At 45.8% G+C, this 66,658-nt stretch overlaps 10 protein-coding genes across 11 annotated transcripts in view; 7 read left to right on the top strand and 3 right to left on the bottom strand.

The window, feature by feature from the left end:
• Positions 1 to 1,647, top strand: part of LOC120707296 (cytochrome P450 86B1-like) — a 2,107-nt gene extending 460 nt beyond the window's left edge. Inside the window, exons 1-2 of the mRNA XM_039992177.1 lie at positions 1 to 1,202; positions 1,353 to 1,647. The exon at positions 1 to 1,202 is cut by the window's left edge and continues 460 nt beyond it. Coding sequence (XP_039848111.1) covers positions 1 to 1,202; positions 1,353 to 1,390 — 1,240 coding nt within the window. The 3' untranslated portion in view covers positions 1,391 to 1,647. The remainder of the gene's footprint in view (positions 1,203 to 1,352) is intronic.
• A 1,968-nt stretch (positions 1,648 to 3,615) lies between these two features.
• Positions 3,616 to 5,800, bottom strand: LOC120657044 (glycosyl hydrolase 5 family protein-like). The gene is made up of 3 exons (XM_039935291.1): positions 5,093 to 5,800; positions 4,481 to 5,007; positions 3,616 to 4,384 (listed from the first exon to the last, which is right to left on the bottom strand). Exons 1-3 carry the CDS (start codon positions 5,761 to 5,763, stop codon positions 3,891 to 3,893), a joined length of 1,692 nt encoding a protein of 563 aa, XP_039791225.1. The 5' UTR covers positions 5,764 to 5,800; the 3' UTR covers positions 3,616 to 3,890.
• Positions 5,801 to 8,128: 2,328 nt separating this feature from the next.
• LOC120707281 (protein GLE1-like) lies at positions 8,129 to 16,064 on the top strand. Its single transcript, XM_039992156.1, has 15 exons — positions 8,129 to 8,491; positions 8,583 to 8,729; positions 8,809 to 8,955; positions 9,205 to 9,319; positions 10,248 to 10,396; positions 11,469 to 11,640; positions 11,894 to 12,059; positions 12,727 to 12,824; positions 12,964 to 13,034; positions 13,481 to 13,562; positions 14,240 to 14,335; positions 14,600 to 14,683; positions 14,898 to 15,026; positions 15,175 to 15,297; positions 15,368 to 16,064. Coding segments are annotated over exons 1-15 (1,803 nt in total). The 5' UTR covers positions 8,129 to 8,489; the 3' UTR covers positions 15,590 to 16,064.
• A 139-nt stretch (positions 16,065 to 16,203) lies between these two features.
• Positions 16,204 to 19,152, top strand: LOC120707293 (rhodanese-like domain-containing protein 11, chloroplastic). Its single transcript, XM_039992171.1, has 10 exons — positions 16,204 to 16,418; positions 16,503 to 16,622; positions 16,907 to 17,014; positions 17,116 to 17,212; positions 17,387 to 17,426; positions 17,515 to 17,589; positions 18,047 to 18,134; positions 18,217 to 18,284; positions 18,641 to 18,713; positions 18,805 to 19,152. The coding sequence occupies exons 1-10, from the start codon at positions 16,302 to 16,304 to the stop codon at positions 18,886 to 18,888; spliced, it is 870 nt and encodes a 289-aa protein (XP_039848105.1). The 5' UTR covers positions 16,204 to 16,301; the 3' UTR covers positions 18,889 to 19,152.
• Positions 19,153 to 19,750: 598 nt separating this feature from the next.
• Positions 19,751 to 23,091, top strand: LOC120707287 (serine/threonine-protein kinase AFC2-like). Its single transcript, XM_039992165.1, has 12 exons — positions 19,751 to 19,992; positions 20,551 to 20,740; positions 20,878 to 20,904; positions 20,996 to 21,149; positions 21,235 to 21,283; positions 21,381 to 21,495; positions 21,688 to 21,779; positions 21,914 to 22,070; positions 22,154 to 22,218; positions 22,296 to 22,393; positions 22,485 to 22,587; positions 22,661 to 23,091. Exons 1-12 carry the CDS (start codon positions 19,894 to 19,896, stop codon positions 22,838 to 22,840), a joined length of 1,329 nt encoding a protein of 442 aa, XP_039848099.1. The 5' UTR covers positions 19,751 to 19,893; the 3' UTR covers positions 22,841 to 23,091.
• Positions 23,092 to 28,667: 5,576 nt separating this feature from the next.
• LOC120707279 (high-affinity nitrate transporter-activating protein 2.1-like) lies at positions 28,668 to 31,656 on the top strand. The gene is made up of 2 exons (XM_039992149.1): positions 28,668 to 29,127; positions 30,823 to 31,656. The coding sequence occupies exons 1-2, from the start codon at positions 28,974 to 28,976 to the stop codon at positions 31,284 to 31,286; spliced, it is 618 nt and encodes a 205-aa protein (XP_039848083.1). The 5' UTR covers positions 28,668 to 28,973; the 3' UTR covers positions 31,287 to 31,656.
• A 2,761-nt stretch (positions 31,657 to 34,417) lies between these two features.
• Positions 34,418 to 36,865, top strand: LOC120707270 (high-affinity nitrate transporter-activating protein 2.1-like). The gene is made up of 2 exons (XM_039992143.1): positions 34,418 to 35,209; positions 36,041 to 36,865. The coding sequence occupies exons 1-2, from the start codon at positions 35,062 to 35,064 to the stop codon at positions 36,502 to 36,504; spliced, it is 612 nt and encodes a 203-aa protein (XP_039848077.1). The 5' UTR covers positions 34,418 to 35,061; the 3' UTR covers positions 36,505 to 36,865.
• A 4,574-nt stretch (positions 36,866 to 41,439) lies between these two features.
• Positions 41,440 to 45,885, top strand: LOC120707260 (protein FAR1-RELATED SEQUENCE 6-like). 2 transcript variants are annotated; one of them, XM_039992132.1, is made up of 7 exons: positions 41,440 to 41,616; positions 41,945 to 43,961; positions 44,066 to 44,101; positions 44,191 to 44,304; positions 44,819 to 44,887; positions 44,985 to 45,125; positions 45,184 to 45,885. In XM_039992132.1, the coding sequence occupies exons 1-6, from the start codon at positions 41,600 to 41,602 to the stop codon at positions 45,111 to 45,113; spliced, it is 2,382 nt and encodes a 793-aa protein (XP_039848066.1). In that variant the 5' UTR covers positions 41,440 to 41,599; the 3' UTR covers positions 45,114 to 45,125; positions 45,184 to 45,885. The 2 variants fall into 2 exon arrangements, with proteins under 2 accessions (XP_039848066.1, XP_039848059.1); XM_039992125.1 differs by having other exon boundaries at positions 41,490 to 41,616; positions 44,985 to 45,138; positions 45,224 to 45,885.
• Positions 45,886 to 50,845: 4,960 nt separating this feature from the next.
• LOC120707256 (eukaryotic translation initiation factor 4B1-like) lies at positions 50,846 to 56,048 on the bottom strand. Its single transcript, XM_039992113.1, has 3 exons — positions 54,776 to 56,048; positions 51,549 to 51,929; positions 50,846 to 51,190 (listed from the first exon to the last, which is right to left on the bottom strand). The coding sequence occupies exons 1-3, from the start codon at positions 55,909 to 55,911 to the stop codon at positions 51,166 to 51,168; spliced, it is 1,542 nt and encodes a 513-aa protein (XP_039848047.1). The 5' UTR covers positions 55,912 to 56,048; the 3' UTR covers positions 50,846 to 51,165.
• A 7,737-nt stretch (positions 56,049 to 63,785) lies between these two features.
• On the bottom strand, positions 63,786 to 65,538 carry LOC120707247 (elongation factor Tu, chloroplastic-like). Its single transcript, XM_039992100.1, has one exon. It carries the CDS (start codon positions 65,417 to 65,419, stop codon positions 64,010 to 64,012), a length of 1,410 nt encoding a protein of 469 aa, XP_039848034.1. The 5' UTR covers positions 65,420 to 65,538; the 3' UTR covers positions 63,786 to 64,009.
• Between the last annotated feature and the right edge of the window lie 1,120 nt (positions 65,539 to 66,658).

Here is a 66,658-nt window from a genome sequence, read left to right as displayed (position 1 = left end):
GCTGCTCGGCGACGGCATCTTCAACGCCGACGGCGACTCGTGGCGCTCGCAGCGCCGGGCCGCCTCCGCCGAGATGCACTCGGCGCGGTTCATCCAGTTCTCGGCGGCCACCATCGCCGGCCTGGTGCGCGGCAAGCTGGTGCCGCTGCTGGAGGCGCTCGCCGAGCGCGGGGCCGCCGTGGACCTGCAGGACGTGCTGCTCCGCTTCACCTTCGACAACATCTGCGCCGCCGCGTTCGGGGTGGACGCCGGGTGCCTCGCCGAGGGCCTCCCCGACGTGCCGTTCGCGCGCGCGTTCGAGCGCGCCACGGAGCTCTCGCTGGCGCGCTTCGTCACCCCGCCCTTCGTGTGGAAGGCCAAGCGCCTCCTCGGGGTCGGCAGCGAGCGCGCGCTCGTCGAGGCCACCCGCGCCGTGCGGGCGTTCGCGGAGCGGACCGTCGCCGAGCGCCGCGCCGAGCTCCGCAAGACGGGGACCCTAGCCGGCCGCTGCGACCTTCTCTCGCGGCTCATGTCGTCGCCGCCGCCCCCCGACTGCCCCGGGGGCTACTCCGACGAGTTCTTGCGGGACTTCTGCATCAGCTTCATCCTCGCCGGCCGCGACACCAGCTCCGTGGCGCTGGCCTGGTTCTTCTGGCTCCTCGCGTCCCACCCGGACGTGGAGTCCCGCGTCCTCGCCGACATCGCCCGCGCCGGCGGCGGCGACGCCACGGACAGCAGCAGCATGGACTACCTCCACGCGGCCCTGACGGAGTCCATGCGGCTGTACCCGCCCGTGCCCGCCGACTTCAAGGAGGCCCTGGAGGACGACGTGCTCCCCGACGGCACGGCGGTGCGCGCGGGGCAGCGGGTGATCTACTACACGTACGCCATGGGTCGGGACAAGGCCTCGTGGGGCCCCGACTGCCTGGAGTTCCGGCCTGAGCGGTGGCTGGACGCGCGCGGCGCCTTCGCCGGCGGCGCCGAGAGCCCCTACAAGTACGCGGTGTTCAACGCGGGGCCCAAGCTGTGCGTCGGGAAGCGCTTCGCCTACACGCAGATGAAGGCGGTGGCGGCGGCCGTGCTGGCGCGGTTCCGGGTGGAGGTGCTGCCGGGGCAGGCGGAGGCCGTCAAGCCCAAGCTCAACACCACGCTCTACATGCGCCGCGGCCTCATGGTGCGCTTCGCCGCCAGGGGGCAGCGGCACGAGCCCGTGCCGGCCGCAGGTGGGTGTTCCATTAAACGCGGGCGGCCTAAAAGCCGCAATTGAGCGGGACGCACGGTTCGTCGTGCGTCCAGAATTAGTAGTATTTCCGAGCATCTATGGTGTTACCAACCTCTCTCTCATGGATCCATCTCGGTTTCTTGTCGAGCAGGGGAGGAAGAGACGACTGACGTGGGGGCGACCAGCTAGCTGAAGCGCACACGAAGCTGTGGAAGAATCGATCGAAGAGAATAAGCAGGTCGCTCAGATCGAGGGGTTGTTGATGATGGTATGAATACGTGCAGATTGAGGTGAGTAGGGCCATGTGAGTCGGTAAAGCGTATGTATCTATTGTCATATATATGGACAGGTACGGTACTTGTGTGTGTGCATAGATATATATATATATATATATATATATATATATATATATATATATATATATATATATATATATATATATATATATACACACGTGGTGTATGTATGTACGTGTTTCTCGCTGCGTGTAAGTTGTGTCGTGTGGACGCAGTTCCGATGAGAATCACAGAACTGCGTTCCCAATGAACAGATGCGTGTGTGTGATAAGTTCTTTTATTTTTTTATATAAACTGTGTATAATAATTAAGTCGAGAGAACCGACTGTTCCACCGCAGATATAATTTCTCTAAAAAGAAAACTTATTGCAAAGTGTTACAATAATATATATGTGAAATATTTATATGTTAGCTGTATAAAGTAGAGTTTGTATCAAACTACGTAGCCCCTTTTTATAACTATGAGAAGCGCTATGGTCGCAATCATGGCGAAAAATAGCGTGATAGCTAGGTTGGCATGAGGGTGGCACATTATCGGCATTCCAAAGTGGTTCCTGTTGTGGTATTGGGGAAGAGCTAGCAATAGCAACCATAGTCATGCCCCGTGAATCTAGGTTTCAGCAGAATTTCATCAATGATGTTGCATGTCCGATTGTCTCGGTAGATCCATCATTGCTTATGTTGGTGGAGATTATAGGATATACTAGTTACTTTGTGTTAAAAGAACATACTAATTAGAAGTATAAAAAAAATTTGAAGCGGTGCGTGAATATCTTTCTCGCAATAGTTGAGATATGCAAGCTTGGCCTATAAAAAAATCAAACAAAAATGATACATTTCATTTGCATTTGCAATAGTAGAAGATAAAGTTTTTGTGAACTTATCGTCTAGTGCACGTGCGCCTAAATTTGCTATTTTTGTACGATTTTTTTAATAAAACGAGTTTGCATCTCAACTTTCGTGACAAAGTTTTTTTTACAGTACTTTATGGCTGTGCATCGATTCATTTTTTTTTAATACGTCTAACTAGCTAGCTAGGAATATTTTTGGCTCGGAGAGGTTTTTCACGTCTACTTCGTTGCACGTACCTGTCATGCAACGACTCAAAGTGCATGGGTGCATGGGGGTTTGTGGACGTGATGATCCGCTAGTCGCTGCGATATGATTGCGGAACAGCGTACGGACGAGAGCGTTAAAGACCCCCCGTGACCTCGGATTACTCCTTGCACGGATCGTGCACAAGCTAGCATGCCCATCCAGCGCTCAACTTCACCCCCAGTCGGCGGTCGTCGGGCTCGGACGAGCTGTTCAGCCGAGCGCCGCGGGGCTCGGTCGTTGTCCGCGTTACCGTCACTGCAGCGGGCACTTTCATCGGCCATACTCTGCACTACAACGGTTTACCAACGTGCCATCAACAACGTACTCATGTCGCACGTTAATTCTTAGCTTTTTTTTTACACAACTATATAGACGCGAACGCTTACTTACACGCATGCACACTTAATTCTATAAATACACGCATGCAACCCTATCCTTATGAGCACCTTTGAGAGACGACTGAGGCGGCAAATCCTTGAGATTGATGGAGTTACCACAGACGCCTCTCGCTATTGATAGGCACGTCACCTACCATTAAAAAGAATAGCGCCGATTAAATCATGAAATAAATTTAGGATTCTTGTGCCGAGTTGAGGAATCAAACCCGGATGGGTAGGTTTCAATCATAAGAAACCTTTTTAGTTGAGCTACCCTTAGTTCACATGTTAATTCTTAGCTTAGATGCAGGCAATTAGGCGGCGTTCTCTCCTCTTCAGGTATAATAATAATACCCGTATAACACAATTTTTTAAATCGTCACACTCACACTTGTTTTGGACCCATTTTTTTTACTATAGAAATAACTCATACACAATAATCACCTGACTTGTAATTCCAAAGAAATGACGTCATTTTAATATGCATAGGATCGGAAGATTCGCACCATCCTCTTATCATACGGCATGTGGTAATGGAATGGGAGTCGCCAAAGCCATTTGGTAGCCTCCTTTTCTAAGAAGGTGGCCGTTGCAAGACTCTATCATATGATAAAGTATCCCATTAAGAAGAAGATAAGAGTGTTACAACAACCACAAATCAAATCTGACCTTGATAAATGAAGACTGAAGAGCTAAAGCGACACACAAAACGCGCGTGACTATTTCGGGATAATAAGTGCACCCTCTTCTTTCATTCCTTTTCTCTTTTTATTTTTTATTTTTTTTGTGCCTACGTGTTCATGATGCGGCCATGTAACTGAAACGATTGGCAAGAATAGCCTAATCGCACCGGAGGTCCGGACATAGCAACCAACCTAGTAGCAAAAGCAGCAAGCCGTGGTCATCATGTCCCACTCATCAGGCGACCAGGCGAGCGCGTGGCCTGCGCGCGACGCGCCTCGTGCTCGTGACCAGCTTGAACCACTGGCGCTCCGGGTCGCACGTCCCGTCGCCGCGCAGGCACGCGCACGGGTTCGTCACGACGCTCCTGCCGTCCGCGCCCACGTCCAGGCACAGCATGCCGCCGCCGCCGCCGCCGCCCATCTCCGGCGGGGGCTCGACGGCGACGTGCATCCCCGAGTCGGACGCGAGGCGCCACGTCGACAGCGCGTCGCCGCAGGCCTTGGCGCCGAGCCGCGCGGGCAGGCCGCGCCCCTCGACCCTCAGGCACGGGAGCCCCGCCGCCGCGGCGTCCCTCAGGACCAGCGTCGACGCCGGCGGCGCGTACGCCCACGCGTCCGTCTCGTTGCACGGGCGCAGCTCCAGCGTATTCGCCGCCGCCGCCGCCGCGCAGAGCCCCGTGACCGGGTGGAACAGCACGGTGTACGGCAGCGCCTCGCCGTAGCCAGGCCCTGCACGCACGCGCCCAGCGGTCAGAAGTCAGAACGTGGAACGTGCCATTGGAACATGGAACACTCTGGTATCGTGACACAACTGATCGAACTGACCTTGGATGGGGCGCTGCAACGCCTGGATCCTGGGGAGCACGGTCTCGTTGCGGACCTTGCTCCAGGACCAGTCGAGGACGCCGTACACCTCGTCCATCCCGGTGACGCCCTGCCGCAGCGCGTAGCTGCCCTGCAGCGCCCAGTAGGCCCAGTCCAGGTCGTGCTCGGCGGCCACGGCGGCGGCGCACGGGAAGTAGCGGTTGCCCTTGAGGTCGCCGCCGCGGAGGTCAGCGCCGAACTCGCTGAGGAAGAGCGGGAAGCCCCGGGCGAGGAGGAACCCGCCGCGGCGCTCGAAGTCGCGCGCGGCGCGGGCGCACACCTCGTTGGCGTTCCCCGTCTCCCACGCGCGCGCGTCCGAGAAGCTGTACCAGTGCACCTCGAACACCAGCTTGCCCTCCGCCGCAAAGCTCACCTCCACCTGCCTCGCCGCCAGGAAGGACAGGTCGTAGTCGTAGCTCAGCCCGCCCATAATCACCAGCGCCCGAGGGTTCGCCGCGTGCACCGCCTCCGCGCCCCTCTGCATGTACCTGCCGGCCGGCCACCGCGTGCGTGCGGTTTCAGATTTGTGATCCATGACCGAGCGTGCAATGCAAATCTCCATTGGTAACTTACGTGTACCAATCCTCGGGGTTCTGCCTGGGGCCGCGGAGCTCGTTCCGGAGGCTCATGCCGACGACGTTGGGCACGTCGGCGAAGATGGTGGCCATGGTGCCGAGCCCGTCGACCCAGACGTCGGGATCGAAGTCCCTGTCGCCGAAGAACCCGTTGCCGTCGTCGTTGGCGCAGCACCACCCCGGCCTGCTCACGTGGTTGTCCAGTATCACCAGCACGTCCTTCTCCCCGAGGGCGTTCACCACGGCCTTGAGCGAATCCATGAGCGTGAGGTCGAGGAACCCGGGGTTGTTGACCTCGACGCCGCCGGCCGTCTCGGCGAGGCCGTGCGCCAGAAGGGACTGCCGCACGGTGAGCGCCGATAGCGAGGCGTTGGTCGCCAGCGCGATGGGGTACGTGAGCCGGACGCAGTTGAACCCCAGGGACGCGACCATCCCGGCGATGGCGCCCACGGGCTGCCGCTCGAGCCCCTCGGTCACCACGGGCTCCAGGTGCGACGGCCAGTTCACGCACGCCAGCTTCACGCGCCGCCCCGCCGGGTCCACGACCCACCGCGACGACGTCGACAGCGTGACAGCCGCCGCGCGCGGCGGCTCGCGGTGGCCGGCGGCGAGGAGGAGGACGAGCAGCAGGAGGCGCGGCGCGGCGCGGCGGGAGGTGATCCGCGGCATCGTGGCGGTGATGCGCACGTGCGGGGATTAATCTCAATTCTCAGCTGGTTGCTGCGTCCGGGGGAGCGTGACGAGGCGCGGTTAATGAAGGAATGGGATCGACGACCGCCGGTGCTCCTACCTCGCATCTGCGCGCGGTGAAAGGAGAACAGGGAATGTTGGTGGCAAGTTGGAGCCTGCACGGCGATAGAAAATCGTAGAATGATCACGACGTGCTCGCCGGACTTTTCACCAGCGAAATTTTGGAGAACGTCGTTCACGTGGGGGAGGGGGGCTTAGGGGCATTGCTGAAGTTGGCTAACTACACTGACACACACATGCACATGTTTATAGTGTTTAGGATTCCATGCTGTCAAGCGATTTTAGCGGGTAACGAAAATCCAGCTGCACTTGGAACGATAGCTTCCCAAAAGTGGAAGTGTCACTTGGGAGATAAAACACCAAGCTAGTGGAGAAGCACAACAAGGATTTAGTGGGGAGGATTTATATCGACTTCGGCTTTATCTGTTTTGTACAAACTGAAGAATTTTGTATGAAGTTACGAAAGTTGAGATAAAAAAACGAATTAGAAGCTAAGTGAAAACATTCTTTATTCTTCACCGTAAAGTCATTTTGAGAGGAAGACCTTGTTTAGTTTTCCTGGGTAAAGTTTTTTGAAATGGATTCTTTTCACATTTGAAGTATTAAACATACACCAATCACAAAACTAATTACATAACTTATCTGTAAACTAGGAGATGAATTTATTAAGACTAATTAATCCATCATTAGCACATGTTTAACGTACCAATTTATTGTCTAATCACGAACTAATTAGGCTCAAATGATTCGCAGACAATATGTGAAAATTGATTTTTTTTCTATATTTAATACGTCGTGCATTGTCCAAACATTAATATGATTGATGTGTAAAATTTTTAACGGAGAACTAAACAAGGCCAAAGTTATCTCTACCCCCCACCCCCTCCAACCCACCCACCCACCCACCCAGAACTTTCACACAATGGTTCCTTATATGGCGGGGGCCCTGTGCGGTGTAGTCCCGCAGACCTGCACCGGGCACCTGAGAGTGTGCTCCTTTTTCTTGATTATGGTTTTCACCTTTTCTTGTGAGTATGATATGATGGTTTATGTTTCCAGATCCAATGTTGATGACCACAGTGTTTGTCTAGATCTCTTCATATCATCTATCCAATTCCATATTAATCATCCAAACATCATTTGTAGTTTAGTCATCGTAAATTATTCAATGTTCATCCAAGCAAGATATATCTTATTTGAATATGTTTCCATTAAATTCACTTTCATTTAAATTTAAGGTGGAATGTAAGCTTGAATCAAATTCATTTTCTAGGATCCAAACAGGTATTAAGTTTCCCATGAAAACAGTCACTAAGTGAAAAGTTGGCGGGAGATAAATCTTTCCTCTCAATCAAACTCCGGTTTCTTCTTATTTGAAAATGTCCCGCTCTGCTATATTTTAGAAGCCGTGTAGGATAATTGCAAAAAATAGGAAAAATTTCAACATATTAACTATGCAAAAAAAAGCCAAGGCCCAGCCTCTTAGCCCATTCCGTGCGGGCCTAGTGGGCCCGTCACAGGCTCATCTTCGGCTCGACGGTGAACCAGAAAACCAAAATATCTTCCGGTAGAAATTTTATTAGTTATCTTCCATTGTTTGAGATCTGTGCAGACTAAAATAAATGGCTAGGATCTAATCAGGTGGGAGGACATGCTTGCACGCATAACTTGCTGTGAGGTGGAGATGGAAAGATGTCCAAATATGGCTGGCTACGGTGGTAACGGAAGTTGGATGGATTCTTTGCTTTCAATTTTCTTTTGAACCATAAATAATTTTTGAAATCCGTTTGAACCATAATGATCTTTAGAATTTATGTAACAAAATAAGATATAATATGAATATATTTTATCTTCTAAATATTATTTTTAAAAATCAATATTTGCAATGAAGTGTTTCAACAATTTGATTATATATGTTCAACAATTTATATATACTAATTCAACATTTTCATATAAAATGTTACATTAGTTTATTCAAATTGTTGAACTAAGTTTTTAAAATATCAACTATAGTAGTTTAAAATGTTGACCAGTTTGCATTTTGAATGCACTATCTTGGAGTATCTCTAGCAAAAAAAAAACAATTTGACATGTCAGATTAAAAGAAAAAAAAAGAAAACTCACCTGCCACCTATCTATATGTGCATGCAGTTCGAACCGGTGTGCTATGTGCTGTTCGTGCATTGGGCCATGGACCGTATAGAAGAGTTGTGGCCTCGTGGGCCGTGCGCGGGCCGTGCGATACTAGCTAATTCACCTTCCGGAATACAGGAGCCCCCGCGGTGAACAGCCCGTCCAGGTTCGCCCCTTGCGGAGTCGGGCTCCGGCGATCCCTCCTGTCGCCGCCGTTCCGCCCCGCACCGTCGATTCGCATCCGTTTCTCCTGTTCGCCCGCCGACGCGTCTGGCTTCCCTCGCTCTCCTCGCCGCTGCCACCGCACGCCCCCCCACCGCCACCGCTCGCAATCTCCCAGCCTGCTCCAATTCGTTTGGATTCCTTTTCTATTTTTTAAATCACCCTGCGCCGCTCCCGCTGCCTTTGTGGAGAAGCGCACGGCGTACTTCTCACGCAACGAGCGCAGGGAGTCAAGGAGGAACCCTAGACGGCCCGGGACGCCCAGCACCACATCGCCGGCGACGAGCTCCATGTAATCCCGCTCCCCGGATTCGTGCCCTGCTGCCTCGCTTCGGTTGGTGTTCGTCGCAAGCAACTGACCTTCCTCGGTCTCCTCCTCACAGGGGCTTCGCGCGCGTGGAGCTGCGGTGCCCCAGGGCTCTCGACCCGCGCCCGAGCTGGACGCTCGGCGACGTCCTCGCGGAGCTCGACGCGCTGGACGCCACCCGCCGGGCTGCGCAGCCCACACCCCTGAAGCAGCCGCCGGATTGGTGTCTCTCGCCTGCCTATTTTGCTTTGGATTTGGTGTTTTGCCTTCGCATGAGGTTTGACGAGTTTTGTTTAATTTAGGGCTAGCGATGGCAGTGCGAGACAGAAGGCCTTTGTGATGCGGGTTGATGATGAAGACGACTCAGATGAACACGATATTAGTGATGGGGAGTCCCATGCTCTTGTTGCCATAGGGGCGAGGTTCTCGTGCAATGACCTTGAATCCAGGTGAAGCTTGATCTGCAATTGAGTACATGTAGCTGCATTTTCCACGAAATATGTGTTCTGATTTCTAGATTTCCTGGAGAAGTAGGGAATAATTGTAAGAGAGATAACTTCTGTCTTATTAGGACAATCTATAAAGCATGAGGACCCCATTGGAAGCATGTGTTTTTGTCTTTCCAAAACTGCAGAAACTTGCCTAGTGACTTATGTATGGTGTCATTTCTTAGTCACATTCATTTTGTTTCTGCACAGTGATTCAGATGATGAATCAGGTGGCCAGGTTTCACCGTACCTCTTAATGGAGAAAAGGAACCTAGAGAAGAGCATTCTTCTTGAGCTGGAACGCGAGCATCATCTCAAAGTTCAAGTACACACTAGTCATTTTTGTAAAACCTGCATGTTTTAGTAATTAACTATTGAGTTTTTGTTATGTCATCATTGCAGCTAAGGTTCACATGGTTCCCTTTATGCTTTGCATTTGATAATATTCTTTACTGATCCAAGCTATAGAATGTGGATACTCGCATATGCTCTTTTTATGTTTTCCAATTGCTCGTTTTACTTTTATCTGGAAGAAATTGTACATCAAGAAAACTGAATGTAGCATGTTTAGATGGATGGATAGAAGCACACCTCTAGGTTTCAGATGTAAATTGAATTATTATATGTATGAAAAAAATTAGCTTAGTGAGTTCTTTATCGATTTCAACATAATATTCAAATATAGCACTATTTTTATGTCAACCTGAAAATACTGACGTTCAAGTAGAAAGATAGCAGGAAGCAAACTTACTTAGTTTAGGTCATCTCCATGTTATATCACTGTTCTAGCAGATGCTGATACCCTGTACCGAGTACCATACGATTGTTGGTTTATGGAGTATACAAAATTTGTCCAGGGTTTTAGAAACCTCGTCAAACTAGGCAAATATGCCATACTACTTCTGGAAGTATGAAATGCCATGCCGAGGCACTGGGTTCACTTTGACATATTTTTCTTGTTTGATAGAACAACATTAGTTATTTTATTCCAGCGAATTAAAACATTCCACCAGTGTTTCAAAGGCGACAAGGTGATCCAAGGTGAGCTCTGTATGCTTTGTCGCCTAGGCATAACTGTTCCCCAAGGCGAGCTGGGTCCGCCCAGATGCCTAGGCGACGCCTTTGAAGCACATCATTCCACCAGCTACAGCATTATCTTGCACTCTTTCCTTGACCATGGTGGACTATTGTTGGAGCCCATTGTTTATCTTGTTGAACACTTGTCTTGAGCATGTGTGATATTTGCTCTGCAGGAAGAAGTCAGAAGTAAGCTATCTGCATTGGATGCATGCCACCAAAATGAAATCCAGAGAACAATTTCTGCGTTTGCTCAACTTCAGAAATATGCAGAATCAAGAAAAGAAATAGATAGAAGACTAGATGTACACTTCCAGAGAAGAATGTATGTACTTCATTGCAATTTCATATCTTTACGAATGCCAAAGAAAAATTGTATCTGTTTTACTGAGCAAGATTTGAGAAACAGCATTTCTAGTGCTATTCTAATATATGTATCCGAAGTAAGCTTCACAGTAGCAGGTTATCTTTTTGTTAGTACCTGCTTTTGTCACTTGTCAGCAACGAGCTAATCACTTACTTCACAGTAAATGTCGTTATGGTCTTATGAGTTGCAAGTTCAATTTATTTATGTTCCAATCAATATTCTGAAGTGAAAAGTGCATGCTTTTAGATGGCTACTGGAACTTGTATTCAGTGCACTTCTTTACACAATCTGAAGACAAGCCGTACTTATGCGCACAATTCTTATACAATATCTTTATTAGATCGACTGAAGGATCCATGCTGATAATATTGCTAAATTTTTTAGTTCAATGCTTCATTGATACTTATTCTATTACTGTATCCCTGATAATCAGTTCATGTGTTACTTTATGTACTAGTGCCATTTGTTTTTTCAAGTACAGGGTACAGTAGTTGTGTTATTAATTTATAAAATTTCTTTGCTGTTTTATGATACAGTTATTTTTGATTTTTTTAGCATTGTACATTGATGTGGAATCTGTGCCTATTGCATTGTTTAAATTTTAACGTTCCAATTCATTCTTCAGATTCAAATAATTTTTTTTTCAGATTATGCTCTTTAGGATTTTAGATAACTATATTTTACTTTTAAGTTGATATCGTAGGGTATACTCCCTCTGGTTGCAAATAGGCTTGTGCATGAATTAAATTAAATAAGCAAAGAAGAGTGCCTTCAAATTATACTTGCATTAGGAAAGATGGTTCATTCATTTATGAAAATAATACCATTCTATTACTGGCAATAAGATAGAAAGATGAGAAGGTGACTGGAAATTCTGCCATGTATTGTGCTCCTTGAAGAGGAGCTGAGAAATCTAAAGGATGGGTTACAAAAGCAACCAGCTATGTTGTACAGCTGCAACTCTAGCACCTTAAAGTTTAACAATCTTCTATTAGCTTCAGTATCATGTTATCCTATTCCTTTCTTGTAGTGCAGAAGTACTCGACAGACACTTGTCTATGGTCCAAAGGGATCATGAACAGAAATCCCAGATTGTAGAACGTCGAATAAGAGATGATGCAGCTCTTGAAGAAGCTAAAAGAAAAGAGCAAGCTATCAAGGAAGAAAAGTTAAGGCAGGAAAGAGCCCGGCAAGATTCAGAGGTCTGTTTGCTCAGATTTGTTGATCACACGATCTTTTCTCTGTACATAACCACAAACGATTAAGTATGTCGGGCTTATGATCTTTGAGGCTTAGTCCATTATTGTAATATCCATGTTTGTTTTTTTCACCCTTCAGCTACTCCTGTTGCCTTTTGCTTTGGAGATTTTCTTGCCACTAAATTTTCTTTACTTCACTGGTAGTCACTTAAAGGCTGTTTGTAGCCGATAACAAAAGTCATCGACAATGAGGCAGGCTAGGCAGAAGGAAGCTGCCAAATTAGCAGCTGAAGCACGGAAAGCAGCATTTGAGGCTGCTCAAAAGGAAGCTGCAGAAAAGGAAGCTGCAGAAAAGGAGGCTGCCAAATTGAGGGAAGCAGCAGCTTCCCAATCTAGTGAAAATTCTCAGAATAATATTGCAGGTACTCCTTGCATTTAAAGAAATATTTGCAAACAAAGTAGTTCTAGTTCTGTATGTGGAGCTGTTCTAGAGTTCTGGTATATCACAATTTGTGTATGGAAAAAAGTTTAGTATCTGTTGGGTTGGCACTTGGTTACAGAAATTAGAGTTGTAATTATACTTTTTAAACCATATATGCGTATGATATGATAGTCCATTCATATGTTTCTAACTTTCGATTTTGGAACTCATCAGACGAACAGAACAGACATCTTTAAGTTGTCTTTATTGTGTGAAGCCTATCTTCAGCCCTTGTACTCACCAAACTTGACCTTATTTTATGACTTATGATGGGGTTATGCACTGACACCAGTGATAACTTGTACTATTCTAGGATCTAACCACAAGATAAGGAATCTACAAATTACCTTATTTTATGACTTGTGATGGGGTTATGCACTGACACCAGTGATACCTTGTACTACTAGGATCTAACCACAAGATAAGGAATCTTCAAATTGCAAGCTTGTAATATTAACGGTTCATTTTATGGGATCTAATAAATCATGCTAATGATTCTGCAGTGCTTATTATCATCTACGCATGCTGTCTATTTTCCAAACACTGCTTCTCTATTGTATCATAATTTATATGGCAGAGTATTGTGATAACTTTGTCTTTCATGCTAGGTATCAAAGTTTTTGCCGATAAATATGCATTAGAAGCGGAATCACGGAGGCGTGCATTGCTACACAATCAAGTGCCAGAAAACATTCATCTCAACAAGGTCTTTATTTTCTGCTGAAGCTTCTAATGTTTAATTGCAATTTTGAACAACTTGTTGAAACGACTGTTCCCTGGCCTACGATTTGATGTATAGATGAGTATGTTGCTAACTTTACTCTGGTTTACATCATATCATGCAGGAATTCAGCAAATATGACCGACAAATTGCCAAATCCATAGGTAAACTTATGCCGACCACTGACAGTGTCAGGTTAGTACATAACTGTATATTGGCCTGGCTTGAGTATGGTTGCATAAACTACATGAAAGCTACGCTATTGTAATAACTTCAAACTGAGTTTTTTACGGAAATTATAAAATTTAAGAACCATAAGATTAAATGTTAGTTTAATAATGTCAAATTAATCTTTAAAACTAATTTCACACTTGGTGGGTGTCACATTTTTTCTCCTTCTGATCACCCTGCATCGCGTTATAATGACTAAGTTGTTAAAGTAAACTTGCTACTTTGCTAGGCATCATGGTTTTGTGTTATGTGCAATGTTTTGCCTTGCAGCTCAATAGCGATGAAGTAGATCTTTATCACTATTCAGAAATGTCTGTAATCAGTTTGGATTAGAATATTGCTTATCTTGAAAGTTGGTTGACAGCAGCAGGCATAATTTGATTTCCCAATTGCATATTATTTTGTTGCAGAGCAAGGGCTAGTGAGCTTATTAAAGCTTTAGATGGACGAGATTGTCCCCGTCCAATCGCATGTTCTCTATTTGCAAACAAGGTAGCTACTTTATTTTTTGAAATATAATTTTCCATTGAATTAGCAGCATAGTGCCATAGTCAGTGGTGTGACTTGTATCTGTTACATCATTACATGGTTACAAGTTTACAGCCTCTGTTGCATATCTTGTAGCATACATTATCGAGAGTGAACATTTTGAATTATGTGGGTGTAAAGCATCTGTACCTGCTACTCTCTCTGTTCCAAAATATAAGCTGTTTTCCCCAGTCCTCACTCTTCACGAAATATAAGTTGTACTACACTTTTGAGCCACTTTTCCATCTTTCCTTCCCTGTTTGCCTTTTCTTAGTTGCTTTAATAAATGAGCATCTTTGTTTCCCATGACTCCCACCTACATAGTACTTACTGAAGGATAAATGATTCACATGGTCATTTTACACATTCTCTATCTTTTGCTCAAGTTTAAATGGCTTGTATTTTGAATTGGAGGGAGTAGTAGCTAGTGATATAACTTCAGTTATTTCAAAGGTTGTTTTACTGTCGAGTGTACCTTCCATTCAGTTTCCATTAGGACCTGAAGTCTTAAACATCTTCAAAATCTACTCTTTAGGATATCTTCAAAGGTTTCATAACCCTGTGGTTTATCCTTATTCCTATATAATTAAATTCTGGTTAATATTTATATTCTCACATAACTGACCTGGTTTGCTTTGCAGATTATTTCAATTGTCAAGAGTAGAAATACAAAGGACAAAACCTTTGGCAACCTGGCCTTTGCATGTGGATATGTCATGTTATTAGTCACAAACCAGGTTTCTTCTCTCCGTCCTCGAAATATAATCTGCCTTAGTAATTATTCAATATTATTATTGCTACTTTCGTGTTGTTAATTTCATACCGATATTGTACTGTAGTTGACCAAGATTCTGTCAACCTAAAATTTTCTGAATAGGCACTGGCAACATCGGTCGATCCGACATTTTCTGAATATACTATCCTTGAAATCTGTTGGTGTATTTTAACAAGATTAACATTGAATCTTTTAATGATCATATCTGATGTGTCTGCTTGCTCAGGTACCAGATGCAATGGATTATCTTCTAGCTGAGTTCAACAGAGTTTGCATATACACAGTTCCGAAGCATCTGCATGCTTTGAATGTAAGCCTGAACTTAAATCCTAATGAACTCTGTAACTCTCGTATCAGATGTGATAAGAAATACACCCAAAAGTTATAAGCAATGCTCAGATTTTTTTTTAATGCGCCTTTAACCATTGGGCGCATAGAATTATGCACCTGGCTGTGTCAGGTACAATTTTCTAGAGTATTATGCTAAGCTTTTGATTTTTCTCATGACATCTGTAATTTTGCAGGCACAAGCACGTAATAGAGATTACTATAGATTGATAGGTTACCAGGAAGAAAATGGACAGCTTGAGAGCACTGAAAGTTATTTAACATACGTCGTTGCATACATCAAAATGTATGCAGCAATGATTCAGGTGTGTACAATTCGTTTCTCACATTATTGTTGCATGCTTGCTTTGTACCTTCCTCTATCTGGTGGTGAATGTTCCTATGTAAGCCTTTGCCTGGTAAACTGATGTATTGCAGTAGAACAGAAACATGACTGCCTGACTTCATTTACAGACTGAAATCAAAGGTGTACGTCATCCTCACGGCTTAGCTGAGGGGTGGAAGTGGCTTGCAATGTTCCTCAATGCTCTCCCAGCTACCACAGCCACTGCGTGTGCCCTTCATGCTTTCCTCAAGGTAAAAATGCACTCGAAGACCCACAGCTTTTGTGTGCATGTTGTTAACTGAAATTCTTGTGCTCTTTCAGATGGCCGGTTTTGCACTACACAAAAAATATGGATTACAATTCCTGAAAATCTTGGATGTGATATCGCGGTGCTTTTTACCAGCTCTTAAAGATCAAGGCAACAAAATGCAGTCCGATGCTGTCAACAATCTACAGAATTATCTGAATGACAAAATCTACCTCCAGGAACCGGAAGGGCAGTACCTTGTTCAGCAACTACTGTCCAAAGAGTTGTTCATGTGAAGATTAAAAAACCAGATCGGCATGGGGCTATAGAGTACGCACATCATCAGGCACGTTCATTGCGTGTGATTAGCTCCAGTTGACAGTTGAGCCTCCAAAGGCAATCGGGCTTTGCAGATTAACTGTCCTACCTACATGAATATCAGCATCAGATCGTCCTAACAATATTTATTTATTTATTTATTTATTTATTTATTTATTAGATATAATCCCCTCATGTATCCGGCCAAAGACGTATATAGCATAGGTTGAGGTTTCACTGTTTGTTGTATGTCTGTACCCTGTATCGAGGCCAATTCTTGTATTGACTATTGAGGGCACTTTCGCTTTCAGTTTTAGAAGAACTTTGTACTGGACACTGGATTCGTGTGGCAGTTTGTTGTATTGTAGAATATGCTTGCCGCTCATCGCTCAAAGTTTTGTAACATAATACTATGATTTTATAGAGTGAACTGAATTATTCTCAAAGGGTGAATTGTTGGGCGTTCATTTCTACCCAGAATCGCATGGCTGGATAGCCCTTGTGCTTTATCCAGCCGTGCGTGCTAGAGTTTAACGTTTCAGACTCTTCCAGTCCAGTGCTCCAGGTCCCACCGGTCTGCAGTTGCAGCAGTTTGCAATCTCCTTGACCAATTGCAAAGGCTACGGAGATAACGCTCGAAAGCTACAAACCCGTGCCTGGATTGGAAGCATCAACAGGCCAACAGCAAAAATGGCAGCGCCACCTCTCGGCCTTGCCAGCCGGTTCGCCGGCGTCTTCACCTCCCCGGCCGTGGCGCATTCCGGCTCCCGCCCCCGAGGTCTCCGTCCTGGTCTCCTCCCTTCGAAGGTGCGGCCTTTCTACTTGAGCATCCTCCTCGTTTGCTGTGCTCTGCTCTGTTCCCTCCTGAGGCACGCCGTTTTGTGCGTGCAGAGATGGAGCGGGGTGGTGAGGATGGGGGCGGTGGTCGGAGGGGGTCAGGACGGGGAAGAGGATGAGGAGCTGAGGCAGACCAAGGAGCAGGCCGCCGCCAGGAGGCGGTGGGAGACCCTGGTGCGGTTCATTCATTCACCTCTCTTAGGAGTATCTTGTCTGCTCATTATTTTTGCTTTATTCCCTTGTGGCAACTGAGGATGACAATGGTGCAAATTTCTTCTGAAATATCTTGGTTCGAAAATGCGCTGTTGAATTCTTTGGGTTTTGCCTTCTTTGTTCTCGTGTAAATGCAATATGTGTTTGCATTCGCACCATGGAACTATATAGTCTTTGGCGATATGTCAGTTTTGAAATTCTGAGCTGCTGTTTACTTGTACGACTGTGGAATGCTCTGCCTGAAGATTAGGGAGCAGAAAATTAAAACCCTTACACCTAGGGAAGCTGGTTATACGTTCAAACTGACGGACAAGGCTCTTTTGGATGTCAGGCCCTCAAATGAGCGTCAAAAGGTTGTCTTTCTGCCAATTATTTTGAAATATATAAAACTCTTGTTTCAGGTGCATATTGTTTTCCGTTCATCCTTTTTGATGCCAAAACTGGTGTTTTGCAGGCCTGGGTGAAAGGCTCTACCTGGATTCCTATATTTGATGTGGACACATCAGTTGATCTGGGCGGCCTTAGCAAGAAAGTCAGCAACTTTGTAATGGGTATTCCACTAGTTACCATCTCTGCCTTCAAATTGTGTCATGACCCTTGCTCACAGTGTTGAACTCTTGCGTCCAAACTTGTCTAGCTTTCCACATGGCTTTTTTCTTTTCTAGATTACTCATTGAAGAATTGAAGACTTCAGTGGACTAAACTAAAGCATGATTGTTGCATAGGTGGCTGGTGGAGTGGCAGCTCAACATTGTCATTCAATAAGTATGCTTCACATCAACTGAGATAGGAATTATCCTGTTATGATCCTAGCAGGATGATTGATTTGACTGATTGTAGATGAAATTGCTAGGAACTTTGTACAGCAGGTTGAGGAGAAGTTTTCAAAAGACACAGATATAATACTAGTGTGCCAGAAAGGACTTAGGTAATTTCTTATTCTCTTCTGAAGCTTGAATTGTTATTCATGTGAGCCAAAGCACATGCAGAAATTTTCAGCTTGCTTTCGTTTGGATAGCACATTCCAGTAATGGATGCTTCATTGCCTTTTCTGGAATACTGTCTTGGTGTTTCAGTGTTTCTGGATCATAGGATAGAAAGCCATCTATTGTTTTCCTTTTACATCAGCTCATGCATCTTTACATCCTGAACCATTTGTGCTAGCAGTCTTATATTTGTGTTGATAAGTTGCTTTCGCCCTATCACTCTTTCTGTCGTTGCTCTGTGTAAGGTTCCATGTTATCTGTGCTACTGGTGTTGCATAACCATGTAGCCTGGAGATGTGTTATTTAAGAACTACTGCAGAATAAACGAGAGCTTCTGTGCATGATTTTTAATGATTGTTGATTTGTTTTAACTCTCAATTTCCTCCAAAATGTGGACAGATCACTTGCTGCTTGTGAACAGCTGTACAATGCTGGTTTTGAAAATTTGTTTTGGGTTCAAGGAGGCCTGGAAGCCGCTGAAGAGGAGGTAGCACCTTACAAAAAGATATCTTCCTATGCTTGTGCCTTGTTTTTGAACATATATCAAATCTGCCTTCCTTTTCCTTCAGGACTTTGAGAGGGAAGGTTCCCAGCCTTTCAAGCTTGCTGCTATTGGAGGGGTTTCTGAATTCTTTGGGTAAGTTCTGTGGCCTGAGCTGTGTCAGCTGTTGTATTTTGACCAAAATGCCTACTCAATTTGTTCTGTTGGAATAAAAATAAAATCACTTGTTAGTAAAAGAATACTGAGGTACTATGTTTTTTTTTTGCGGGTAATACTGAGGTACTATGTGTGGCACATGTTCTTGAGCATGATATTGTTTTTTGGCCTATTCCCTCAACCTTTCTGAAATCATGCTAAATATGTTTCAGCATTCTATAAAGTTATTCCATCACTTACGACATAATGCAGTAAAACATCTGTGTTTCAGCATTCTATAACAGTTACTGTATGACATAAAGGAGTAACTTTTTTTTGCAATCTCTTCCCTCCAGGTGGACGGACCAGCAACGCAGGCAGGCTGCAAAGGAAGGGCTGGGATACCGCCTGGTCTTCACTGGCCGCCTGGTAATTCATCTCAAGAAGACGGTCGCCCAAACTAGTGTAACTGTTTTGCAGGGGAAAGGGATTTAACATCTTGTTTCTCCTGTAACTTCAGGTCGGAGCACTGGTGCTGCTTGATGCTCTGTTCTTAGGTGCTCAAAGGATCGGCCCTCTGCTTCAAGAACTGCAGTCCCGTTGATTCCCTCAGGATGTTCCTGTTGGCATTCGAGGCATTAGCATTCAGAGACGCCAGGCATGCTGTATGGCTGCACCTGGACGTCTGAATTCGCAGCAGGGTCTTCATTCTCCAGAGGCAAGCCTGCAGATAGTGTTGTAGCAGAAATTTTTTTTTTTTGCGCGTGTGTATGTGGAAAGAGGAGCGCTTGACAATAGCACGGCAAAAGAACAATTTTTTTTCTTTATGGGTTAGAGAGGATTGATGCGGAATATTCCTTTGCGATGATAGAGCATCAGGTGCCACCCAACCCATGAGCCCAACCAGGGTTTATCGCCCAAACCACGGTCGCGCGCTGCCAGCAACCCACTTTCTCACACGTCTCACTGAGCAGCGGGCCCCCACATGCCAACCTCAGGAGCTCATCGGCGTAGGCCGATCGCTGCTGTCCAGGCCGGCGACCTGGTCCGAGTTCCCCCATGGTTTTTTCGCCTTGGGTTTGGTCTACCAGACGAAAGCCAAAGCAGAAAAGAAATTAATAGATATCCGAAATAGCAGCGGGGCTCGACATTTCACCACAGACCGGTGGTCCACGCAAAATTGGACCCCACATGTCATTGACAAACTGGGTACAGAGACCAGGTGCGCGGAACGGTTTGGGCAAAGGCACGTTCAACGAGCGGCCCACGGCCCGCGAGGGACGCGGCAACCGCCCTCTCACCGACGTGCGCTCCAGCGCTCCCCGTGAACGCCCACTGACACGTAGGCCTAGGAGCTTCACGTGGGCCCCACGGGCAAACGGCGTCAGCGACACAGCCTGCCGTCGCGTGTACACGAGCGCGGGTGTCCGATCCTTTTCCCACCACCCGATCCCCACTGTTGCCTCGCCATAAAGACCGGGGGCGCTAGGGTTGGGATAGAGCATCCGAATCGATAGCAATTGCGTGTTCCTCACCCGCACGCCAACCGCCGCCGCCGCCGCCGCCGATTCGAGGTTTTCGTTCCGGGAGAAGGCAGGTCGGTTCCGCGATGGAGTGCATCGCCGAGATGCCGCCCGCGCCGCTGGACCGCCGCCCGCGCAAGCGGCAGCGTCTGGGGTGGGACGTCGGCCCCGCCGAGATGCGTCAGGTATTACCTCCGATCCGACCCGGCGCTTCGGATAGCCTTCGCCCCGTCGCGGATCTGTCGATTAGCGGCGGTTGTCCGCTGATGGTGCCGATTTTGCATCCGCTGCGCGGTTGTTGGTGCTGTTGATTTAGGGTTAGGTGGCTGATCTACGAATAGCAGTATTCGCCGCCGTCGATTTAGTTGTTGTGGCGTTAATCTATCATAGGTCGCGCAGATGGTCACTGTTCTTAAGGTCAATTGTGGGGTTCATTTTTCTGCGCAATATTACTATTTGTTAGGATTGGCGTGGGTTAATCTGTACGATCATACTGGCTTTTCATATTTTGCGGCTTTTTATTCAATAATATAATCTACTTAGGAATTATCTGTAAATTGTAGATGAATTAAGTCTATAATTGAAGGTGACTTAGGAACTTTTCATGATTTTTACCAACTGTCATGAGACACCTAACACGCTTGTCTTTCTAAATTTTTATAGAAACTGGTGTAGGACTTAATAATGATTCGGTTGTTTGTTGAGTTTAGTTGGATGGATAATTTATTTGTTCCTGTACGCAGGTTCAGCTTGGACTTTGTGGGCAAGAAGTTGTGAATGCCATAAGTGCTGTGGCATTGGGTCTCTCTTCAGGTGGTATTGTTTCCTCTCAGCTCAACCAAGGGCAGACTCGTAATGGTTCCCCTCCACTGAGAGAAGATGACAAGGATGGGCATTATGTTTTTGCTGTTGGAGATAACCTCACACCTCGCTGTAATTACCTGACCTAATCCTTCCTCTCTTTTTTTTGTCACTTGCTAGTTTGTTATATTGCTATGGTGTAAATTTTTGTCGCCCATACAAAGTTGTATCTGTGGCTTGTTCTTATGAATTATTTTTCGTGTCTGCAGATAAGATTAATGCGAAAATGGGCGAAGGTCAGTTTGGATGGCTGCATGTTCTGAAACCATTGATACATAACTCCTAGGAGTTATGTTCATAACTGAATGTGTCTCTGGAATACATCAGGTACCTTTGGCCAGGTGTTGGAGTGTTGGGATAAGGAAAGGAAAGAAATGGTGGCTATCAAGATCATTAGGGGCATTAAGAAGTACAGGGATGCTGCAATGATAGAAATTGGCATGCTCGAGCAGCTTGGTAAATACGATGAAAGTAGATCCAGGTGAGTCTCTGGTTCAGTCAGCAGTCTTCCACGCACTTTACATTTCATAAGATTGCTTGTATATATAAGCTGGTCTATTTTGCAGTTGTGTTCAAATTTGGAACTGGTTTGACTATCGTAACCATATATGTATTGTAAGTACATTGTTAGATTATGGCAATTATGAACTAACCCAAAGAGATAACCGATATGGTGCTTAAACGTTGGTGAATTTGGATTAATGGTGAGCAGGTCTTTGAGAGGCTTGGGCCAAGCTTATATGATTTTCTGCGGAAAAACAATTACCGCTCATTCCCAATTGCCCTAGTTCGGGAGGTTGCCAAACAACTGTTGGAATGTATAGCATGTGTGTGCACAGTTCTTTCTATTACCCCTCCTGCCCTACCATGCATACATTAGTCTTGCACATTATCTTTGCATTGCAGACTGTCATTAATCCATGACTTCTGCTAATTCTTCATTTCATGGTTCGTTAAGGAATATCTAACATCTATGGGATGTTTATGTATTTACCCTCTCTTTCTGTAATGTGTTGCAGTTATGCATGAATTGCGCCTCATACACACTGATTTAAAGCCTGAGAACATTCTTCTTGTTTCTCCGGAGTACATTAAAGTGCCTGATTACAAAGTATACTTTGTTCTTTTACTTAATTGATCTACCCATGAGTACCTTTGCTGTGCCTTCTTATTTCTGTTATATTAGCTATTGAAGTTTCACAAAAATATGTTGTACTGATCCCTTTTTGTTGGTGTAATTGCTAGGTTTCATCCAGATCCCCAAAGGAGGGATCATATTACAAGCGGTTGCCCAAGTCTAGTGCCATCAAGGTGATTGATTTTGGTAGCACTACCTATGATCAACAGGATCAGAGTTATGTGGTATCCACCAGGCATTATCGGGCTCCAGAAGTTATACTTGGTATCTATCTTGTCTAGTGAAAAGCTTACCCTAGTTCAGCCTGATTTTGGTGACTTCTTACGACTGGTGGATCATCTGTTCAGGACTTGGATGGAGTTACCCATGTGATATCTGGAGTGTTGGTTGTATTCTTGTTGAGCTTTGCACGGTATGTTATTGGCAAGCATTGTTTTGATTTTCAATGTACAACAAGTACAGAGGATTTGAGTTACCAAGGTTCTGCAGGGAGAGGCATTATTCCAGACTCATGAAAACTTGGAACATCTGGCTATGATGGAGAGGGTCTTTGGACCTTTGCCATACCATATGCTTAAGAGGGCAGAGTATGTTCATGTCTATGATCCATATCAATGTAGTCTTGAGCTTCAGTGAAGCTCTGGTCAATGTTGTGTGCTCATTAATCCTTGTATGTAGTCGCCACTCTGAGAAATACATCAGAAAAGGACGTCTGAATTGGCCTGAGGGTTGCACTTCGCGGGAGAGCATGAAAGCTGTGATGAAACTGCCCAAGCTCCAGGTATTGCATTGATTCATTTGCTTAAACACCCATATTATCTGGTGTGAAGCTTATTTCTATGTTACTCGAGCAGAATCTGGTAATGCAAAATGTGGATCAGTCAGCCGGGGATTTCATCGACCTTTTGCAAGGATTGCTGAAGTATGATCCAGCAAACCGCCTGACAGCACAAGAAGCGCTTAGGCATCCCTTCTTCACAAGGGTTGGAGCGAAGAAGATGATATTCCCTGCAACCTCATCCTTGTTTGACTAACTCTGCTGTGTGCAAATTTCCTCGACAGTTACCTTTTCGTTTTCTAACATAGAGCATCTGTACATGTAGATCAATCTGTATGTATTTGCAATTAAGTTGTTTCGAGCTTGTTTGAAGCTAGTGCGTTAGCTGATGATGTATCATATGAAGTCAAATGGTCCCGACTTTGAGCTTGATCTTCGCATCTCATTATCCCATTCCAGGGTTCTAAGTTTTGTTTGATCAGATTATGTGAATATGAGTTGGCACCGAGAATTCCTATAATGCATTCTGATTCTAGAAACTATCACGCCGTATGTTATTTGTCATTTGTAACGTTTGGATAACTTTATGCAGTAACACAGGAACAGTAGAAACAAAGTAAAAGAGATAGCATACATAATCTTGAAGTTGCGGAGAAGGTTAGCTACAACCACCTGATTTATGGTGAACTTGAATTCATCAGCTATACAACGTGTTAAACTCCGCAAACAAACCAAACGGCACCGTAGCCAAGACCACACTGGTATCTAACTGTAACCAAAGAGGGCAGCACCGAACAGAAGCATGTCCTTTTGCAGCCTCCGTCTACATATCTACATGCATCTGCAGCAGCCGGGTGCAACGCTAATTCAGTTATCAATTCTATGTATCTGCAGATATCCGCTGGCTCTCGTCGTCAGTTATCAATCCTAATGCGAGCATTTTTTAACAAAAACTGAAATATGTATCCAAATCTTGTCGTCAGATACTCAGATATAGCTAGTATTCCAGACAGTAACCATTCCCAAGCGAGCGGCGACCTGATCGCACCACTGTCGCTCTGTTCTCCGGCCCGGCAAGCGATGGCGATGGCAATCAGATGCAAAGCGGTTTAAAACTTCAAGATTTCATAAATCTTGAAATATGTATTTAAATTAAATTTCAATTACACCATTAAATTTCTCGCAACAAGATCTTCAAGACAAAATTACACTTCACTATATTTTCACATAATATTTTAAAAATATTTTTAACAAAACTAAAATATTTTGATGACTGGAACTGATACTTTAGCAAGACAAACAAAAATTTAGCTTCACAGAACAAAAAAGTAAACATAAGGAACAAACATAATACACTGCAAATAAAAAATTAAATAATAATTAGTTAGCTAATTTGTCTAGTCAGGCACACCTTTTATTATTTATTTTGAGCATATATTTGTTTGCAATATTTAGAGAGCGGTGATGAAAGCATGCAACAAAAGATAAAATAGGGCCATCAACAAAATACAACAAAGTTTGAAACTAGAAAAAATAAATTGTAAACTGAACATCTAAATTAATTTCAGATTAGACTGCTATTATTATAATAAGATTTTGAAAATAAGATCAACTTTATTATCTTCGACAAAATTCTTCAACAATATTTTTTTCAAGTTGAAGATGATTTATGAGATATATATACAGAAAATTAATAAATTATATGAATTTATGGAAAAATTGTACTTTGAACAAATTGTACGAACTCACAGAACAAAAAATATACAACTGATACAAATTATATGAACTTATGGAACAAAATAAGTATATACATTGAACAAATAATATGTACTCACAGAACAACAATATATACATACAAAAAAAGTATATGAACTCACAAAAATAGATATATACACTCAAAATAAAGTGTTTAATCTTTGAAAACAAAAATCTAAAACTGAAACTTAGGAAAAAAATACACATAAAAAATTATTTGATCTCATGGAATAAATGTTGTCGCACCAAGAATAAATGAAAGTGATAAGAAATAAAATAAAAAAGAGAAATAAATAGGGAATAAAAAGAAAAGAAGCTTGAATAAAAAATAGAAGAGAAAAAAAGAAACAACAAGTACTAATTATTTATACCACTCACACATTTAAAACTTTGGAAAAGGAAATAGATAATTGAGGAGAGAAATAGGAATGATAAAAAATACAAACAAATGATACAAATATTAACTTAATGCAAAATTTGTAAAAATAAAGAATAAAATCCATTCTAAGATTTGGTATATTTCTCGATCCTTTTGCTATATGAGAATTTTTACAATGATTGAAAAAATAAAAGCCGCCTATCTGACAGAATTGTATGTGGTCAAGGTAGGAAGCACCTAGAAATATCTAGACTAAATTACCTGGTGCTACAAAAATGTGGGATCAAATACCAAAACGTTGAACCGAATACTAATTTAAATTAATTTATATAAGTGTTAAATGGGAACGTATCTGGTGGAAACCACAGCTTTCGTGAAAACTCGTGCAAACTATGGCAAAAAAGTCATCTAAATTCAAAAAAAATCACACATGTAGATGATATGATGATACACAACCTTGTAAAATATCCTGTCAAAACTCGACTTCGTTTGTGAGATATGAAAATAACAAATTTCAAGCCAACAAGTTGTCCAGATGATTTGTTAGAAATTTGTTATTTTTATATCTTAGAAACGAAGTCGAGTTTGGACAAGATATTTTACAAGATTATATATCATCATATCATCTACATGTGTGATTATTTTTCATGAATTTAGATGACTTTTTTGTCGTGGTTTGCACGGGTTTTCATAAAGATTTAGTTTTCACCAAATATGTTCCCGTGTTAAATACACTAGCAGCCCTTAAACTTTGTCTCCAGGTGCCACTTAGGTCCATCAACTCGCAAAATCGAAATCTGACATTCTAACGTTGTTAAGTTGTACCACTTAGGTCCATAACCCTTCAAGGGGTGTGAATATATGCAAAAAAAGCCTTTGAGTTTTATCATCTTCTATATCTAGATCCTCCTCATCTCTTTCACCTTTCTCTCACCACCGGCAGCCACTACGACACCTGTGTCCACAGTCGCCCGCCCTGGAGGTCGCCGACGCGCACCTCCACCGCGCTCCAGGAATAGCCGGAGGTGAGCAGTGTGTGGCGTCGAGCGAGGCACGGCGCGGGCCAGGGATGGCGCTCCCGATCCGCCCCGCCGCATCGGTGCCGCCGCGGGTCAGCCGCGCCGCTCGGCCACCGCCACAGAGCAGAGCAGAGCCGAGGCGCGAAGTCGAGCTCCCCGCTGGGCTCGAGGTCGAGGCCCAAGATCCCGCCGCGCCATGCCCTATAAACTAACCAGCCAACACCTGGATCCAGAGAGGGAGGGAGGGAGGGAGGGGCAGAGGAGCAGGCCGGTGTGGGAGGAGCAGTGGTCCTCTTCTTTCCCAGTGACTCCGTGGCGGCCGCGGCCGCCTGCGCCTCCTCATGCTCGCCCATGGCCATCTTTTCCTCGTCTGGCTCCTCAGGCGGCTTGGCCTGCTTGGGCGGCGGCTTCTCCCGAGCCGGCCATGGATGCCCCACCGCCACCAGCTCTTCCCGCTACGCTGACGGGGGGACCCTGCTCCGCCGTGCCGCCGGCTCGAGACCGAGCCGAGGGAGCGGCGAGCCAGGGGCGGCGTGCCGTGAAGGCCGCAAACTACGGGGGCGGCAGTGAGCATGGAGTCCGGAAGCTCTAGGGCCGGCGGCCACGAGCTTCAGGGGGGCGACGTCCGCGAGCTCCAGTGGAAGACGAGGAGGTAGGGGGCGGCGGCGAGCTCCATGCACTGGCGGAGGAAGTAGGGGAGGCATGGGGAGAGAGAGAGAAAGAGTGGGATGGAGGGGGTGAAGGTAGAAGACAACAACTTTGGATGGTTTTTTTTGCATATATTCATGCCACATGGCGTCATGTCAAGAGGTATGGATCTAAGTGGCATAACTTAACAAGTTTAGAGTGTCAGATTTTGATTTTGCGAGTTCGTGGATCTAAGTGGCATTTAGGGACAAGTTCGAGGGTTGCCGGTGTATTTAACTCTTTATATAAATACCTTCCAGATCAATGGCCACGCTAATCGTGACCTGCCGACTATTCAGAAAATTGTTAAGTGCGACAGCTGTGCAGGCTCCCGGGATTAACAATGCCTAAACAGCCGCATCATTCGCTTAATAATTCCCGTGCCCTCCTTTTTACAATGCCTGAGCAGTAGACAGGTCTGTCTGATCTGACCAATTGTGGATCGCTCCGGCGAGCCTCCTGTCATCACTCTCATGATAAGCCGCGCGCCTTGTCATTAATTCTTGTTGCGTGTGGTGGCAGAGGCAAGTCAAACGGCCGCCGCACATCGTAACCCTTAATCTAAGCTAAGAGCCACATGACCCTGTGCACCTCCTGCGTTCTGAGGGGTCTTCGTTTACCATGTCAAATGTGCCGGCATGCTGCCGCTATCTACCGAGTACCAACAACAACGACGTATAAAACAAATGATTTTACTACCCTCATCAACCCACTTTGTTTGGTATTTTTTTGACAAAATGTAAACTTGATTTATTCCATCGAACTACTGAACTTAAAACAATCCGCTTCTAATGGCTTGCGGGAGCTCGGAGTTTTCTTCGTTTAATGATTAGTGCTCTTTCTTTTGTGTTTGAGTTTGTCTAGTTTTATGTAATTTTGCCCTAGTTCAAACTCTGCACTTGCTCCTTCTCCCAGCTTAAATGACAAAGCGGAGCTCCGCTCTCTTTAAAAAAAACAATCCGCTTCTAACATAGAGTATCACTAGGAGCTTAAATTTAGCTTGTAATAAGCAGATAAATAGGAAAAAGAAACTTTATTGAAGGAAGATTGGACCAACTGAAATAATTCAAGCAAGTTGAACGTGATGAATTGGTGAGAGTACTAGAACAGAATTTCTTTCCAAAAGAACCCGACAAGGCAACAACCGCTCACGAAGCAGAGGAAGCAGGTCAGAATGGAGTTCAAAAAAAAGAAGCAGGCCAGAATGGGTGGGGAGAAAAGAAGAACCGTATCCCTTGTCGTGGTCGGCTCCAAGTTGATCTGTACGGACAGCTGCTGCGGCTGCAAGAGCAAGCGCCGACAACGGAGTGGAAGTGGAACACTTGCGACGCCCTGGGGGCCGGGGGATGGCCGGGCAGATAAGGACGGGCGCGTGGGAACACCGCGTTTCGTCGCGTTGGCCGCGCACTTCGTCGCCCTTGGCAGCTTGCCGTGTCGTCCCGGCTGCACCCGCACGGCGGCGCGGCGGCGCCACAGCCACAGGACGCGGCCCGGGAATGGAGCCAACGCGTCGCGGAGAGGTGGCGGAGGAGCCCGTCCGCTCGCTCGCTTGCGTCCCGCGACCCGACGGGGGTTGCTGCTTTGCGGATTCGTCGAGCCGATCGCGCGCGCGGTTGCCGCCGCATCGCAGCCGGCCGGCCGGGGACCCTTTGGGACAAGCAAACACATCCATCCTCGGGATTAGGAAACAGATCTTTACATGTAAACTCGTAAACGCAAAAAAAAAACATCACATCGAATGTTTTGATACATGTATGGAGTACTAAATGAAATTTATTTACAAAACTTTTTGTATGAATGAGCTGTAAATCACGAGACGAATCTAATGAGCCTATTTAATTCATGATTTGCAACAGTGATGCTACAGTAACAATCCACTAATTATGGATTAATCATGAATTAATTAGTATCATTAGATTCGTCTCGCGATTTACAACCCATCTATATAAAAAATTTTGTAAATAAACTTCATTTAGTACTTCAAATTAGTAAAATTTCGTCGCAAAATTTTTTTACGTTCTATCTAAACACGGCCTAGATTACAGGTCTCTGCCACCTGCCCTCCGGCCTGGCCCTGCGCCCTCGTCAAGATCTGACTTTGATCACCAGCTAGCGTGCTCAGCTTAGCAACGGCCCTGCTCCCGTCGTGGGGGCGCAAGGTCAACTCTCAAGTCTCAACTGCACTAGGCACCCGCTCGCACGCCCACGCTGTCTATGGGCTATATGGCCCTGGGACGGCTCCGCGTGCCGCTGCTCCGGCTTCGTGCTACAGTAACCCGCTCCATACTAGCCAACTGCAGGAGGGAGGGAGCCGGTGGAGCTGTAAAACCGTGATTTCACGGGCTCCGCGCTACAGTAGCTGTAGCGCGGAGTCGGTGAAGCCCGGCCAAACAGGTCCTATATATTCTCGGCCCGTCGTCCGTGCTCGCTCTCCAACTCCAACCCGACCCAAGAGCCCAGATAAAGAAGATCAGGTTCCTCGCGCCTTCGTCTCCCACCTGCAACCCAATCTCCGGGTTGATCGACACCCGGCCGGCCCATCACAGAGAATGGCGATGGCTCGGCAAGGCGGTGCCGTCTCGATGCTGGTGCTGCTGCTGCTCCTCGGCGCCTGCAGCCTGCCGGCGCCGGCCGCCGCGGGGGTGCTCCTCTCCACGCTGCCCAAGGCGCTCGCCGTCACCGCCTCACCCAAGCCCGGCCAAGGTGTGTGCCCCTGCTATCCCCATCCGCGTCGCACGGGACGCTCTGCGCTGCTGCATTTCTTTCCTCTCCCTTTCACATGTAGCAGTTTATTATTGGCTCTGACGTTAATTAATTCATGGCATCCAACGCGCAGTGTTCAGTTAACTTGAGACTTAATCATGTTAGTACTTTTTAGTGGTCTTTGTAACAGAGGGCATAAAATCTTAGTAGCAAGTAACAACTAGCTTTGCCGCAAATTAAACAAGGACGAGATCATGAACAATCCCTCAGTAGTTCTAATAGAGTTGAGTTTTTCCTACTGGATATTTTGATGAGAAAATCAAGTGATATGATGCGCTCAGGAAACCGGAGAATATGTGTTCTTCCAGTCCATGTGCTCGTCTTTCTCTGTGATGCCGAGACAGCTGAACTATGTTCCTTTTGTCGCTTACAAATGCGAGCCAAAGAAGAAACAAAAGGAAGAGAGAAACATTTTGCAAGCTATAATATCTAGGCCGGCCAGTAGTAAAAAAGCTGTAGCCTTTTGGTCAACAATAGAGAAACCTTTGACCAATTATTTAATTTCTCAAAGGCCAAAATGTAAAATCTCTCTTCCTTTGACAGTTTGATATACAGACACCGTCCTTTGCGGGAAAATGGGGCCATTCTAATGTACTGCCTCCAGTCAAGAATACTTAATTAATGTTCAGACAAGCAACTGCAGTAGAAAATTAAAATGAGCTGATTTGCTCATCTGAAACTTCCTGTTTTTTGGACCGGAACGAGTACTATCCACATATCAGTAGCATCTCACCTTCTGTACATTAGTCTATCAACCCGCACTCCTGCATGGGTTAGTTAGATATATCTAATAATTATCTATTTCACGGTCTCTTTAACTAATTAAATATTTTAATTCAATACTGTAAAAATATATATTTATCATTATATAATTGTAATAAATGTGATAGATTTAGTTAATAATTTTTTCTCACTTTGCATCACACATTCATATATGTTTGATATATATTTAATTAAATACTTTGTTTGAGCTATTTAAACAACACGAAAATTGGTATTATTATATCTTCTCTTATACATGAATATACAGTGACACACACATTATGGTTAGTATTTTTATATAAACAATAACATAAATAATATATTAGTAATGACAGAAATAGTAATTTATAATTTTATTTTGATACACTTTAAGATTATATTATAATAATATAATTTAGATTTAGATTTTTTGTTTATTTTAACTTTTATTATGTTATCATTGGATATATATAAAAATTTAGGGGATTATTTGATATTATTTTATAATGGCGTAAGTGGGTAATTTACATGAAGATTAGTGCGTTACTTTAGATTATTTACTATAATGGCAGAGGTGGGTAATTTAGATACATATTTAGGGGGTTACTTTAGTCTACTTTCATAATAGCAAATGTGGGTAATTTATTAGAAAAAAATAACAGATCCAATGGCTATTATGATTAGAGTTGCTGAATTGATGGCCAGATGTTTTTGATTTTTGTGAGAATTTATAAAATTTCTCTATTTTTTTAGACTGTTCACCTAGGATCCTAAGTGGCTTCATCTGAAAACTTCGAAAGGAGCCTCCAATTAGTAATAGTAAGATATTTGAATTTTTTGATACTTAGCAATTTTTGTTATATTCACAAAGAAATCCATGGCCATCATGCGCAGTTCTGCACTCCGGCGTGGACAAGCTGACGGTGACGTGGTCCCTGAACGCGACGGAGCCCGCCGGCGCCGACGCCGCCTACAAGAGTGTCACGGTGAAGCTGTGCTACGCGCCGGTGAGCCAGAAGGACCGCGGGTGGCGCAAGTCCAACGACGACCTCAAGAAGGACAAGGCGTGCCAGTTCATGGTCACCGAGCAGGCCTACGCCGCCGGCGCCCGCGGCAGCTTCGAGTACACTGTCGCCCGCGACATCCCCACGGCCTCCTACTACGTGCGCGCCTACGCGCTCGACGCGTCGGGCACGCAGGTGGCCTACGGTCAGACCGGCCCCGCCACCGCCTTCGACGTCGCCGGCATCACGGGCATCCACGCATCCATCAAGGTCGCCGCCGGCGTGTTCTCGGCCTTCTCCGTCGCCGCGCTCGCCTTCTTCTTCGTCATCGAGAACCGCAAGAAGAACAAGTAGTAGAGGCGTGGTGTGTGTGGCGTCCATGCAATGCTTGTGTGTTATCGCGCGTTGAGTTCTTTAATTTGCGGCTGGTCTTGGCGAGCTTGTTCGGTGTATAACAGAGATGGCACGGTGGGCAACGAGCCGTTGCTCGTTTGGCATGTGCTCCGGGTGGTGGAGTCGCCAGTCGTGGGTTCGAGCTCGCTCAGCCCGTGATTCCCACCGGGGTTTTTCCCATTTTTTTCTCTGCAGGTGCTGCCTCACGCGTGGATGTGCCACCATCTCAGCCACGTGAAGTTTCCACAATAGTCAGGGTGACGTGCTCGTCATGTTCGAAATCTGGTGTTGACTTCGAATACCTCTCAGCCACGTGAAGTTTCCTGTCTAACCATCTCAGCCACGTGAAGTTTCCACAATAGTCAGGGTGACGTGCTCGTCATGTTCGAAATCTGGTGTTGACTTCGAATACCTCTCAGCCACGTGAAGTTTCCTGTCTAGCTTACGCATAGCTCAGCCCATGATTCCCACTGGGGGTTTTCCCATTTTCTTCTCTGCAGGTGCTGCCTCACGTGTGGATGTGCCACAATAGTCAATAGTCAGGGTGACGTGCTCGTCATGTTCGAAATCTGGTGTTGACTTCGGATACCTCTCAGCCACGTGAAGTTTCCGATCTAGCTTACGCATAGCGTGTGTGAGTTTTGTGCGTGAGTTCAGATACTACATCTTGTACTTGAAGGGTTGTGGCATAAAAAAAAGAGATGGTACTCTAAAATTGCAGGTGTAATTGCCAGCGCTGAGATGATCTTGTTTCCTGCCTTTCCATTGCTCGCAACAACCGCAGCAAATTAAATGGTAAAATTTTATACTACTTTTTAAAAGCGGCCGGCAGGGGATAAAAACTGTACAAGCAATAGAAAAAGGGTAAAAACAGAAAAGCGCCAGCTTAGTTGTACGATGTAAACGGCTTTGCCCCGGCCAAACGCTAGGCTATTGCCTTTTCCTTCATCTTCAGTTCTTCACCATCAGAATCTCAACAAACAAAAAAATTCTTCACCATCAGAGCTTCTATCATCGAGAGTGTGTTCTCGAAAATTCAGATGTTGCATTCTAAATCTCCCAAGCTACAATCAGTAGCGGTGAGTGTGGATCGCCTACATCGAGTACCCTAGGTTTTGCCAATTTCTCACCACCACCAATTGGATGTGTACGGGAAGCACCCTCCCGACCTTTTTTTTTTGAGCTCGGAGTGTCATGCCAGTTTCTAAACTTTCAAAATGCACATTCACCTCCCTAAATTTGCTAATTGTTTTGTTCTAGGTCCAAATCACTATATTTTCTATTAAACATGTCTCATAGTAGGTTGATTAGGCGATAACGTGGACCTAACATGTGGGATCCATATGTCAGCCCGGTCTTTCTTCTCCCCTCCGCGTTCTCTCTCTCATTTCCCTCACCAACGGAGCTCACCCGCGGCGCTCAGCAGCTCCCACCCATTCCGCGGGGGCAGTCACCCGTAGCGGTTCCCGCACATCCGCGGATGCTGAGCGGCCGACAGAGCACTTGCGCGGCGGTTCCCGCTCGCTCATTGGGGGTGGAGCTCACCTCGCGGGTGCACTGACAGCATTCCCATGCCCGCACCGGCTTCCACTCACCCGTCAAGGGCGGAGCAGCAGGCGGAGCAGCAGGCAGAGCATGCCCACGGCAGCGGCTCTCACTCGCCCAAAGGGAGGAGGGTTGGAGCTCACCCGCAGTGGCAAAGAAACCATAGACCTTTTTTGAGGGAGAGGAAGGAGAAGACCGAAGTGAGGAGAGAGAAGATATAGATAGTACATTGGTGGACCTGACATGTGAGCCTTATAAGTTAGGTCCATCAATATACTGTCTATGTCTTATAATTTAATACAAATTACTGTGATTTGGATCTCGCATGAAACAATTAGAAAGTTTGAGGAGGTGAATGTGTGTTTTGGTATGAATCGGTGTGACATTCCAAACTAATTAAGGTCAAGAGCTGGCGGTGCATTTTACTCATTTTTTTCATCGAACTCAATGCCGATGGCTTGCACTTTTGTCCGGGTGTTGTGACATGTTAACTGACGTGATGGTCTGCACCCAATAGTTGTTGCGTAACTCCTTTTGGACTGACGTTCTTCTTTTATCTGGCTCTAACACATGGACGGTGCAATGCCCTTTGGTGAATCCACTTCGAATAGATATATCACTATGTAAGAAACACTTGCTGTAAAGAAGTGGAATAAAAAATCAATCAAAATTACAAGTGCTCGGATTCTTTACTCCTTTTCTAGAGGCTTTTCACTAGCTCGAGCCTTGAGTTGCAACATGTCGTGAACTACTTGTAATTCTTAACACTCTTTTTTTCTACTTAATTGATAGGTAGTATTCGCAAAAAAAAAAGGCAGAGCTACGGCCGTGTTTTTTTTTAAAAAAAAGATACGTGCCCCGATTCTTAATCAGTTATCCTGGGAATGGAAGTTGACCTGAACTGAACGCATGATCCCATCAATAATTCTGTGCCACCCTCCTATTTACTCTCTTCGTTTCAAATTATAATTCGTTTGATTTTTTTACTCTAAGTTTGATCATTTGTCTTATTTAAAAATTTATGGAAAATATCACTTATTTTGTTGTGATTTCTTTTATTAATAAAAGTTCTTCAAAAATGATTTAAATTAGACTATGTTTACATTGAATAAGACAAGTGATTAAACTTGAAGTTAAAAAAGTTCAATGAATTATAATTTGAAACAGAGAAAGTACTCTTTTATCAAACCCCTCTGTGTTAGCTAGCTGAGCTGAATATGCTATCCCTCTCAATAATTCTGTGCCATCCTCCTGTTTACGGTTTACCCTTTTGCTTAACCCCTCCGTGCGCATTGTCGCCAATTCTTATTCCGTGCTGATACGAGGCGAGTCGATCAGGGTTGCAACCCTGTTTTTGAGAAACTTGCACTTGTTGCAACCCTTGATCCGCGCTAAGAGTCGCATGACCCGGCCCCTAGGCCCCCTACACATCGATCTCGATTCTCTTTCAGTCGGCGCGGGTTTTGTACCATGTCAAGCAACGTGACGCCATGCTGTCGCTAACGGCTCTTCCCAACCGGTCGATAGATGCAGCCAAATTCTGTTCAATTTCGTCGAGCCGGCCTGGTCGGCCTGGCCTGCAGCCACGCCATCCAAGAACTCGACCACCCGGTCGCCGCGCCGCCGGACGCCGCCTCGCCACGCCATGCGACGCCGACGCCGGAGGCGAACCCGCTGGTGCGCTGCGCTGAATTATTGCCGTTGCCCTGCCGTAGCGCGGGGGCAGAGAAGAGCCTCGCCCGTTCGTCCCGGCCGGGTCGTTTGGCGGCTGGTCTGCAAGCACGGTCGGATCGATGGCGGCCGCCGCATCCCACCCGGCCGGAGACCTTTGGGGCCCCTGTAGAGCAAGTCATCAGCCCCGCCAAGTGACCGGAGAGATTAGATTACAGAGCTACCAGCTGCTCCCCTGCTCTCGTCAAGATCTGACTTTTTGATCGCATGATTAGCGACTTGTTTACAGGCTCGACGATTGATCCGGCTCCACGCCGACAGGGCCGCGCGCGAGCGAGGTCAACTCCTCGCCCAGCGTGCCTATAAATTCGCTCTCGGCCTGTCCGTACTCCTCCATCCCAACCCAACCCGAGCAGCGCTTCAGATTCCTCGCCTCCGTCTCCGGCCACCGCGTACACGAGTCGGATAGCGAGAGGGGAAGAGGCCGGCCGGCTCCCTCCGGTGTCGATCAGGAGCAGCGATGGCTCGGCGACAAGGGGCCGTGGCGTTCCCGTTGCTTGCGGCGGTGCTTCTCGGCGCCTGCCTGCCGGCGCCGGCCGCCGCGGGGGTGCTCCTCTCCACGCTGCCCAAGGCGCTCGCCGTCACCACCTCCGCCAAGCCCGGCCAAGGTGCGCGTCCATCTGCTGCGCCTGCGCCTGCGCCGTATGGCCGTCGCAGCTTTCTCTTCAGACTTCAGTGTTTCATACTTCCATTCCATTCCAGTTCATAGTCGATAATAGCTGCTTGATTTTAGTTCTGCCCTTAACCTCTGTCATCCAATACACATGGTCATAGTCACAAAGCTTGTTTTATGGAAAAGCATGTGACCAGTAATTACTCTAGAATTTTAATCTTTGACACCAAACCGATGTTATCTCTGAATTAAACAGATACTTACTTATGATCATAATTTTATACCATCACATGAGCGAAATATTAGTGGAGTATGAAATGGAATATAACTTGTAGAAATGCGGGTGAGGAGTTGTAGCTGGCTTGAATGGTCTCTTGGTAAGTCCTAATTGTTTATTCCTCGGATAATTTAAATGACATCAGACTCAGAACACAAACTCTTTTTTTTTTGGAAGAAACATCAGAGCACAAACTCGGAGAATATGTTCTAGGTGTTCGTTTTATCCATCTCTGCTTAGACAGCTGAACTATGTTATTTTGTTGCTTACAATGCGTCCAAAGAGAAACAACAGAAAGAGAGAAACATTTTAGAAGCTATATAGGACAGCCAACACAGTAGGATAGGAAGCCTTTTATCCATCGATTTCCCCTCGTGCTCAAAGGTCAAAAAGTAAATTCCTTTTTCTTTGACAGTTTGATTTAAGTGGCAATTTCATGTGCTAGTGCAATGTTTAACTGAGCATAGCTTTAATTTGTGTTATTTTCAACCGTTGAGATCTTTCTTGTACACTGTACTCATCACGAAATCCATTTGCTATGCTGAGCAGTTCTGCACTCCGGCGTGGACAAGCTGACGGTGACGTGGTCTCTGAACACGACGGAGCCCGCCGGCGCCGACGCCGCCTACAAGAGCGTCATGGTGAAGCTGTGCTACGCGCCGGTGAGCCAGAAGGACCGCGGGTGGCGCAAGTCCAACGACGACCTCAAGAAGGACAAGGCGTGCCAGTTCAAGGTCACCGAACAGGCCTACGCCGCCGGCAGCCGCGGCAGCTTCGAGTACACCGTCGCCCGCGACATCCCCACGGCCTCCTACTACGTGCGCGCCTACGCGCTCGACGCGTCGGGCACGCAGGTGGCCTACGGCCAGACCGGCCCCGCCACCGCCTTCGACGTCGCCGGCATCACCGGCATCCACGCCTCCATCAAGGTCGCCGCCGGCGTGTTCTCGGCCTTCTCCGTCGCCGCGCTCGCCTTCTTCTTCGTCATCGAGAACCGCAAGAAGAACAAGTAGGGGGCGCCCGTGCGCAGCGCCATGTCGTCGCCGGCGTGCTGAGCTCTGAATTTCCGGCGGCCGGTCTTAAGCTGGATTCCTCTGTGTCACGGAGACAGCACGGTGGCCGGCGCTTAAAAAATGCTGGTGTGACGGTCGTCGGCGCTGCATCCATGGATGGATGGATTTACACGGCGCAGCGCAACTACTTTGGTGTACGTTTTGTTTTTCGTCGTGTGCGTGAAGATATAAAGTAATTTTGTTACGAACTTACGATAAGTTTCTCTGGCTCTGGTGATGTGGTTTGGATATGCGATGCAATGCAAATTACCAAGAACAAGAAAAGCTTTTGCACAAAGGATGCAAGTGGATCAACTCAAAACCATTTGTTTCACTCAATTGGTGGTTCATTTCTCGCTCAATATGTAGACTATGAGCCTACCGGACTCCGCCCTTTTGTTTCTAAATTTATTTATGCACATTTTTAATCTTTTTATTTAACGTAGTAAAGAAAAATAAATATCCAGGCTTAAAAAAACGATGTTACGATATTAAAAAAAATGTGATACGCAGTTAAGCATGAGTACCACAAGCTAGACATGCTGACATGTATCTTTCAATGAAATGGCGAGGCATGTCATTGACTTCCTGACCTGTTCTGAATATTGGGGAAAAGTATACAGGCTACAGCAAGCGTGAAAGGAACAGCGGAGACAATTCCATCTCACAGTCAACTTCGCCAACAAACGTGAACACCAGGTGCTCCTTCAAACGAGATGAAAGGGCAAGAGGACTAGTGCCTGGCATTGTTTCTACGGTAGTTAGTAGGGACATCTCTGAGCTCACCGCCGGCTAGTCTAGCACCATCCACATGCAGCTTCAATTCCATGAAGAGCCAAGTAGCAGTGTCACCGGAGAAATATCTGAGATAAATTGTGCATCCTCCAAAGACCATGCAATGGTCTGCATCCACATTTTTTTTTGGGGGGGGCAATCTCCTGTTTTCCTTTCAAGGGTTTCCAAAGACGCAATGAACTAGCAGTTTCTTGTTAGAGTTGTTTTTTTTTTTTTGCGTGTGAAAACATTAGTTTTCACAACTGATGCCTTGGTGATGCATCCATATTAACAAAAGGATTCGCGTCATCGCGTGACAGCAACCTTCACCTTGATGGGAAAAATCTACGCTTGTGTCATCGTATCAGTTACCATTTCACATCAGGCAACAAAGGAAACCATGCAAAACGATCATGGTTCCAGTATTAACAGAACAGCAAAAAAATCCTTCAATTTTCTAAAAATTGCAACTAAATCCAGGTCATCCCTACCCATGTTCATATATTGTTCATCTAGAACACTATGGTTTGATGATCTGCTGATTTATACCTACTGACCTGCTGAGTATTCACGATTCACCCTTATCCCTATGTAGGGTTAGCAGAAAAGCTTAACACAACTTGCTAAAAATTCAATTGAAACTAAGTGCTATACTTAGAATCAAGCGAAGCTTCGACCTAACCTGTAGCTCCAGGATCCGAGATTGAGGTATTCAATGAAGCTCGAGTATTTCAGTTTTGCGTGGTATGTGCATGCACCCTGCTACCTCTATTAATTAAATTTCCAACCATCGAAGTTAAAATAATATAGCTGGAGGCGAGTCTTGCATTAGGTAGCGAGCTACTGTGTTGCACAAGCTGAAATAGGTACAAAATAATACTTCCTCTATTCTATTTTGATAGTTCAATTTCATCTTGGTATGCAGATCAAGACGAAGAACCTTGCTTGTAATTTCATTAATCACAACTCCTCTTTTTCGATGTTATCATATACATACACTGATTTTTTTTCAAGGGAATCGCGTTGCACGGAATCGAACGACCATCCATACTATTCTCAAGATGTCAACTTGTATGCGACTATCAAAACAGAATAATTCAATTTTGGAGATAAGACTATCAAAAGAAAATAGAGAGAATAAATTAAAGCTAAATAATCAAATATGCTTCTCCTTGCATTTATTTATTTATCGAATCAAAATTATCTTTGAAGCCAATCTCAGTGCATCATTTCATTGCACTATTACCAAAATTATGAACTTGGTAACCGAACCAGATGAGTGTTATGAGGACGAAACTTCTCTCACATCCATGAAACTCTGCCTTTTCTCTTCTCATAGTGATCCTACCATGTCAACAAATTTGTTGATGTGGTATAACATTTAATGCCATAAAATTTATACTGAAACTAGTCTTATAAGTGTATCTCCTTATCTATAATTAATATTGCTGTCGTGAAGTCACTCTATTGTGGTCTTTACAAAAGTTAAGGGCATGTTTGGAATGTAGGAATGCAACATAGGAACGAGGAAAAATGCAGAAATCATATGGAGTAAAACGTGGAAAACAACAGAATTTGAAAACACGGAAATGAAAAGTTTAGGTCGTTTGGATTCGTTTGGATTCATAGGAAAATATGAAACCTTCGCAAATGCTAATTAAACATGATTCCAGCAGTTCACTCTAATTAAACTAGGTTTACATGCTAAGACATGAGAATAATTCTTATATATTCCTTTCTCAAATCTCCTCCTTGTTTCTTCCTCTCTTTCTCCCATAATAATCACATCCCTTCTCATCCCCCTTCTAATTATTCTTGTTTCTAAAACTCTCACGTGTTACTAATCAAATTGACGAGACTTCAGTCTCAACGCACGGATTCATCGATAACAAAACATGAAGCACAATAACATAGTTAGACCTACTCTCCAGTATGGCCATCTCGATGAAATGTCGTAATAATTTTTCATTTGGATTCCGTTGAATGTTTTTTCCCTATGTTTTGTGAAGGAACAGAAGCCTTTCCTTAGGGATGAAAATCGATTTTCCTTCGTTCCAAACACCTGAACCTGAAAATTTTCCTAAGAAATTATTTATTTAGTTTTTCTATGAAAATACTCCATTTCAAACAGGCCCTAACAAGCTTAGGGTCTATTTGGTAGGGCTTCGGCTCCGGCTCTCCTATGGAGCAGCTTCTCTGGTGGAGCTGAAGCCATTTTGAAAAATAAGGTAAAATAGCTCCTCCCAATTATTAAATATGTATAAAAAAGATCAAATGACCATCCTACCCTTATCTATCTATTTTTTTTAATTCTTTCTATTTCTTTCCTTATTTTTTCTTCACTTCTTCTATTTATTCCTTCATATTTGTTTCTTCACATTATATCTCATCCTTGTCCCAATCTCCATCGCCCTTCCTCCCGCACTGGGCTCCCTCATGCTCCGGACGCCCGCCGACGGCGGTCGGCCGTGCGCTCCTCGCCCTCCCTCTTGCCACTAATCGGCTGCGCGCTCCTCGCCCTCGTCCACTTCCTGCGCCACTCGTGCGGCCTCGGCATGTCTTTGTCGCGCGCCTCGTCAGCACCTTCCCCGTCATCTTCGCCTCGTCCATCATTGGCGCTAGGTTTGATTTCTATCTGCACTAGCTCGGCCTCTCGCCCGCCGACATCCGCCACTTCGTCCTCGCCAGCCCCAACCCTTGGAGTTGGACGGCCGCCTCCACCCTAACCAACGCTCTACTGTTGGGGCAAAGGAGGCAGGAATGAGGGAGGAGCCGCGCCGAACCATATTTTGTGGCTTCTCCACCAAACCGTCTAGAGAGCGCAAAGTGTGGGGCTTCATCGCCGGAGCAGAAGCAGGCATCCCATTTGGGAGGGCTCCAGTAGTAGCCGGTTTTGAAGCCGCCCCTTGAGCCTTGCCAAAAGGGGGCTTAGACTATCCGCACCGGCAAACACAACCGCTTACTAGAGGACACATATAGCGTAAATGATGCCGCAACGGGGTGCTGGAAGCCGCACGCTATCCAACCGGACCGTCGCCGTTCCTCCAAATCTAGCAAACTCCCTGTTCCTCCTCTATAGGACCATGTGGCGTGGGGTGCACCACGGCGGGACTTCTACTCCTCCATCATCAGGGCTAGGCCGCGGCACACTGCCCCTCCACCACCGGCCAGAAGGCCACTGCGGAGGCCGCGAGGAGCCCCACGGTTCGGTGCTCGGCACCGTCGAGGCCATTCGCCACTTGCAGCCGCCCGGGCAGGCACGAGAACTTCTCCCACCTCCTGAACGACGAGACCTCCTCCGCACTGACCTTTTTCTCAGCCGCAGAGGCCACGCTAGCACCGACACTCGCGGCCATCCTCCGCGCCCACAAAGGCCCCGTGGCGGTCGTCTGGGACGCCGTGCTCTACTGGGCGCCACGTGTTGCGTGCAAGTGTGGCGTCCCGCACGTCACGGAGGGGACGGTGCGCCCGTGGCTCGCCAGCGGAGGGAGCAGGCGTGGTGGCGCCGTCTCGTAGCCTGCCGCGCTCCGGCCCACCGCCAAAGAAGAAGGCCGGGCGGCTCACCAGCGGAGGAGAAGTAGGGGAGGAGAGGAAAGGGAGAGAGAGAGGAGTGGATGGGGTTGGAGATAAGGTTGGGTGGGTCCCATTCGTTAGCCGCTATGGAAGGGGTGTGTAGAGTAAATTTAAGCAGAAAATATTAATGACGGGAATATAGAGTATGATGAGTGCGGGAGAAAAAAGTATAGAGAAAAGAATCTCAATAATCAGAACAAAATATTTCTTTCGAGAGTGGAAATAGAGTACATGAGTACATACAGCCTTTGATTTGATAAGTGTGAGATGGTCAGGTCTTAGTGTCTTCTTTTTTAACAGCTCTAGCATGCTTCTGCAGCCCTTTCACCGGTCCAAGGGGAGGAGCTTGACTCTGTAATTTGGACAAACTCTTTTTCCTTTTAATACAAAGATACGCAGCTCTTGTTCTTCTTGATGTTCGATTTTTTTATATATCAACCTCGGCATTTCATCCCAAAAAAAAATCAACCTCGGCTCCAGCTAGGTGGCAGGCTCGCTCGAGCTCGGCTCAGTGACAGCCCCTCCCGGCTCCCGCTCTGGGCGCAGCCGCTCAGGGCCTCGTTCATCTCCTCCCTCTGTTTCTTAAAGCTTTCCCTTCTCTCGCACTCTCTCATCCCTTGCTCTACCTTCCCCGGCGGCGGCGGCGGCGGCGACGACTGGGCGAGCGGCGGCTCCATTTATCCTATCTTCGCCCAGCCCTTTGCTGGCGATGAGCGCATCCTCCAGGTATGCCCGCCCCTTCTCTTTCCTTCTGCTGTGCGAGACGGAGCACTCCAAACCCTAACAAAACTATTTGTATTCGGATCTGAATCCAGTTGCAATATATTACCTACTAACTTCGATTCCGTTTGCAAGAACTATCGGGTGTACACTTGTACACCCATGTTCCTGGGTCCGCCCCTGTTATATGCTCAAAATCTCTTATGCCATTACTATGATTTCAAAAGGTTGCTCTCAAGTTGACTTCAATTCTATCAGCTGGAGGAAACTTCAAATTCCAGTTGGTTGCAATATGAGTGGTGTCGTGATAAAGGTTTTTGTTTCACGATCGCAGAATGGAGGAGTCCGATGGGGAGGATATTGGTGTTCCAGAAGTTGGTATGGTGTTCAATAATCACACAGAAGTCAACCGATTTTACCGCAAGTATGCTCGTCGTGTTGGCTTTGGTGTCTCAGTAAGGAGGTCCTCATTTTCACAAGAAGGAACCTGCTTATATCTCGAGCTTATGTGCTGCAAAGGAGGGCGGCCGCGTTATGAGCCAAAGTTCCGGAAACGGGCCTCATCGACCACTAACTGCCCAGCCAAGATTCGAGTGAAGTTGTGGGGAGACAAATTGTTGCATGTAGAGTTGGTGATCCTTGATCACAATCATCCAGTGAGCCCAGCAATGGCAAGATTCTTGAACTCTTATAAGCAGCTCTCTGGCCCTGCAAAGAGGCGGTTACGTATGGGTGGCCCTGGGGCTATGCCTGTTGAAGAGCCAAGTAAGATGCCCATGAATAAGTTGGGGGAACTTGAGGAGCTTTTGTTTGGTGAGAGCAAGCACCACAGTTTTGTGGAGAGGGGTCGTTTGAAGCTCCAACCTGGAGATTCGGAGGCCCTTCGAATTTTCTTCACCCGGATGCAGGCCAAAAATGCTAATTTTTTCAATGTCATCGACTTGGATGATGAAGGCTGTATCAGGAATGTTTTCTGGGCAGATGCACGGTCAAGAGCCATGTATGAGTACTATTGTGATGTTATCACACTTGATACTTCCTATGTGGTTAGTAAACATGAAATGCCTCTTGCAACATTCATTGGGGTGAATCATCATGGCCAATCTGTCTTGATGGGGTGTGCCCTGCTTTCTGATGAAACAGCAGAAACCTATTCATGGCTACTTAAGGCTTGGATAGCCTGCATGTCTGGCAATCTTCCAAAGGCCATTGTCACTGACTATTGTAGGGGCATCCAAAGTGCTGTATCTGAGGTTATTCCTGGAGTCCGTCATAGAATGTGCTTGTTTCAGATAATGAGGAAGGCTGCAGAGCGGTTAGGTGGGCTGTCAGAGTACAGAGCTATTAACAAGGCAATGCATAAGGCTGTCTTTGATTCTTTAACCATAGATGAGTTTGAAGGAGAATGGAATACTTTAATTTCATTTAATGGGCTTCAGGGCAATGACTGGTTAAGATCACTTTATGAATGTCGAGCTTCTTGGGTTCCTGTCTTCATTAAAGATACATTCTGGGCAGGAATGTCTGTTACACAAAGAAATGAAACTATCACTCCTTTTTTTGATGGATATGTGGATTTAAAAACTACCTTGAAGCAATTTCTTGGCAAGTACGAGATGGCTTTGCAGAGCAAATATGGGAAGGAGGCCCAAGCAGATTTTGAGACATTTCATAAGCAACGTCCACCAGTATCAAAATTCTATATGGAAGAGCAGCTCTCAAAGGTATACACCCATAATATGTTCAAGAAGTTCCAGGATGAGATTGAAGCCATAATGTATTGCCACGTATCGTTAATTGCGGTTGATGGTCCTGTCTCCACGTTCAATGTCAAGGAGTGTATTTTCCTTGAAGATGGTAGAAGGACTATGAGTAAGATTTTTGCAGTGACTTACAATGCCGACGAAAAGGATATAGCATGTATCTGTGGAGGTTTCCAATTCAGTGGGATCCTATGCCGGCATAGTCTCTCAATGCTCAAGTTTCAACTGGTTCGTGAAATTCCACCACAATATATTCTTGATAGGTGGAAAAAGGATTTTAGGCAGTTGCACATGATGGGACGCCCTCCAAGTGACCTTGTCCCCAACAACCGTGTGGATCGATATGACTATTTGTCAATGAGATGCCTGCAACTTGTTGACTCTGCAGTCCTATCAGATAAATATCGCCTTGCTTTGAGGTTGGTAAGGGAGATGGAGAAATTTCTGCTAAATAGCAATACACATGATGATACACAACCAAGGATCAAGTCTCGTGTTCCTAAAGTAAATAAGCCAAATACAGTGACTGGTCAAAATGTGGTGGATGCAGCTACTAACAATGGAAATGTTGGCCCCAAAGCACCAGAGGTAATACACATGTTTGTTTGTAAGCTTTATGGAAATTAGTATCAATGGTGGACATGATTTGCTTAAATGGGTACTATGTAATGAATCTTTTTTGCAACATGCAGACTCCTGCAGTCATGCAAGCATCACAGATCCAAAAGGTAAATTGTGCTAAGCATTAGCTAATTCTGTGTCCTTAGTTGACACATATAGCACTAAGGATATTGATTGATTGCTATTTCCACCCCAGGGAGGAGCGGAAAGAGGAATAGTTCCTGCTGGCTACATTGCAGTGCCAGCTAATGTCCAGCAATTTGTAGCCAATCAAGCAGCAATTCGGCCAAGCATTGTGTATATGGTACCGGTATGTCAAATAATGAAATAATAGATGTAGGGGTGGTAAAGGGCCCAAGATTTTGAACTAGAAAATCTAAGGGCCGGGCCCTAATCTTATACAATTTTGAGCTAAATAATTTAAGGACTTTGTTGGGCTGTGAAGACTGAAGAGGCCACTAGGGCCATAGCCCATTACCACCCCTAAATAGATGGCTATATCTTCTGACTCATATCTTTGATGAAATCCCAGAGGCACTAGAAACCAAATTTCTAATATATTTGGTGACTTGCATTAGCATCTGAGGCTTCAATTTTTAAATCTGCTCTCATCAGTATCAGGAATAATTTGCAATAAGAAGTGGTTATTTGTTTTTATTTATAGTTAGTAAAATATTTGATTTTTTAAACAAAAATAAATCATACTACTTATTTGCCAGTAGGAGTTATTGAATTTGAATATTTTTTCTTTCTCAATTTTTACTTTGAGGCAAATTCCATTCAATAGGAGTGTACTGCTGACTGTTGCTGTTTGAAAATTTCAGAGTGGTGTTGACCCGCGTGCTTTTGGAAATGGCGTGTTGATGCCAGTGATGTACCAGCAGATGTTCCAGGTTTGAGTTTATGTTTGTTTGTGAGTTCTTGCGTGCATCTTGCCAGGACAGTTTTCACATGAATTGATGGCATGCAATTGCACGGTGGTATGTCTAGGTACCACAGAAACCGAATGGAACTGTGCAAGATACTTCAGCAAATGGAAAAAAGAAGCGACCTCGTGGCCAGAAGCTGACAGAGACATCTCAACAGTCAAATGGTACCCCAGGTCCTTCATCTGGCTAGGGGTGACTTCTGATATTTAGAACAGGTTCTCCTGATTTACTCTCATACTTGGATGTGCTTTTGCTCAACTATATGTCCCCGTGTAACAACAGCCATATTGTTCTTCCCAGGTTTTCTGTACATACAAGGTCTTGCTGCAGTGACAAATTTTACATAGGGATGCTGGCACTAACAATTACTTCTTTGTGTGATCCGAGTATCTGCACCGGCAATGAAAATGAAGCTGGCGAAAAGCACTGGTCTTCATTTTGATCTTCCTGGAGTTCTGAGAGTAGAACTAGGTTTAACTCTGCATTTTTCATTCTTTCTTTTCACTGATTCCAGCAAAAAATGGCTGCATCTAATTTGCTCAGCCACGGCACCAGTGTAATGTATGAGTCCCTGTGTCTTTTTTCCTTGTGTAAATTATTTCTGGTTGGATTAGCTCTATCATGGCTCATGAGCCCATCGTCAGATGCCTCTTAATTTTGTTGGATTAGAATGTCGGGTACTTGGGCATCAACCCTGACTAAAGCATGGCAAAGGGGGTCACTATTGGAATTTCACTTACAGTTTACTCTTCTTGGATCTTGCAACATGTATTCCTAGGTTTAGGAGTTCTGAAGTTGAAAAGAAACAATCAGCAGTGGCATGCAGTTTTTTGAAGTAAAAGGTGCATAACGAAGTTGCAACGTGTTGCTCGATAGTAGAATAATTTTGATGGGCGGCTCCTAGAAAAACACCAATCATTTGAACATTCATACTCCTAAGTTTTTGAAGAGATGATTGATCATATACTGGTTTGATGTGTCTTAAGATAGGTCTGGTTCGGCATTTTGCAGAAGGTCCGCCTGCAGATTCTAACTCCACAAATGGAGGATCTGCCTTTCGACGAATGGTGGGCTAAAGCAAGTGGGAGAGTGGATGGACAGGTCCGAAAGGGGTTAAATTCCATCATTATTCTAGAAGCCTGGTTCATTTGGAAACATCGCAACCATTATGTTTTTGATGGGATCCTTCCTAATCTGCCTAGTGTTACCGCTGCCATTAATGAGGACTTGCAGCAGTGGTCTCTTGCTGGGGCTCGAGGAGTTTCCCACCTCGCTCTAGTGCCACTAGTTGCATAGTTTTTTTTTGGTCTAGTTGGTTTGGTCTTTTTTCCATTTAAATGGATGCACTAGAGCAGTTTCCCACCTTTTAACTTCTTAATATATTGATACATAGCTCTCTTGCATGTCCGAGAAAAAAAAAGACAGCTGCTTTGGATTACTTAAATGGATGCAAGCAATCCATCTTAAATGGATTACTTAAACGGATGGATTACTTTTTCTTCAGCAGCAGCATCAGCCTGGTGGTCTGACTCCTCTCAGGCAGCTATGTATGCTCTCTTGCTAAGAGATCATACCTGATCTGTATGGACAAAGGAATGTATTCTGAACTTTTACGCTGTCACATAGAGGGCAGCTGAATAATTAAGGTCCAGCAAGGTCAGGCCACTCCTTTCAGAATATACACTTAATTGTATGTATTTTGGCATTGTTGATTAATTTGCTTACATGTTGATATCAATAGACTTGTAATATTTTTTATTGCCTATGATCTATGTATTGTTGCAAATATTTTTATCGTCCATAGCAATGCACGGGCATGTACCTAGTTTAGAGAAAAGTCAATTTTAAGGAGAAGCCTTTCCAAACACGGAACACCTAATGTGTTCAGCCGGTGAGGAACGCCAGGGATTTTTAGTATGAGAAGAATGAAGTCGCTAGTTTTAATCAACTACGCCGAATCAAGAATTGAAGATTGTACTCGTCACGGAAACGAGTGACGTGCTTATTAGGCACAAAGTTTATTGTCCCTGCATGCGCGCGCGACTGCGTGCTCTTCTCCGCCGTCCCCGCGCATTTTGTTTCATGTCCTTGCTTAATAAGCTAGCGCGCTTGCATTGCATGTTTGTCGATCTAATTAAAAGGCAACGCTGTATGATAAATGCCGTCCGATATTCCAAACTGTTTGGAGACCGCACAAAGCAACGCTCCCTGTCGACCGACTTGCCGGGCGCGGTGGCGTGCGCTCGAGACTCCAGCTTGGGAGGGCAAAGAAATGGGACGCGGTGGCAACCATGTTCTCGGTAAGCAACACGGCCTAGGCCCGGTTTAGTTTTCAAAAAAATTTCTACAGTACCTGTCACATTAAATTTTTGGACATATGCATGGAGCATTAAATGCACTTGAAAAAAATAACTAATTACACAGTCTAACTGATTAGCACGAGATGAATCTTTTAAATCTAATTAATCTATGATTGGACATTATTTGTCAAATAACAACGAAATGTGCTATAATACCACAATCCAAACTTTTTCGCGAACTAAACCCAGCCTAGTTTAGTTGCGAAAGGCATTGTGTAGTTGTGGTCGTGGTCACCTTTAAATCATCGGATTGGACATTTGGACTTGCAACGTTTTGCTATAATATTCTAGGGCATCATCGCTTGCAGCATGGTTGTGGGGCCCCGAACAATTAAGCCCATGAACATCCAGGCCGCGGAGCAAGCAACATGGAGCTAGAGAGACCGAGAGATGCACGATCGACAATTAATATATTGTTTCAGTCCGTGTGTTTAATAGTATAAGCTTTCCAATATTTGTGTTAAGAACCTAAGGTTTCGTTTGTACCAAACGGTCATCTCAGCCATGACGAGGCCGGCATAAGGATCCTGGCACAAGGAAATCGCCGGGCGCCGTGGCGTGCGCTTGTTACTCCAGTCTCGGAGGGCAAAGAGTTGAAAGCGGGACTGCGTGGGGGTTTTCTTTTGCGGGTTTGAGCTTTAGGGTGCGGGTAGACTGTCCATGCGCGCGCGGCGCTCTCTTCCTTGCGCAACACATGCGTGGAGAAGAAGAGCGTCGGGTACTCCTGCTAATGGGGTACTATTAGATGGGTGGAAACGGGTGACACTATGAAATGGGTTGGGGCGGGTTGGGTTGACGACATAGACGGGTTGGGATGGGTTGGGGCGGGTTGGGTTGACGACATAGACGGGTTGGGACGGGTTGGGGCGCTATGATAGTAGATCGGCACGTAAGTCGCATATTATCTTTCATCGTGACTTCGGGTTGGGGCGGGTTGGGGCATTGGGCCGACGGGGTGGGTCGGGGCGGGTGGTAGTTAGGGCTATTGAAATATGGGTAGGGGCGGATTTAATATGGGTAGGGGCGGATTTGGAGTGGGTTCAACCCCATTAGCAGGCGTAGCGTCGGGTGGCTACATTGTGCACCCGGGCCGGGCGGCGCTCCGAGCGCAATCTTGACGGGTTTGCTTGCAAAATAAGGGTTAGGGTTTGCGCCCTTGCCAAAAACCCTGCCCTCCATCCATCTGCTACAAGTATCCTGTTGGACTTGGATCGGTCGGGGTGTTGGGCTTCATCTATTAGGCCTAGTTCCATCGGTTCCGAAAACCGTTGGGGCATGGGCTCGCTCTCATAGAGGAACCACCACACCACCCCTATTACAACTCTCTTTTTTTTCTTTTAGTCGTCTCAACTCACAAGTGAATTAATGCGCGTGTGTTTCATGAAATCGTCGCGCCATCCTGTGGCCCCGCTAGCTCGTGAACATGTGCTGTTGCGTCGCAATGCGGCAACCTACGACCAGCAGTGTAGGCGATCGAACTAGCTCATCAGCTCGGGAGCCAGGCATGAAAGCATACCACAACGTACTAATCTGACCGTGAAAGAGCTAGCACAGCCTTCGTGCATTTCTTGCAAGGGTTGCGAGCAGCGTGATCCCCAAGGTACGGGAGACTGGGTACACTTGTGCCGGATCGATCGACGAGGTTCAATTCCCCCGTTGCTCCTGCGGCGAGCGCCGCCGGAGTTTTCGGCGGCGACGTCGACTCGTCAAGGGAGTGGCCAGCGATCAACCCTGAATGACGCACGGACGGGCATGGCAGCGTGTGGACGGCGTGTGCCAAGCGCGCATGCATGGCGAGCACGAAGAAGAAACAGGGGGGGGGGGGGGGGGGCCGCTGGTCACACGGTGTAAGCGAACAGTTAGGCAAATAAATCGCAAAGTTTCATTTACAATAACATTTCCACTAAGGTTCTCTCAATTGAATATCTTCTGGCTTACCATGGAATTGAATGTTCCTTTTAAACAGTAAAGGGTTCTAGTTCGATCTCGCTACCAATCCCAAGGGGATTATAATCCCTATCATCCAAACAAAGGCTAAGAAAAGATATGAACAGGAACTCCTATGAGGTTTAAGCATAAAATCTAACTAGGGATTAAATTAAATTTCCATTACACATATGCTGCCTGAAATGCTTTTGTTTGTGGAGAGATTCACAATATGCTTTTGTTTGTGGAGGGATTTGTTAGGAAGAAATTTCACCATGCAGCAGAGAGAGTACCGAAGACACGCAAACAGGAGCAAGTGATGAAAGCTCAAGAGAGAGAGCCCCCTTGACCCTTTGGGTCATCCATATATATAGGGGAGGGGAGGGAGGTGGTAATTTGCCTTTGATCCACTGGAGAGTACAAAATTTACACTTAGGCCCTTGGACCCTTACAAACAGCCCATTTTGCTATGTGGGCTGGGCCGATTCACAATATGCTGAATCGGCAAGAATCATGGCCCCGTTTGGTTTGTATGTGCTAGTTCCTAGCACAAATTTCTTTTGCATACATGAAGTACTAAATGAAATTTATTTGCAAAACTTTTTTAGAAATGAGTGTAACTTTTTACGACGAATCTAATGACGGTAATTAATCAATGGTTGGCTACAGTGATGCTACAGTAACCATCCTCTAATCGCACGGTCAAATGCCTCATTATATTCTTCATGATTCCTAGAGCAGAGGTTGTGGAGTTAGTTTTGCAAACTGACTTTATTTAATACCTCTAATTAATGGTCAAAGTTGCTACAGTTCTAGCATAGCACAAACCAAACATGGCCCATATCTCACTCTAGTGTTGATATTATTTTATTTACAAATTCATTTAATGAATTAGCTGGACATCATGCAGTTCAAGGATGTTTCAAGGGGTAAATGGTTGAGGAAGAAGTATCTAGAATACATAGTGATGGCAAGCTTTTACTACTTCCTTATCGGTGAATCTGGTTTTAGATTGATGACACACCGTACCGCTATACTAGATTATCTATTGTGTGGAATTCTTTGCTCTTGGTTAGTTTTGGATTTTGATTGTGTTTTTGATACACGGCCAGTTAATATGTATGATGTCCTTAATTTGTTGGTTCTTGCATGCACATTAGTGCCACGGAGGGTCATGTTCTGGTAAACAATCTCAAGGGGCTCGCAAGCTTCGGTGTGGAGGCATGGAAGATGGTAGGGCCGTTGGAAAATTTTAGGTCTGGTGGAAATCTAATTGGTCTGTATGGAAAATTTCAGGTGTGAATGTACTTTACTGGAGAGTTTTCTAAGTTCAGATTTGATTAGTGATTTTCAGTAAATATATCTGTATCTTTTCTTAATTCAGATTCAATCGTGGCCCTAATAGAATAATTAAACCTGTATTTTTTTTCCTTTTCTGATTCTAATGTTCTCATGTGCTGCAGGCCTGCATCCTTCAGCATTTATGTAATGGCTATAACGACTCCTAAACAAGAAGTGTAACAAACATAATTTGGTCTCTTGAGAATTTTAAGGTATGCTTTGTTTTCTTATGTAGACATGATACATGATCTGTACGCAATATTGCCACAAAGCTAAGCTATAATTTGCAAGAGCATATTAGCAAACTATTAGCCATTGCTGCATTGTTTTGCTTACCCGTGGTGTTAGCACGGGCACACTTACTAGTCTATGAAAGGTTGGTCACACTTGTTTTGACATGGAAGAGGGTAAAAGAAAAATTACAAAAGGAAAAAAAAACGAAATAGACGAACCACCATAAGGGTGGTAATTAACAACTTAGGGCAAAGCAATCTGTTTTGTGCACGATCCTCTCTACTCTTCCAAGCCAAACAAAATGAGAGTCAAGCAGCAACACGAACGTAAATTATTTGTGCTCCATCGAAACAGGAAGAGAAAAATCTGCATGGCAACGGCTCACCATCTTTGTCCTCCCAATGACCTGAAAGACAGGTGGATACAGAGTTTATACTTCATATGTAGAAACAACTAAAATTCATGCCTAAGAACAATTTGTAGCGATCGAATTCAAAAGGGATATAAACAATAACTGATGGTAAATGGCCAGTAACCTCATAAATTTCGAGATCCTAACAAAAAACATAATGTGGGGAAGAAGAATAGCAACGCTTATTCTCTTAAAAAAATGAAAGTGTGCTATGGTTAATGTGATCATTGAGTATTTGAGTATACCACTAGTTTGTGTGCATGTGTAATGTGAAGAATCATGGTAAGTAGAATCATTATTGGAATGAACCAACTCATAACAACATCAGGCACAAGTCAAGAAATGAACAAACCTGTCTGAACTTCTGTTGCCACCAAAAGAGCCTCTATCTCTGCTCCCCTGAAACCCCCATCTTTCTTCAGTTGGTTTTGAATATTGATCCATGCCACTGCGGGAACCTGGCCTTTCCATGGACTCTTTCATTTGGGATTCATCTGCAAGATTTGTCGGAGGAGAAGCTGTAACCCTCCCTGCACCAGAGCCAGGTCTTTGCGAAAATCTGATCTTGTCATCCATTGCAATTGTAAGAAGCTCCAGCTGTTTTTCCATTTGAGTTATCTTCTCAGCCAAACTTTTTGCATCATCATCACTCATCTTGGCTTCATTTTCATTAAGTTCCAACTTAAGCAGATTGATCTCTTCTTTCAACTCCCTCTCATCATTCGTTTCCGGTCTGAAAAACAAATGGAAAATTAGTCTCGACGCCGGGGGGGGGGGGGGGATACATGTTTATTGTTTGTGTATTTAAACAAGACAAACTAGCGAACTCCATTTACTTCAGCAATGCATGGTGCAAGAATAAACCAAACAGATCACTCGAAAATAGGCAACTAATGTGATGGACTATTGAAACCACAGAAGTGTAAAGGGCACAACAAACAAAAGAAAGGTAATGAACTGCGATATCTCAACTAAAGGAAGTATTATCTTTATTAAGCCTCTCAAGACTAGTTACTGAGGACTGCAGTCCGCACAGTTCATTAATGTGCTCTCCAAATGAAAAGAAAAGTTTCAACCAGAACTCACATGAATAAATCTTGATAAAGTTATTGTGTTTGGACATGAAATCATGAATCATGCATCAGACGATCTTTAAATACAAACATTTGTGATTCAGTGCTCCTTCAAATAAAACACTATTGCAGGCACTAACAGGATAAAGGATAAACATAAGTGGAAGGACTTAGGAGTGCTGACAGATCATGATGACTATTAAGAGGATCAGCAGGAAGTACAGAAAGATGTAATTCCAAATTGTTAAAATTCACAGTTTCTAAAATATGGTGGGATAAAAGACACCATATTGTTCTATGGCTGAAACAGGGTAAACATAAATACTCCCTCAAGTAGCAAATAAGTGATGTTTTGAACATCAACAGTCTCCAAAGCACAACTTTGATCAGTATACTTTCCGTTACAAATAAGGCTATATTTCTAGGAAACTACATTTCAAGACAAATCCACTCATATCGTTTTCAAATATCAAAATTTAACAAATAAAAAGCAATATGCAACTGAAGTTTGAATGTTGACTTTCAATTAAGGCAACCCCGAAACGTCACTTATTTGTGACTACAGGGAGTAATTCCAGTAGATGATAACCATTCAAAAGACCATGTAGCAACACTACTCAACTAAATGACATCATCATGCTTTCCAAATAAGATTTTACATATACGAGGCACCACACTATAAAATATATGAGATGAAAAAAATATTTTAATCTGCACTAAACAGAAGAAACGGAAGGTTTTATATGAGAAACACAAACCTTTGCAATGGAGGAATGGAACATGGACTTTACTGAATTTCTTATCATTCCAACAAAACTCCAGTGACTACTAAAACTAAAAATGGAAAGATGATATCCAAACTGCTGACTTAACAAATGATAGTTAAAGTATTGTTGAAGGGAAAGCAAAATAGTTAATACAGTAAATTATCAGTATCAGTTGAGCAGAATGGTGCCAACCAAGCCTTCCAACACCAAATATTAGGAGAAAAATTATGACGATACAGTGTTTAGTATATATGTGCATGTTCATTCAAATAAACTGGCCAAGGGAACCAAAACAGCAGTACAAGAAATAAATAACAAAGCTTTAGGAAACCAAAACCAGCTAGCAATGGTATTCAAACTGAAATGTATGCTTACAACCTTGGTACAAAAAATAAGCGAAAATACGAATGCACTGTTAGATCTAAACCTATACTGAATTCATTACTAAATTAGTAAATTTTAATTAACTGACTTTAGGGAGCTTAGGGCAAACTGAACTAATAACATAGCAGGTGATTTGTTATATGATTCATAATGCTACTGAATTTTCAAGCACCAGAAACAAATTGGTTACACCTCCAAACTCACCTACTGCTAGCACAATGCAGGCCTCTTTTGCCAGGATAAAGATAAACACATACACTACTTTTGAAAGATAAATGAATGAAATATAACTTGTGGTTAGGTGATTTGTTGAACCTGTCACGAGATGATGATTTGGAAATATGTGCAAGGGAAAATTGCAAAGGTCCCAGCTAAAATTCAAGTTGCTAATGGTTTCGGCTGAGCCCAGTTTGAATGGTTTGGTTTTCCTACTTAGTCTTATTTGGTTTGGTGGCAAATGGGCTAAGATATTTATCAGCCTGGTTTGGTTTGGTTTAGCTAGTATAAGGGATCGGTTCAGTTCGGATTGAAGTTTAAATGGGTTGTCTACATACACACTCACCACTCAAATTTCCAGCCATTGGATGAAGATCTTATGGTCATTCTTCATCTTCAACCTCCAGACAGATGCAGCCAACAAGCCTCTTCACCACCGAGCCCATCGGAGACAGAACCAGCCAACAGGTAGGCGGTGTAGAACGTGGCCAGATCCTCCTCACCAGAGCCGTGGTGCACAGGCAGTGGCAGCACAGGATCACGCTAGCTCCAATCCATAGATGTAATGCAGCCTCTGTGCGGTTGTTACAGCAGCCAGCAGCCAGCAGCCAGCAACCCATCGCATGCCTTCTCACGCTGCGCCTTGGCCCACCCACTCGCTGGGCAGGGGAGGAGCGCCTGCGCGCGCAGCATGCGTCGGCCGCGCGCTGCCGCATCGGCGGCGTGACACCAGCATGGACAGGAGCTGTGGCGCCAGCCGCTTCAGCAGCAGCAGCAGCAACCAGAGGTCGGGACTCAGGACCTCGAGGTGGGCCGCAGAGCCCGTGTCTGTCGCTCGCTCATGCTCGTGAAGCAACCCATGGTCGTAAGCGGTTCAGTTGGTTTGAAAACGCAATGCAGTTTGGTTCTGGTTCGGTTTTTGAAGCAGTTGGATTAGTGTGGTGTGGTTTAATCGATGAGAATACTACTAGTTGGTTCGGTGCGGTCTTGGTTTGGATTTTACACCATTAGCAGCTTGAGCTAAAATCAGGCCAAAGTCTATCAAAGGGAGCAGCACTATAAAGCCTAACCAGTATTGCATTCACAAGCAAACGCTGAGGGTGAATGATATGTGAATGTGAGGCGGGTTAGGTGCATACCTATCAATACTGCGATGCTCCAGCTCGAGGTCAATCTTCCTCCAATCCTTCCCTTTCTCCTGCAGAATCACCTCCCTAGGCTTTGCATCACCAAAAGGATTCACCTTTGGTCGTGCCCTCGGCACGCCTTCACTAGCCACAGCTGGTACCTGTGACCCGGGGCTCCCAGGTCGTGACGAGTGAGCACTCTCTGGCCTGCTCGACTGTGAGCTGGTAGGACGGCTAGTCTTCTTCTGATCGATCTCAGTCTCCATCTTCTTCCAGTCCAGCCCTTTGTCGGCCAGCACGTCTTCCCGTGGCCTCGCGGCCCCGAATGGGCTCGGCCGGCTGCGTCCCGCCTCAGCTGGTGGTGTAGGTGTGGCCGAGGCGTCGCGCTTGGGCGGATCGAGCACTAGGCGGGGCCGCTCCCGCTCGCCATTGGTGGGCGCGGGCGCGGCACGGGACCAGCGGTCGGAGGAGTCGGTCGAGACGGGCGAATCGCGGAAGCCGCCGCCGCCGCCGCCGAGGCTCGGGTAGCGCGACGGGCCTGACGGCATCGGCTTCTTCCCGCGCGACCAGTCGCCGTCGTCGTCGGCGCGGCCGACGGATGCGGGCGCGCCGCCGCTCCCGAGTCCGCCGTACCGGCTCCGCGGGCCGGAGTCGGCGGGCGCGAGCGACTTCTTGCTCATGGACCAGTCGCGATCTTCGTCGGCGCGCGAGGGCATGTCGAGATCCGCGCCCCTGCCGGGCGCCCCGCGGCGGCCGTCGTCGTCGAACCCGCCTCCGCCGCGGTCCCCGCCGCCGTAGGAGCGGAAGCCGCCGCCGATGCCGCGGGTCCGGTCGAGCTCTTCCGCGGACCGCTCCCTGGGCCCCGAGGGCAGCATCATAATCTCCGCCGGGGTGAGCCCCTTGGGCTCCGGCGCCGGCGCCTGGCGCCTGCCCGGGCCGTAGCCGGCGAACTCCGAGAGCGAGAGCGTGGTGCCCTTGTTCTTCTTCTTGGACTTGGCGGCGGCGGCCTCGCGGAGGCTCGGGAAGCCCGCGGCCCGGGCCGGGGCGGGCGCCGGGTTCGCGGCGGCCTCGCGCTCCTCCTCCTCGGCGCGCTCGGCGTCCAGCGCCCACGCGCCGGCGCCGCCGAGGCTGCCCCAGGGCTTGGACATGGCGGGGGTCCGGGATCTAGCCGGCCTGCCTCAGCAGGGTTCGCGAGATCGCGGGGGGAGAGGGCGCGCGGCGAGGACGGAGGGAGGGAGGGAGGGAGGCGGAGGCTGGAGAATGCGGACGCGATGCGATGCGATGCGCGGAGGCGATGCGATGATGATGCGGAGGCGTGCCGGGCCAGGGATTTCGCTATATACTACTGACCGCGTTACGAGTGCGTGAAGGACTCGGGGCCTGGTTCGACGACGACCACTGTGTTCAGCAGTTCCACCAGCCTCCAGCTTAATAGTGTTTTTCTCTCACACAGATCCAGCACCAGACTACAACCACCAGCCAGCCAACAGTATTTTTCTTTCATACCACTCCAGCACCAGCCACCAGCTTCAGCCCAGCGAACAGAGTGGACATTGGCCGTGGACGTTTACAACGCTAAGGGCATGTACAATGGTTAGACGGCTGCCGTCTGTATGTGTCTAGAATAGTGCACACAGACGACAGAATAGATAATATATACAATGGTGTGTCTGTATGGCTATCTGCAATCTATTTAATACATGGCTAGGCATATAAAACATGGTGATCAAACATGTGAAATGGATCTTTGTGTATTGGTTTGTGGCATATATGGAAGAATCATTTATAAATGCAAATAAATCACATGGATATTCTCTTATCTATATGTATCAATCGATACAGCAGCTGAAATATGCTTAATATATTTCCTTATCTAAAAAAATAAATCACATGGATATTTTTAAGATATGATAATATATGTGCAAAATAAATCACACGCAAATAAATCATTTGTGCCTGATAGAATGTAGTGTATTTCCTGGTATCTTTGTTTCGAGTTGCATCTCTGCTAAAGATCAAGAATTAACAGGCAACTATCAACAGGCTGTCCAATTTCAGAATCGGCAACAAAATACTCAAACTAAACCAACACAGATACCAGTAAGTTGGTACTAATACTGTAGTGTTTAAGTCTTGACACGACCTGCACAATTTGTACAGATGTTTGTGCTAGGTGACAGAACAGGAGAACCCCAGGCGGCAGGACATATGGATGCAAATTGAGATGCATACCTTTGTCATCTTTTTCAGATGCCGATGACATTTTCTTCCTTGAGTTATTGCTTAAGATGCCGATGAGAAATAAAACACATAGGCGCCAGGATGTGCTTCTATATATATAGAGGCGACAAGTAATTTGCATGAGTTACTTTAGTTTCAAAATATGAAAGTCCACATGCAGCAATTCACATTCATACAGCCCCATTCACACCGTAGTTACCTATTCACATTTCACAAATCAGAGACCTATTCAAATAGATGGTCTGTTCACATTCACAAATAGCTTCAGTTTGATATAGAACATGCTTGACTACTCATTTTCAGATACAACTCAATTTTTGACTAATGACATAAACAAGTCTCAATTTTTTTAGCAATGACAAACTAACAGTAGAGCCTCCTATCTCTTCAGACAGTGTATCATTTTGCTCAAATTTTGCCTTCCTTCTTGTACCTGTAAGGCACATTGAATTGTTGTCAGTTCAGGAGCACAAATAATGCAACTAAAAGGTCAAGCATAGATGATGGCGATACTGACCTTGCAACAACATAAGCCCCATAGGTGAAACAATATAACCTGAAAAAGGTCAGGTTAGTCAAAAGTTTAAGAAAGCATGGTTCAAATACAGATCTACCATTAAGTGAAAAGTGGTGCTTTCAGGGAAAAAAAATTGTACACATGTCCAATATCTCTTGGGATCTGCTTATACATAATAATGCAGGAGCAAAGAAAAAATTCAATATTCTTAGCTTTTTCCAGAAAATGTCTGTAACAGTTCAAGAGCAAAAATGCCTATAACATTTCAGGCTTATGCACATGAAAGACCTTGCAAAGCTCCAGAAATTCAGGCTGCCCAAATATTGTTCTGTGCATACAGAGCAAAAAACAGATCTTGCATTGGTCCAAATGTAGACCAATGAACTAAATCTTAGGCAATTTCACTAATATTCATGCTACTGTCATGTACACAACATTCAGAAAATAGTTCACTGATTATACTATTTAACACTTGGCACTAACAAAATTTATACACTAACTAGATCCCACTTTCAGGCAAACAGGCAAACATCCCTGCATAGTAAGACCAAATTCCACAACAACATTCACTTAGAAAAAAAATCAATCTCATTCAGCTTCACCCATTAATAGTTTGACAATCTCACATTCAGCTCACATGCAGAACTAGTAGGCATCAGACAATCTCACATTCAGAAACAGGAGGGGGCAGGAATATGGTTACCATTCTCTCGGATCGGCATAAGTCAGTGATTCATGCCTGGCCATGGTTGAGGACGTCAAGCTGGGGCTGCCGGACAAGTTGATGCCGCTGTTGGACCTTGGGGTGGACGTGAAGATCCTGCCGCCGCGTGGAGGGGCCGCAAAGCTTGGGCTAGTGCTGAATCGGCCATAGGCAAGGGTAAGGCTGGCGAACCTTGGCTCTTCGGGAGGACGCTGCTGCCCATGCGCCATCGTCGCCGTAGTCACAGACTTGTCGCCGCGCACCGCTGCCGCCTTCCTCCCATGCGTCGCCATCGCAGCCGCCGTAGTCTTCTCGCCCCGCACCGCCGTCGCCTTTGTCCCGAGCTTTCGACCCCGTGCCGGTGCCGCAAGCTCCTTCTGTTCGCACGCCATGGACGCAGCCGCGGCTGCCGGTTGCTGCTCCGACCCCATGGCCCCGCTGCATCCGCCGATTGCTGCTGTTGTTGGAGGATATGTTGGGAACAGATGGAAAAAAGGGGGGGGGGAAGGAATGCGTGCCTGCGGAGTTTGCCGCCATGGGGATTTCGCGCGCGCTTCTGCGCTTCTGCCCGCCAAAATCGGCACGGGGAGCAGCGGATCAGGGCCTTCGTCGCTGAGTCGCCGCCGCGCTCGTACAGCGGTCGCCGAGGAGTTGCTTCTCGCTCGGGCCACGAGCCGAAGCCGTCCTCTCGTGAGACGACGATAGCTCCCGGTTTAGCAATAACTCTCCATCGGTAATCAAAATAAATCGTTCGTAGACGAGGAATTTATTGCCATTGTACATGCCCTAACAAATACATACTCCCTCCGTCCTTTAAATATAAGTCATTTTAAAATTTTTAGAACAAATTATAGTTATATAAAAAAATTCTTTTACTCCTAAGGCCAGTTTCAGTGGGAGTTTTATGAGCACAGTTACCTAGACTGAGAACTAGGTAACTATGCCAGATGGCTTTTATGGTGATGAAACTCTTCTCACATTTCATAAAACTCCATCATTCTCTCTCCTTGCCATATCAGCAAAAGTGGTGGTATTTAATGTCATGAAACCCTCCATGAAACTCCCATTGAGACTGGCCTAATTATTAAGCATTGTGAATGTGCTAATTAAATTAATATGTCTTTTTCCATGCACGTCCCCCACATGTATCTCCCCTATATGGTTGTATGCACATCTTTCTATTGGAAAAAACTTGAAAACAATGCACAATTAAGATAGTTGGGTCCACTCTCAATCTAGAATGACTTATATTTGAGAACAAATTTTGAATACCAGAATGACTTATCGTATAACTCTACAAGATATAAGATCAGTCTGAGTACAAGTTTTATTATACAGTTACTAGAATTGAAAATTTGATAAATATGCCGGTTAGATTTTGTAGGGATGGAACTCTTTTTCGCTCTCTTTGAACTTTTCCTCATCTTTTCTCATGATGATCTGTCAAATCAGCAAAATTACTAATATAATATAATATTTGGTATTTATAAATTGTTGATGAATTTTTTATTAAAAATGGTCTAATATATCTGTGCCTGGGCAAAGGCGGGCGTGTGCGGGTGCGGTGGGCCAAGAAGGCGTTGGGGCGCAACCGCAGTGGCGTGCCGGGCACGCGCGCGGTGGCGTCCGGAGAGGCACCGACCGGCGACCGTGGCGCTGGCGCGAGGTGGACCAGCTCTGAGCCTAGGCTGTTTTCGGGACGGCGAAACCGGTCACCCCGGCACGTTGGTTGGATCCGCGTCGTCTCGGCGGCGCCGGCGGCCTGGACGCGGCCGAGCAATCGCGGCGGCGCCGGCGCCGGCGCAGCACAGCCTCCCTCAGCCGGTTTACGACGAGACTGCCAACCGGTCACCGCTCCAGCGTGGCCAATTGAACGGCCGCGATCGCAGCAGCAGGTTTTCGCAAAGGGAATGCCACGCGCGCAGCTGCGATCGGGTCTTTTCGGCGACGGCCCGCGGCTGACGATGCGGATACGTGGAGAGGTCGGGCGGCGGCCACCTCGCCACCCGGAGCTCGCGCCCGTCTGTCCATGGAAATTGCTCGCCTTTCCGCGCTCGGAATAAAGGCGGCTCAGGCAGCGCCCCGCCGAATAATCTTTTCCACCTGCAGCACCGGATTCCTGAACCAAGGATACGGTCTTTGCTTCGTAATATAAAACAAAACTATATACTACTCTTTGTGGCCGTGGAAATAATACACATTTGTATCTTTGAGACCAGCTACAAAACTTGTCTCATAAATTTGTGAACAAAAATGATGCATTTTGTAGCGGTTCAAACAGCTAGGTTTGAATTTTTTTATTGCATATACATTTTATTGTATTCAGGTGCTATTTGTTTCCACATACTTAAATTTAGTCCCTATCACATCAAAGAGAATCTTGCTATTTAAGAGTATTAAATAAAATCTATTTATAATTTTTTTGACAGATAGTGCTAATTCACAAAATGAATCTAATAAGTTTAATTAATTCATGATTTGCAACAGTAATACTACAGTAACCATTTGCTAATTATAGATTAATATATTTCATTAAATTTGATTTTATAATAAAACTTTATTTAATACTTTTAAATACTAAGATTCTCTTTGATGCGACAGAGATTAAAGTTTAGCCCCTACGACCAAACAACCCCTTAATTGTCCTCCCCCCCCACCCCCCAAAAAAGGTTTGATTTGCTAAGGTGCGTGCGGCATGTTTCTTTATTTTACAGCTTTAATTAGGGCACCTGGAATATTCCTGACAGATATTAGTTGTTTGAAAAATCCAAAAATGCATTTATTTTATGATAGACGTAGTAATACTACTCAAGTACTCAACGTGATGGTGCTGGATTCTTTGAGTCGTCGCCCCATGGCTTTAAATTTCCAGCCATGTGTGAGAGTGACACATCACTCATGGTTCCTAGTGTAACTGAGTATTTCACCGTCATTGGTTAGGAAAATATTTGTTTTTCTTTAAACGAACAGGCAGAAAACCTGTCAACTTTTGTTGCCGTTTCTGTTCTACTCGTTTCATTTTTCTAAGATGACTGATTAATTTATAGATCAAAACTTATATTAAAATGGGTCTAGATTAAATAAAAAAGTTATAAAAAATAGGTAGAGACCTCCTCCTAACTTCGGTCAGAAATTTATGGGCAAAAGAAGAGGCCCTAGTGAAAATTCATGATAGTTAAGATAATTACCGCACGGCAACGCACGCCATCTTGACAGGAACACAAGAAAAAGGTAGCCCTAAAAGTTTGCAGCAAAATATACAGGAGAACACGACGATCAGCCTAGAACTGAATGTCAGAATGGAGAGGTTTTATCAACTCTGGCATTTAGTTTTTCAGTTTGCTGGCAGCCTGGCACAGTACTTCAGACGGCCACAGAAGAGCTTCCCAACAGTAGTGCCCAGCCACCATAACGAGCAGCAGTGCAGGTAAGTGGAGATCAAAGCTCAAGAGGTGCTTCCGAAAGCTGTTGATGAGTCAACTGATTCAGCGCCCTGAACAAAGGTTTCCATGAATAATAAAAGATGACAGGGCAATCCACGGGCATCCCCCAGTTATACAAGAATGTCAACTGGAGTCCGTGCTGAAACTGGCAAGCTGCTTGAAGGAACCATTTGTGAAAGAAATACACAGCTACTGTCTACTGAACTGGTGATCATCTCCACAATGATAAACCAGCTTTAGAATCACAAAATTTGTAACAAATACTGAACGAGATCATGCTCGCAATGTGAATTCCAAAAGGGTACATGAAGTAGCATCATTATCAAACCAGTGGGGAGGAAATGGCTTGAGGTTACAATAGAACGGGGACACAACATGAGTAAACCTCTAGTCTAATGACAACAGATCAAAGCATCTATGTATGGAACACATAATAGAACACAACTAAAAGCTTCAACCAACAGCTTCAGAAAGCACCATATCTGCTAGGACACCTGAACATAAATACACAATGGAATAGTGCAGTTGGCATGAAAGATTGAGATAATCAACTTATAAAGTTATAAAAAGAACTAACTTTGAAGCATTCCATGAAAACAATCAAGTTCCCCATCGAAGAGATGGAAGAATAAGCAATGGCCTGATGGCCACATGTATAGATATTAATTTTGCAGAAATTTGATTTAAATCATGACGCAGTATAAATGAACCAAGATAGGTTTGTCCACAAAGTCTAGCAGCAGATACAGCTGTTAGAATGAAGAAGTAAACATGCCAAAGAATCTGGTCTGGTTTGTATGATTAATCAATAACTCAAGACTAGCATGCAGTTTCGATTATGCATGTTCAGTTTTCTGTCTCTGGTGCATTGCTTCAGACACAATTGCAGAAGAGACTGCATTCAAGCCCTTAATTTCCCGTTAATAATATCAAAAGATGGGAAGTGACTTCACGGGCATCTACCCTCCCAGTTATACAAGAATGTCAATTCCTGTCTATTGTCATACTGGTCCACTGCTAAAAGGACCAATTCTTACAGCTACTGTCTGCTGAACCAATGGTCATCTCCATATTGCTACCCCAGCTTCAGAGCCACAAACCTTGTAATAAACACACTGGATGAGGCGAATAGAGTTCATGCTCATGATTTGAATGACAAAAGATGCAAAGTATAGCATTATGTAACATAACAAACCAGTTAGCAGTAGAGAGGAAACAACTTGTGCTTAAATGAGGACAGCAGGTAGTTACATGAGTATGACTAGTTTTTTTACAACAACAACAACAACAACAACAACATAGCCTTTTTTTACAAAGCAAGTTGGGGTAGGCTAGAGATGAAACCCGAAAGAAATAAGTTCAAGGTTCAGGCACATTGATAGCTAGTCTCCAAGCGCTCCTATCCAAAGCTATCTCTTTAGAGATATTCCAATCCTTAAGGTCTCTCTTAACCGACTCATCCCACGTCAGTTTAGGTCTACCTCTACCCCTCTTTACATTATCGACCCGCTCAAGAACCCCATTACGCACCGGCGCCTCAGGAGGCCTTCGTTGGACATGTCCAAACCATCTCAGCCGATGCTGGGTAAGTTTCTCCTCAATTGGTGCCATCATTGATATGACTAGTTTTTTTATGAAAAAAAAATGAAGCAAAGGTCTATGCTGGAACACCCAACAGGACACAACTAACAGCTTCAGAAAGCAGCATACTGCTAGGATACAAGAACAGAATGGATTAATGTGGTTGTCATACATAGATAGACTGAGATCCTCAAACTGCTAATAAAATCACTACTCCAGCATAAATTGAAGCAAGTTCAGTAACAAACATTTCACGGAAACAATCAAGTGACAAATAGTAAAGCATATGCAAAGACATGATGGCTGCATGCGGAGTAATTAATCTGTAGGAAGTTGATCCAAATTCTGAAGTATTATAAATGAATTGAGATAAGTTTGCCAAGGAAGTCTAGAAAGCAAGATCACATCCAGTTTAGTGCCGCATATATATACTCTTAGAGGAGCAAATAAGCTACAACATGTGCCTGTGGCACCATCAGGATTCGTCTTAAGCATATCAAATTATCAACACAACAATAGGGCAATCAGCAAAAAAAATTGAACATGTAACAATAGGTGGCACCTCTTAGCCAAATCAATTGCAAAAGACCGATGTATCATTGTCGTGAATGTCACAAAGTATGCAAATTCACTGGACAAAAAAAGTGCCATACTACAACTTCACATGAGCAACCCCTAAAGCTCAACACATAATAACAACTACATAGCATTTCGCTGAGAGTAAACAGGGAAAATTTCATGGTGGATATGGCATATCCGGTTTACTCAATGATTTTGTTGATGACACCGGCGCCGACAGTCTTACCACCCTCACGGATAGCAAACCTCATTCCCTGCTCACAAGCAACGGGCTGGATGAGCTGCACAATCATCTTGATACGGTCACCAGGCATGCACATCTTGGCCTCCTCATCCTTGTCATTCATAATTGTTGTCACATTCCCTGTCACGTCAGTTGTCCGCATGTAGAACTGCGGGCGGTAACCAGGGAAGAAAGGTGAGTGCCGGCCACCCTCCTCCTTCTTAAGCACATACACAACAGCCTCAAACTTGGTGTGCGGTGTGATAGAACCAGGCTTAGCCAACACCATTCCTCTCTCAATGTCGTCCTTCTGCATACCACGGAGCAGAAGCCCAACATTGTCCCCAGCCATGGCATCATCCATAGTCTTCTGGAACATCTCGACACCAGTCACCGTGCAGTTGCGGGTCTCCCGGATTCCGACAATATCAACTGTGTCACCAATCTTGACGGTGCCACGCTCGATACGGCCAGTGGCGACTGTACCACGGCCAGTGATGGAGAAGACATCCTCAACAGCGAGCAAGAAGGGGAGGTCGGTCTGCCTCTGGGGGACTGGAATGTAGGAATCCACGGAATCAACCAAGGAGAAGATACCGTCCACCCACGGGTCGTCGCCGCGCTTGACGGCCGGGTTGCCCATGAGGGCCTCGAGCGCCTTGAGGGCAGAGCCGGAGACGATTGGCACTTCGTCGCCGTCGTACTCGTAGTTGCTGAGCAGCTCACGGACCTCGAGCTCGACGAGCTCGAGCAGCTCCTCGTCGTCGACCATGTCCTTCTTGTTGAGGAAGACCACAATCTTGGGGACGCCGACCTGCTTGGCGAGGAGGATGTGCTCCTTGGTCTGGGGCATGGGCCCGTCGGCGCCGGAGACGACGAGGATGGCGCCGTCCATCTGGGCGGCGCCGGTGATCATGTTCTTGACGTAGTCGGCGTGGCCGGGGCAGTCGACGTGCGCGTAGTGGCGGGTCTCGGTCTCGTACTCGACGGTGGCGGTGTTGATGGTGATCCCGCGGGCGCGCTCCTCGGGGGCGGCGTCGATCTCGTCGTACTTCTTGGGCGCGCTGCCGCCGACGGAGGCGAGCACCATGGTGAGCGCGGCGGTGAGGGTGGTCTTGCCGTGGTCGACGTGGCCGATGGTGCCGATGTTGACGTGCGGCTTGGTGCGCTCGAACTTGCCCCTCGCCGCGCGCACCACCAGCAGGCGCCCGCGCCTCTGCCCGCCCGCCGCCGCCCGGCTCCGGAGCCGCGCCGCCGGCTGCGCGGGGAAGCCCAGGGAGGTGGAGAGCCCGGCGCGGCTCCTGGAGGAGGAGGAGGAGGAGGCCTGCGGGAAGAGGAGGGAGGTGGAGGCCGAGGCGAGGGAGGCCATGGCGGGCGGCGGAGGCGGGAGAGGGGAGCAGCGGGAGGTGGGGATTATTTGGGGGCGGAGCGGATAGGGAGAGCCGAGGGAGGGTAGGGGTTTGCGCTGCTTATCTAGAAGAGGAGAAGCGGGCGGGCGGGGATAAGGGGATGGCCACGGATTAGGCGAGCCCGGGGAGGGCGCGCCCCCAGCCGCTCGATTAGGTGGGCGCCCCCTGGCCCGTGTCGGGGAGATGAAAAAAAAACTAGGGCGTTTGGGCCAGAAAAAATGGGGGGGAGGCCCAGGACGCGCCTCGTCGGCGCCCGCCGCCGCGGTGAAATGCCAGCCTCGCCTTCTGTTTGCGCTGCTGCCCTGGCGCCGCCACCTGCCGTGTCACATGGAGCCACGTAGATCGGTGGGTACGCCGTGGCTCTGAAACGGGACGGAGCGCCACCAGAACACGGGCACGGCACGAGGAGGTGGAGTTCTCGGAGGGGGCTGTGGAGTTATATCTTGTATGGACGGGAAGCCCCCCGGGCCATGAATGTCCCGTGAGAAATACCAGGAAGCGATTTGCAGAATTGCAGTGACAAGTGACAGTGTGACAGTGATGACGAATTGACGATTGACGACCACGCGTAGAATAGAATGCGTCAACCTGCTGAAGGTTCTGAAGAATGAGTGTCGTCATTAAGCGCCTTATGTAGAATAGAATGCGTCAACCTGCTGAAGGTTTCATTCCATTATTGCTTTGTATAGTTCAACTTGCCTTAATGCCTTATGTACTCGATGGGCTGTTGCTCACCTTCGGTGCGCTTGGCGTTCTGAAGAACAGCGTAAGAATTTTTGCACACAAAGAATCCAGGCATGTCATAAGAAAACAAGGAAAGATGGCCACGTAATCGTATCAGCAACCATAGTGAATGCTATGACAGGTCGGTACAAAACTTTCAGCGTTGCTAAAATTCATGATGCGCTTCAAAGGTTATTTCTACTTATATTATCATCCAAATTGAAAGATCATACAGCAATGGTTGAATGCCAAATATAAGATTTTAATAAATTTTACTTTTTAAGATTTTCGTTAGAAAGTCTTAAAGAAGGCCGACATACCTTCCACTTACCTAATGACTCTACTATATTTGGAAGCAAATTTTACAATAATCATATCGAGTATATTAATTTGAATTGTTTACGAAAAGACAAAATGCGCAGTCACACCAAGAGCATACCGTCGGTCCAATCTGATTCGCAAACTGTTGTTGTGAA

The sequence above is a fragment of the Panicum virgatum genome, chromosome 1K (genome assembly GCF_016808335.1).
Source record: "Panicum virgatum strain AP13 chromosome 1K, P.virgatum_v5, whole genome shotgun sequence".
In the NCBI taxonomy this organism is placed as follows: domain Eukaryota; kingdom Viridiplantae; phylum Streptophyta; class Magnoliopsida; order Poales; family Poaceae; genus Panicum; species Panicum virgatum.
Note: the sequence above shows the minus strand (reverse complement) of the source record. Positions and strands in the feature narration are given on the sequence as shown.

What these genes read in the sequence shown, in the direction of transcription:
- LOC120707270 (XM_039992143.1), top strand. Translation starts at nt 35,062, where the DNA reads ATGGCTCGGCGACAAGGGGCCGTGGCGTTCCCGTTGCTTGCGGCGGTG. An exon ending in CTCCGCCAAGCCCGGCCAAG is followed by an intron (nt 35,210 to 36,040) that starts GTGCGCGTCCAT and finishes TATGCTGAGCAG; the next exon opens with TTCTGCACTCCGGCGTGGAC.
- LOC120707256 (XM_039992113.1), bottom strand. Translation starts at nt 55,911, where the DNA reads ATGTCCAAGCCCTGGGGCAGCCTCGGCGGCGCCGGCGCGTGGGCGCTG. An exon ending in GAGCATCGCAGTATTGATAG is followed by an intron (nt 51,930 to 54,775) that starts GTATGCACCTAA and finishes TTTGTTTTTCAG; the next exon opens with ACCGGAAACGAATGATGAGA. An exon ending in GGCAACAGAAGTTCAGACAG is followed by an intron (nt 51,191 to 51,548) that starts GTTTGTTCATTT and finishes CCTGTCTTTCAG; the next exon opens with GTCATTGGGAGGACAAAGAT.
- LOC120707279 (XM_039992149.1), top strand. Translation starts at nt 28,974, where the DNA reads ATGGCGATGGCTCGGCAAGGCGGTGCCGTCTCGATGCTGGTGCTGCTG. An exon ending in CTCACCCAAGCCCGGCCAAG is followed by an intron (nt 29,128 to 30,822) that starts GTGTGTGCCCCT and finishes CATCATGCGCAG; the next exon opens with TTCTGCACTCCGGCGTGGAC.
- LOC120657044 (XM_039935291.1), bottom strand. Translation starts at nt 5,763, where the DNA reads ATGCCGCGGATCACCTCCCGCCGCGCCGCGCCGCGCCTCCTGCTGCTC. An exon ending in AACCCCGAGGATTGGTACAC is followed by an intron (nt 5,008 to 5,092) that starts GTAAGTTACCAA and finishes GCCGGCCGGCAG; the next exon opens with GTACATGCAGAGGGGCGCGG. An exon ending in GTTGCAGCGCCCCATCCAAG is followed by an intron (nt 4,385 to 4,480) that starts GTCAGTTCGATC and finishes GCGTGCGTGCAG; the next exon opens with GGCCTGGCTACGGCGAGGCG.
- LOC120707247 (XM_039992100.1), bottom strand. Translation starts at nt 65,419, where the DNA reads ATGGCCTCCCTCGCCTCGGCCTCCACCTCCCTCCTCTTCCCGCAGGCC.
- LOC120707281 (XM_039992156.1), top strand. An exon ending in GTACACTTCCAGAGAAGAAT is followed by an intron (nt 10,397 to 11,468) that starts GTATGTACTTCA and finishes CCTTTCTTGTAG; the next exon opens with TGCAGAAGTACTCGACAGAC. An exon ending in TGTTATTAGTCACAAACCAG is followed by an intron (nt 14,336 to 14,599) that starts GTTTCTTCTCTC and finishes CTGCTTGCTCAG; the next exon opens with GTACCAGATGCAATGGATTA.
- LOC120707293 (XM_039992171.1), top strand. Translation starts at nt 16,302, where the DNA reads ATGGCAGCGCCACCTCTCGGCCTTGCCAGCCGGTTCGCCGGCGTCTTC. An exon ending in CCTCAAATGAGCGTCAAAAG is followed by an intron (nt 17,015 to 17,115) that starts GTTGTCTTTCTG and finishes GGTGTTTTGCAG; the next exon opens with GCCTGGGTGAAAGGCTCTAC. An exon ending in AGTCAGCAACTTTGTAATGG is followed by an intron (nt 17,213 to 17,386) that starts GTATTCCACTAG and finishes ATTGTTGCATAG; the next exon opens with GTGGCTGGTGGAGTGGCAGC.
- LOC120707287 (XM_039992165.1), top strand. Translation starts at nt 19,894, where the DNA reads ATGGAGTGCATCGCCGAGATGCCGCCCGCGCCGCTGGACCGCCGCCCG. An exon ending in ACTGTTGGAATGTATAGCAT is followed by an intron (nt 21,496 to 21,687) that starts GTGTGTGCACAG and finishes AATGTGTTGCAG; the next exon opens with TTATGCATGAATTGCGCCTC. An exon ending in CATATGCTTAAGAGGGCAGA is followed by an intron (nt 22,394 to 22,484) that starts GTATGTTCATGT and finishes CCTTGTATGTAG; the next exon opens with TCGCCACTCTGAGAAATACA.
- LOC120707260 (XM_039992132.1), top strand. An exon ending in AAGCATCACAGATCCAAAAG is followed by an intron (nt 44,102 to 44,190) that starts GTAAATTGTGCT and finishes TTTCCACCCCAG; the next exon opens with GGAGGAGCGGAAAGAGGAAT. An exon ending in GCATTGTGTATATGGTACCG is followed by an intron (nt 44,305 to 44,818) that starts GTATGTCAAATA and finishes TGAAAATTTCAG; the next exon opens with AGTGGTGTTGACCCGCGTGC.